The sequence below is a fragment of the Mytilus californianus genome, unplaced genomic scaffold, assembly GCF_021869535.1.
Source record: "Mytilus californianus isolate M0D057914Y unplaced genomic scaffold, xbMytCali1.0.p SCAF_45, whole genome shotgun sequence".
Lineage (NCBI taxonomy): Eukaryota > Metazoa > Mollusca > Bivalvia > Mytilida > Mytilidae > Mytilus > Mytilus californianus.
Genome location: NW_026262696.1, coordinates 1,684,884 through 1,756,972, shown reverse-complemented (window position 1 = coordinate 1,756,972; position 72,089 = coordinate 1,684,884).

The window sequence follows — 72,089 nt, the reverse complement described above, 5'->3', positions numbered from 1 at the left end:
TTTATTCCAGAAAACACATTTGAAGCAAGTGCGTGTCTGCGTTTCTATAGAATTCTGTCTTTCTTCACTCAGAAATATACAAAAAAGCAAATGTTTAAGTAGACTAGACTTGAATTTCTGACACAATGGCCTTAATATGCACGGAATATTTGCCACTGGACATTAAGCAGAAAATAATCAGATTAATCCACTATACTTGATACAGTGCTTAGCCTATCAAATTCATATGATAATTTTTGTCAGCCATCAGTGCACAATTAAGTGCTGCATGAATAAAAGGAGATGTGAGGTAAACGTCAATGAGACAGCAACCCAACTACAGAAATAACCAAAAGTCACCTAGAGGTTCAACAATAAACAGGTGTCTTAACAAGTGCTATCAGATTTTCATTTTTTTTTTTCAGCCAGCAGTATACACGTAAAATTAAGTGTGAAATAGAAGGAGAATCAGATATGGGTTATACGTCAATGGAACAGCAGCCCAAAGACAGAAATAAAAAAAAAACAACATCTTGATGCAGACATTAAGTCTACGATAAATAGACAGGTGTTTACGCATTGGCAATATGTCTCGCTCTTAACTATCTCGATTCCATGAAAGATATATATAAATTCAACAGAAACAATTTTCTAAATAAAGGGGGTGGGGTAACATTACGATATGAAATACGACCGTTAACGACAACGTTCCTGACGTGGGACACACGCACGTTTAAGAAAATATAAATGGGCTATTATACTGAAGATTCTTGTTATATATCTAACATCCCCCTTTCATCGTACAGCATTACTAGGAAAGAAATAGGACAAGTTACAGCTAGGATTCAAATCTATCGCCTCAATGTACGTACGGGTTTCACTCCGTGCCGTCGAGGGCTAAGTTCCCAACAGATCTATATAGTAGTTACTAGACTGCGGGTTAATAACAAATCATGCAGTGCAAACTTATATGTACAAATTATTCAATGAAAAAGGTGTACTATATCAAAGTTTTGCAAAATTTGTGTTTGTTATCACGAAAAAGCCATGATAAAGACTCATTTTATGATTGAGTCGTTGTTTAAAATTTTTAGGGAATATTAAATTTTAATCCGTGCAGATCACAACTTCAAAAAAGACGAAAAATGGCAAAAACCTACAAACGTATATAATACGTATATAACTATCCATATTTTTGCCAATACCTTCTCTGAGGAAATTTTGCAAATTGTGTACTATATAAAGGTTTCAAACCCAATACATCGTATGCTTACCTCTGAAAGATGAAGCTTGTTTTGTTACGTATTATGTCTGGAAACGATTTTTTTGTGTTTTTGTTTTACTTTTGCTTTTTGCATTGTTTTGGTATTATTATTTTTTTAAGAAAAGGGGGGTGCCTTGAAACAGATTTTTCAAATGATAAACATCAGCTATAAAATGCGAAATACTTTCAATGCTTAGTAAATAGGCAATAACTTTTTGACACATAAAACATTCATATGAATAAAAGGAGATGCAAGGTATACATCAATACAACAGCTAGCCAACAACACAAAACTGAACGGTATGAAATTCGCTGTTTTTTTTTATTTAATAAGATTCTCAGTTAAAATATACACCACTTTTCACGTGAAAGGGGTGGAGTTTCAAAAAGAGTCTGACTATTGTTGGTATGAAAAAAGAAATAATCAAGAAAGAAGGAGATTTTTTTTTCTGTTTGGTCATTTTCCTCATCGTTTAGTTTTTGCTTATTTGTATTTGTCTTCAGAAAATTAGTAAGACTTACGTAGAGCTGCGCTAATTTTCCAGAATTGTGTGTGCGTTAATTTCTTTTGTTTTTCGCTTGACACCAAGAAGGTATATTATTCGGACCCGGTCACATAGAACATACAAGAAAGTAGTACATATGTTAAACAAAATAGTTCCTACTCGTAGCTGTAGTTTTGTCCAGAAGTAAAAGAAAATGGTTAATTGATTGATATCAAATGAAAGGCTCATCGTCTTGGGATCACTGTAGAATCTTTGATGGAGGTTTCTCGTGAATAAAATAAACATATGAAATTATGAGGGGGGACATGTTTGCCCTGTTGCTCAGATCGGAAGTACCTGTTTTCATACTATCAAACTTTCGGAAACCAGTGCGCTCTATTGTGCAATATGTTGAATTTTTCAGCACAGTCAAGTCGGGATAAGATAAATTTGCTATGAAATAACTGTCGCTTTATTCCAACTTAAGACGAAATAGCTATAAATGCTTAAAATTGCATAGTGGTTTTATTCCAGAAAACACATTTGAAGCAAGTGCGTGTCTGCGTTTCTATAGAATTCTGTCTTTCTTCACTCAGAAATATACAAAAAAGCAAATGTTTAAGTAGACTAGACTTGAATTTCTGACACAATGGCCTTAATATGCACGGAATATTTGCCACTGGACATTAAGCAGAAAATAATCAGATTAATCCACTATACTTGATACAGTGCTTAGCCTATCAAATTCATATGATAATTTTTGTCAGCCATCAGTGCACAATTAAGTGCTGCATGAATAAAAGGAGATGTGAGGTAAACGTCAATGAGACAGCAACCCAACTACAGAAATAACCAAAAGTCACCTAGAGGTTCAACAATAAACAGGTGTCTTAACAAGTGCTATCAGATTTTCATTTTTTTTTTTCAGCCAGCAGTATACACGTAAAATTAAGTGTGAAATAGAAGGAGAATCAGATATGGGTTATACGTCAATGGAACAGCAGCCCAAAGACAGAAATAAAAAAAAAACAACATCTTGATGCAGACATTAAGTCTACGATAAATAGACAGGTGTTTACGCATTGGCAATATGTCTCGCTCTTAACTATCTCGATTCCATGAAAGATATATATAAATTCAACAGAAACAATTTTCTAAATAAAGGGGGTGGGGTAACATTACGATATGAAATACGACCGTTAACGACAACGTTCCTGACGTGGGACACACGCACGTTTAAGAAAATATAAATGGGCTATTATACTGAAGATTCTTGTTATATATCTAACATCCCCCTTTCATCGTACAGCATTACTAGGAAAGAAATAGGACAAGTTACAGCTAGGATTCAAATCTATCGCCTCAATGTACGTACGGGTTTCACTCCGTGCCGTCGAGGGCTAAGTTCCCAACAGATCTATATAGTAGTTACTAGACTGCGGGTTAATAACAAATCATGCAGTGCAAACTTATATGTACAAATTATTCAATGAAAAAGGTGTACTATATCAAAGTTTTGCAAAATTTGTGTTTGTTATCACGAAAAAGCCATGATAAAGACTCATTTTATGATTGAGTCGTTGTTTAAAATTTTTAGGGAATATTAAATTTTAATCCGTGCAGATCACAACTTCAAAAAAGACGAAAAATGGCAAAAACCTACAAACGTATATAATACGTATATAACTATCCATATTTTTGCCAATACCTTCTCTGAGGAAATTTTGCAAATTGTGTACTATATAAAGGTTTCAAACCCAATACATCGTATGCTTACCTCTGAAAGATGAAGCTTGTTTTGTTACGTATTATGTCTGGAAACGATTTTTTTGTGTTTTTGTTTTACTTTTGCTTTTTGCATTGTTTTGGTATTATTATTTTTTTAAGAAAAGGGGGGTGCCTTGAAACAGATTTTTCAAATGATAAACATCAGCTATAAAATGCGAAATACTTTCAATGCTTAGTAAATAGGCAATAACTTTTTGACACATAAAACATTCATATGAATAAAAGGAGATGCAAGGTATACATCAATACAACAGCTAGCCAACAACACAAAACTGAACGGTATGAAATTCGCTGTTTTTTTTTATTTAATAAGATTCTCAGTTAAAATATACACCACTTTTCACGTGAAAGGGGTGGAGTTTCAAAAAGAGTCTGACTATTGTTGGTATGAAAAAAGAAATAATCAAGAAAGAAGGAGATTTTTTTTTCTGTTTGGTCATTTTCCTCATCGTTTAGTTTTTGCTTATTTGTATTTGTCTTCAGAAAATTAGTAAGACTTACGTAGAGCTGCGCTAATTTTCCAGAATTGTGTGTGCGTTAATTTCTTTTGTTTTTCGCTTGACACCAAGAAGGTATATTATTCGGACCCGGTCACATAGAACATACAAGAAAGTAGTACATATGTTAAACAAAATAGTTCCTACTCGTAGCTGTAGTTTTGTCCAGAAGTAAAAGAAAATGGTTAATTGATTGATATCAAATGAAAGGCTCATCGTCTTGGGATCACTGTAGAATCTTTGATGGAGGTTTCTCGTGAATAAAATAAACATATGAAATTATGAGGGGGGACATGTTTGCCCTGTTGCTCAGATCGGAAGTACCTGTTTTCATACTATCAAACTTTCGGAAACCAGTGCGCTCTATTGTGCAATATGTTGAATTTTTCAGCACAGTCAAGTCGGGATAAGATAAATTTGCTATGAAATAACTGTCGCTTTATTCCAACTTAAGACGAAATAGCTATAAATGCTTAAAATTGCATAGTGGTTTTATTCCAGAAAACACATTTGAAGCAAGTGCGTGTCTGCGTTTCTATAGAATTCTGTCTTTCTTCACTCAGAAATATACAAAAAAGCAAATGTTTAAGTAGACTAGACTTGAATTTCTGACACAATGGCCTTAATATGCACGGAATATTTGCCACTGGACATTAAGCAGAAAATAATCAGATTAATCCACTATACTTGATACAGTGCTTAGCCTATCAAATTCATATGATAATTTTTGTCAGCCATCAGTGCACAATTAAGTGCTGCATGAATAAAAGGAGATGTGAGGTAAACGTCAATGAGACAGCAACCCAACTACAGAAATAACCAAAAGTCACCTAGAGGTTCAACAATAAACAGGTGTCTTAACAAGTGCTATCAGATTTTCATTTTTTTTTTTCAGCCAGCAGTATACACGTAAAATTAAGTGTGAAATAGAAGGAGAATCAGATATGGGTTATACGTCAATGGAACAGCAGCCCAAAGACAGAAATAAAAAAAAAACAACATCTTGATGCAGACATTAAGTCTACGATAAATAGACAGGTGTTTACGCATTGGCAATATGTCTCGCTCTTAACTATCTCGATTCCATGAAAGATATATATAAATTCAACAGAAACAATTTTCTAAATAAAGGGGGTGGGGTAACATTACGATATGAAATACGACCGTTAACGACAACGTTCCTGACGTGGGACACACGCACGTTTAAGAAAATATAAATGGGCTATTATACTGAAGATTCTTGTTATATATCTAACATCCCCCTTTCATCGTACAGCATTACTAGGAAAGAAATAGGACAAGTTACAGCTAGGATTCAAATCTATCGCCTCAATGTACGTACGGGTTTCACTCCGTGCCGTCGAGGGCTAAGTTCCCAACAGATCTATATAGTAGTTACTAGACTGCGGGTTAATAACAAATCATGCAGTGCAAACTTATATGTACAAATTATTCAATGAAAAAGGTGTACTATATCAAAGTTTTGCAAAATTTGTGTTTGTTATCACGAAAAAGCCATGATAAAGACTCATTTTATGATTGAGTCGTTGTTTAAAATTTTTAGGGAATATTAAATTTTAATCCGTGCAGATCACAACTTCAAAAAAGACGAAAAATGGCAAAAACCTACAAACGTATATAATACGTATATAACTATCCATATTTTTGCCAATACCTTCTCTGAGGAAATTTTGCAAATTGTGTACTATATAAAGGTTTCAAACCCAATACATCGTATGCTTACCTCTGAAAGATGAAGCTTGTTTTGTTACGTATTATGTCTGGAAACGATTTTTTTGTGTTTTTGTTTTACTTTTGCTTTTTGCATTGTTTTGGTATTATTATTTTTTTAAGAAAAGGGGGGTGCCTTGAAACAGATTTTTCAAATGATAAACATCAGCTATAAAATGCGAAATACTTTCAATGCTTAGTAAATAGGCAATAACTTTTTGACACATAAAACATTCATATGAATAAAAGGAGATGCAAGGTATACATCAATACAACAGCTAGCCAACAACACAAAACTGAACGGTATGAAATTCGCTGTTTTTTTTTATTTAATAAGATTCTCAGTTAAAATATACACCACTTTTCACGTGAAAGGGGTGGAGTTTCAAAAAGAGTCTGACTATTGTTGGTATGAAAAAAGAAATAATCAAGAAAGAAGGAGATTTTTTTTTCTGTTTGGTCATTTTCCTCATCGTTTAGTTTTTGCTTATTTGTATTTGTCTTCAGAAAATTAGTAAGACTTACGTAGAGCTGCGCTAATTTTCCAGAATTGTGTGTGCGTTAATTTCTTTTGTTTTTCGCTTGACACCAAGAAGGTATATTATTCGGACCCGGTCACATAGAACATACAAGAAAGTAGTACATATGTTAAACAAAATAGTTCCTACTCGTAGCTGTAGTTTTGTCCAGAAGTAAAAGAAAATGGTTAATTGATTGATATCAAATGAAAGGCTCATCGTCTTGGGATCACTGTAGAATCTTTGATGGAGGTTTCTCGTGAATAAAATAAACATATGAAATTATGAGGGGGGACATGTTTGCCCTGTTGCTCAGATCGGAAGTACCTGTTTTCATACTATCAAACTTTCGGAAACCAGTGCGCTCTATTGTGCAATATGTTGAATTTTTCAGCACAGTCAAGTCGGGATAAGATAAATTTGCTATGAAATAACTGTCGCTTTATTCCAACTTAAGACGAAATAGCTATAAATGCTTAAAATTGCATAGTGGTTTTATTCCAGAAAACACATTTGAAGCAAGTGCGTGTCTGCGTTTCTATAGAATTCTGTCTTTCTTCACTCAGAAATATACAAAAAAGCAAATGTTTAAGTAGACTAGACTTGAATTTCTGACACAATGGCCTTAATATGCACGGAATATTTGCCACTGGACATTAAGCAGAAAATAATCAGATTAATCCACTATACTTGATACAGTGCTTAGCCTATCAAATTCATATGATAATTTTTGTCAGCCATCAGTGCACAATTAAGTGCTGCATGAATAAAAGGAGATGTGAGGTAAACGTCAATGAGACAGCAACCCAACTACAGAAATAACCAAAAGTCACCTAGAGGTTCAACAATAAACAGGTGTCTTAACAAGTGCTATCAGATTTTCATTTTTTTTTTTCAGCCAGCAGTATACACGTAAAATTAAGTGTGAAATAGAAGGAGAATCAGATATGGGTTATACGTCAATGGAACAGCAGCCCAAAGACAGAAATAAAAAAAAAACAACATCTTGATGCAGACATTAAGTCTACGATAAATAGACAGGTGTTTACGCATTGGCAATATGTCTCGCTCTTAACTATCTCGATTCCATGAAAGATATATATAAATTCAACAGAAACAATTTTCTAAATAAAGGGGGTGGGGTAACATTACGATATGAAATACGACCGTTAACGACAACGTTCCTGACGTGGGACACACGCACGTTTAAGAAAATATAAATGGGCTATTATACTGAAGATTCTTGTTATATATCTAACATCCCCCTTTCATCGTACAGCATTACTAGGAAAGAAATAGGACAAGTTACAGCTAGGATTCAAATCTATCGCCTCAATGTACGTACGGGTTTCACTCCGTGCCGTCGAGGGCTAAGTTCCCAACAGATCTATATAGTAGTTACTAGACTGCGGGTTAATAACAAATCATGCAGTGCAAACTTATATGTACAAATTATTCAATGAAAAAGGTGTACTATATCAAAGTTTTGCAAAATTTGTGTTTGTTATCACGAAAAAGCCATGATAAAGACTCATTTTATGATTGAGTCGTTGTTTAAAATTTTTAGGGAATATTAAATTTTAATCCGTGCAGATCACAACTTCAAAAAAGACGAAAAATGGCAAAAACCTACAAACGTATATAATACGTATATAACTATCCATATTTTTGCCAATACCTTCTCTGAGGAAATTTTGCAAATTGTGTACTATATAAAGGTTTCAAACCCAATACATCGTATGCTTACCTCTGAAAGATGAAGCTTGTTTTGTTACGTATTATGTCTGGAAACGATTTTTTTGTGTTTTTGTTTTACTTTTGCTTTTTGCATTGTTTTGGTATTATTATTTTTTTAAGAAAAGGGGGGTGCCTTGAAACAGATTTTTCAAATGATAAACATCAGCTATAAAATGCGAAATACTTTCAATGCTTAGTAAATAGGCAATAACTTTTTGACACATAAAACATTCATATGAATAAAAGGAGATGCAAGGTATACATCAATACAACAGCTAGCCAACAACACAAAACTGAACGGTATGAAATTCGCTGTTTTTTTTTATTTAATAAGATTCTCAGTTAAAATATACACCACTTTTCACGTGAAAGGGGTGGAGTTTCAAAAAGAGTCTGACTATTGTTGGTATGAAAAAAGAAATAATCAAGAAAGAAGGAGATTTTTTTTTCTGTTTGGTCATTTTCCTCATCGTTTAGTTTTTGCTTATTTGTATTTGTCTTCAGAAAATTAGTAAGACTTACGTAGAGCTGCGCTAATTTTCCAGAATTGTGTGTGCGTTAATTTCTTTTGTTTTTCGCTTGACACCAAGAAGGTATATTATTCGGACCCGGTCACATAGAACATACAAGAAAGTAGTACATATGTTAAACAAAATAGTTCCTACTTGTAGCTGTAGTTTTGTCCAGAAGTAAAAGAAAATGGTTAATTGATTGATATCAAATGAAAGGCTCATCGTCTTGGGATCACTGTAGAATCTTTGATGGAGGTTTCTCGTGAATAAAATAAACATATGAAATTATGAGGGGGGACATGTTTGCCCTGTTGCTCAGATCGGAAGTACCTGTTTTCATACTATCAAACTTTCGGAAACCAGTGCGCTCTATTGTGCAATATGTTGAATTTTTCAGCACAGTCAAGTCGGGATAAGATAACTTTGCTATGAAATAACTGTCGCTTTATTCCAACTTAAGACGAAATAGCTATAAATGCTTAAAATTGCATAGTGGTTTTATTCCAGAAAACACATTTGAAGCAAGTGCGTGTCTGCGTTTCTATAGAATTCTGTCTTTCTTCACTCAGAAATATACAAAAAAGCAAATGTCTAAGTAGACTAGACTTGAATTTCTGACACAATGGCCTTAATATGCACGGAATATTTGCCACTGGACATTAAGCAGAAAATAATCAGATTAATCCACTATACTTGATACAGTGCTTAGCCTATCAAATTCATATGATAATTTTTGTCAGCCATCAGTGCACAATTAAGTGCTGCATGAATAAAAGGAGATGTGAGGTAAACGTCAATGAGACAGCAACCCAACTACAGAAATAACCAAAAGTCACCTAGAGGTTCAACAATAAACAGGTGTCTTAACAAGTGCTATCAGATTTTCATTTTTTTTTTTCAGCCAGCAGTATACACGTAAAATTAAGTGTGAAATAGAAGGAGAATCAGATATGGGTTATACGTCAATGGAACAGCAGCCCAAAGACAGAAATAAAAAAAAAACAACATCTTGATGCAGACATTAAGTCTACGATAAATAGACAGGTGTTTACGCATTGGCAATATGTCTCGCTCTTAACTATCTCGATTCCATGAAAGATATATATAAATTCAACAGAAACAATTTTCTAAATAAAGGGGGTGGGGTAACATTACGATATGAAATACGACCGTTAACGACAACGTTCCTGACGTGGGACACACGCACGTTTAAGAAAATATAAATGGGCTATTATACTGAAGATTCTTGTTATATATCTAACATCCCCCTTTCATCGTACAGCATTACTAGGAAAGAAATAGGACAAGTTACAGCTAGGATTCAAATCTATCGCCTCAATGTACGTACGGGTTTCACTCCGTGCCGTCGAGGGCTAAGTTCCCAACAGATCTATATAGTAGTTACTAGACTGCGGGTTAATAACAAATCATGCAGTGCAAACTTATATGTACAAATTATTCAATGAAAAAGGTGTACTATATCAAAGTTTTGCAAAATTTGTGTTTGTTATCACGAAAAAGCCATGATAAAGACTCATTTTATGATTGAGTCGTTGTTTAAAATTTTTAGGGAATATTAAATTTTAATCCGTGCAGATCACAACTTCAAAAAAGACGAAAAATGGCAAAAACCTACAAACGTATATAATACGTATATAACTATCCATATTTTTGCCAATACCTTCTCTGAGGAAATTTTGCAAATTGTGTACTATATAAAGGTTTCAAACCCAATACATCGTATGCTTACCTCTGAAAGATGAAGCTTGTTTTGTTACGTATTATGTCTGGAAACGATTTTTTTGTGTTTTTGTTTTACTTTTGCTTTTTGCATTGTTTTGGTATTATTATTTTTTTAAGAAAAGGGGGTTGCCTTGAAACAGATTTTTCAAATGATAAACATCAGCTATAAAATGCGAAATACTTTCAATGCTTAGTAAATAGGCAATAACTTTTTGACACATAAAACATTCATATGAATAAAAGGAGATGCAAGGTATACATCAATACAACAGCTAGCCAACAACACAAAACTGAACGGTATGAAATTCGCTGTTTTTTTTTATTTAATAAGATTCTCAGTTAAAATATACACCACTTTTCACGTGAAAGGGGTGGAGTTTCAAAAAGAGTCTGACTATTGTTGGTATGAAAAAAGAAATAATCAAGAAAGAAGGAGATTTTTTTTTCTGTTTGGTCATTTTCCTCATCGTTTAGTTTTTGCTTATTTGTATTTGTCTTCAGAAAATTAGTAAGACTTACGTAGAGCTGCGCTAATTTTCCAGAATTGTGTGTGCGTTAATTTCTTTTGTTTTTCGCTTGACACCAAGAAGGTATATTATTCGGACCCGGTCACATAGAACATACAAGAAAGTAGTACATATGTTAAACAAAATAGTTCCTACTCGTAGCTGTAGTTTTGTCCAGAAGTAAAAGAAAATGGTTAATTGATTGATATCAAATGAAAGGCTCATCGTCTTGGGATCACTGTAGAATCTTTGATGGAGGTTTCTCGTGAATAAAATAAACATATGAAATTATGAGGGGGGACATGTTTGCCCTGTTGCTCAGATCGGAAGTACCTGTTTTCATACTATCAAACTTTCGGAAACCAGTGCGCTCTATTGTGCAATATGTTGAATTTTTCAGCACAGTCAAGTCGGGATAAGATAAATTTGCTATGAAATAACTGTCGCTTTATTCCAACTTAAGACGAAATAGCTATAAATGCTTAAAATTGCATAGTGGTTTTATTCCAGAAAACACATTTGAAGCAAGTGCGTGTCTGCGTTTCTATAGAATTCTGTCTTTCTTCACTCAGAAATATACAAAAAAGCAAATGTCTAAGTAGACTAGACTTGAATTTCTGACACAATGGCCTTAATATGCACGGAATATTTGCCACTGGACATTAAGCAGAAAATAATCAGATTAATCCACTATACTTGATACAGTGCTTAGCCTATCAAATTCATATGATAATTTTTGTCAGCCATCAGTGCACAATTAAGTGCTGCATGAATAAAAGGAGATGTGAGGTAAACGTCAATGAGACAGCAACCCAACTACAGAAATAACCAAAAGTCACCTAGAGGTTCAACAATAAACAGGTGTCTTAACAAGTGCTATCAGATTTTCATTTTTTTTTTCAGCCAGCAGTATACACGTAAAATTAAGTGTGAAATAGAAGGAGAATCAGATATGGGTTATACGTCAATGGAACAGCAGCCCAAAGACAGAAATAAAAAAAAAACAACATCTTGATGCAGACATTAAGTCTACGATAAATAGACAGGTGTTTACGCATTGGCAATATGTCTCGCTCTTAACTATCTCGATTCCATGAAAGATATATATAAATTCAACAGAAACAATTTTCTAAATAAAGGGGGTGGGGTAACATTACGATATGAAATACGACCGTTAACGACAACGTTCCTGACGTGGGACACACGCACGTTTAAGAAAATATAAATGGGCTATTATACTGAAGATTCTTGTTATATATCTAACATCCCCCTTTCATCGTACAGCATTACTAGGAAAGAAATAGGACAAGTTACAGCTAGGATTCAAATCTATCGCCTCAATGTACGTACGGGTTTCACTCCGTGCCGTCGAGGGCTAAGTTCCCAACAGATCTATATAGTAGTTACTAGACTGCGGGTTAATAACAAATCATGCAGTGCAAACTTATATGTACAAATTATTCAATGAAAAAGGTGTACTATATCAAAGTTTTGCAAAATTTGTGTTTGTTATCACGAAAAAGCCATGATAAAGACTCATTTTATGATTGAGTCGTTGTTTAAAATTTTTAGGGAATATTAAATTTTAATCCGTGCAGATCACAACTTCAAAAAAGACGAAAAATGGCAAAAACCTACAAACGTATATAATACGTATATAACTATCCATATTTTTGCCAATACCTTCTCTGAGGAAATTTTGCAAATTGTGTACTATATAAAGGTTTCAAACCCAATACATCGTATGCTTACCTCTGAAAGATGAAGCTTGTTTTGTTACGTATTATGTCTGGAAACGATTTTTTTGTGTTTTTGTTTTACTTTTGCTTTTTGCATTGTTTTGGTATTATTATTTTTTTAAGAAAAGGGGGGTGCCTTGAAACAGATTTTTCAAATGATAAACATCAGCTATAAAATGCGAAATACTTTCAATGCTTAGTAAATAGGCAATAACTTTTTGACACATAAAACATTCATATGAATAAAAGGAGATGCAAGGTATACATCAATACAACAGCTAGCCAACAACACAAAACTGAACGGTATGAAATTCGCTGTTTTTTTTTATTTAATAAGATTCTCAGTTAAAATACACACCACTTTTCACGTGAAAGGGGTGGAGTTTCAAAAAGAGTCTGACTATTGTTGGTATGAAAAAAGAAATAATCAAGAAAGAAGGAGATTTTTTTTTCTGTTTGGTCATTTTCCTCATCGTTTAGTTTTTGCTTATTTGTATTTGTCTTCAGAAAATTAGTAAGACTTACGTAGAGCTGCGCTAATTTTCCAGAATTGTGTGTGCGTTAATTTCTTTTGTTTTTCGCTTGACACCAAGAAGGTATATTATTCGGACCCGGTCACATAGAACATACAAGAAAGTAGTACATATGTTAAACAAAATAGTTCCTACTCGTAGCTGTAGTTTTGTCCAGAAGTAAAAGAAAATGGTTAATTGATTGATATCAAATGAAAGGCTCATCGTCTTGGGATCACTGTAGAATCTTTGATGGAGGTTTCTCGTGAATAAAATAAACATATGAAATTATGAGGGGGGACATGTTTGCCCTGTTGCTCAGATCGGAAGTACCTGTTTTCATACTATCAAACTTTCGGAAACCAGTGCGCTCTATTGTGCAATATGTTGAATTTTTCAGCACAGTCAAGTCGGGATAAGATAAATTTGCTATGAAATAACTGTCGCTTTATTCCAACTTAAGACGAAATAGCTATAAATGCTTAAAATTGCATAGTGGTTTTATTCCAGAAAACACATTTGAAGCAAGTGCGTGTCTGCGTTTCTATAGAATTCTGTCTTTCTTCACTCAGAAATATACAAAAAAGCAAATGTCTAAGTAGACTAGACTTGAATTTCTGACACAATGGCCTTAATATGCACGGAATATTTGCCACTGGACATTAAGCAGAAAATAATCAGATTAATCCACTATACTTGATACAGTGCTTAGCCTATCAAATTCATATGATAATTTTTGTCAGCCATCAGTGCACAATTAAGTGCTGCATGAATAAAAGGAGATGTGAGGTAAACGTCAATGAGACAGCAACCCAACTACAGAAATAACCAAAAGTCACCTAGAGGTTCAACAATAAACAGGTGTCTTAACAAGTGCTATCAGATTTTCATTTTTTTTTTCAGCCAGCAGTATACACGTAAAATTAAGTGTGAAATAGAAGGAGAATCAGATATGGGTTATACGTCAATGGAACAGCAGCCCAAAGACAGAAATAAAAAAAAAACAACATCTTGATGCAGACATTAAGTCTACGATAAATAGACAGGTGTTTACGCATTGGCAATATGTCTCGCTCTTAACTATCTCGATTCCATGAAAGATATATATAAATTCAACAGAAACAATTTTCTAAATAAAGGGGGTGGGGTAACATTACGATATGAAATACGACCGTTAACGACAACGTTCCTGACGTGGGACACACGCACGTTTAAGAAAATATAAATGGGCTATTATACTGAAGATTCTTGTTATATATCTAACATCCCCCTTTCATCGTACAGCATTACTAGGAAAGAAATAGGACAAGTTACAGCTAGGATTCAAATCTATCGCCTCAATGTACGTACGGGTTTCACTCCGTGCCGTCGAGGGCTAAGTTCCCAACAGATCTATATAGTAGTTACTAGACTGCGGGTTAATAACAAATCATGCAGTGCAAACTTATATGTACAAATTATTCAATGAAAAAGGTGTACTATATCAAAGTTTTGCAAAATTTGTGTTTGTTATCACGAAAAAGCCATGATAAAGACTCATTTTATGATTGAGTCGTTGTTTAAAATTTTTAGGGAATATTAAATTTTAATCCGTGCAGATCACAACTTCAAAAAAGACGAAAAATGGCAAAAACCTACAAACGTATATAATACGTATATAACTATCCATATTTTTGCCAATACCTTCTCTGAGGAAATTTTGCAAATTGTGTACTATATAAAGGTTTCAAACCCAATACATCGTATGCTTACCTCTGAAAGATGAAGCTTGTTTTGTTACGTATTATGTCTGGAAACGATTTTTTTGTGTTTTTGTTTTACTTTTGCTTTTTGCATTGTTTTGGTATTATTATTTTTTTAAGAAAAGGGGGGTGCCTTGAAACAGATTTTTCAAATGATAAACATCAGCTATAAAATGCGAAATACTTTCAATGCTTAGTAAATAGGCAATAACTTTTTGACACATAAAACATTCATATGAATAAAAGGAGATGCAAGGTATACATCAATACAACAGCTAGCCAACAACACAAAACTGAACGGTATGAAATTCGCTGTTTTTTTTTATTTAATAAGATTCTCAGTTAAAATACACACCACTTTTCACGTGAAAGGGGTGGAGTTTCAAAAAGAGTCTGACTATTGTTGGTATGAAAAAAGAAATAATCAAGAAAGAAGGAGATTTTTTTTTCTGTTTGGTCATTTTCCTCATCGTTTAGTTTTTGCTTATTTGTATTTGTCTTCAGAAAATTAGTAAGACTTACGTAGAGCTGCGCTAATTTTCCAGAATTGTGTGTGCGTTAATTTCTTTTGTTTTTCGCTTGACACCAAGAAGGTATATTATTCGGACCCGGTCACATAGAACATACAAGAAAGTAGTACATATGTTAAACAAAATAGTTCCTACTCGTAGCTGTAGTTTTGTCCAGAAGTAAAAGAAAATGGTTAATTGATTGATATCAAATGAAAGGCTCATCGTCTTGGGATCACTGTAGAATCTTTGATGGAGGTTTCTCGTGAATAAAATAAACATATGAAATTATGAGGGGGGACATGTTTGCCCTGTTGCTCAGATCGGAAGTACCTGTTTTCATACTATCAAACTTTCGGAAACCAGTGCGCTCTATTGTGCAATATGTTGAATTTTTCAGCACAGTCAAGTCGGGATAAGATAAATTTGCTATGAAATAACTGTCGCTTTATTCCAACTTAAGACGAAATAGCTATAAATGCTTAAAATTGCATAGTGGTTTTATTCCAGAAAACACATTTGAAGCAAGTGCGTGTCTGCGTTTCTATAGAATTCTGTCTTTCTTCACTCAGAAATATACAAAAAAGCAAATGTCTAAGTAGACTAGACTTGAATTTCTGACACAATGGCCTTAATATGCACGGAATATTTGCCACTGGACATTAAGCAGAAAATAATCAGATTAATCCACTATACTTGATACAGTGCTTAGCCTATCAAATTCATATGATAATTTTTGTCAGCCATCAGTGCACAATTAAGTGCTGCATGAATAAAAGGAGATGTGAGGTAAACGTCAATGAGACAGCAACCCAACTACAGAAATAACCAAAAGTCACCTAGAGGTTCAACAATAAACAGGTGTCTTAACAAGTGCTATCAGATTTTCATTTTTTTTTTTCAGCCAGCAGTATACACGTAAAATTAAGTGTGAAATAGAAGGAGAATCAGATATGGGTTATACGTCAATGGAACAGCAGCCCAAAGACAGAAATAAAAAAAAAACAACATCTTGATGCAGACATTAAGTCTACGATAAATAGACAGGTGTTTACGCATTGGCAATATGTCTCGCTCTTAACTATCTCGATTCCATGAAAGATATATATAAATTCAACAGAAACAATTTTCTAAATAAAGGGGGTGGGGTAACATTACGATATGAAATACGACCGTTAACGACAACGTTCCTGACGTGGGACACACGCACGTTTAAGAAAATATAAATGGGCTATTATACTGAAGATTCTTGTTATATATCTAACATCCCCCTTTCATCGTACAGCATTACTAGGAAAGAAATAGGACAAGTTACAGCTAGGATTCAAATCTATCGCCTCAATGTACGTACGGGTTTCACTCCGTGCCGTCGAGGGCTTAGTTCCCAACAGATCTATATAGTAGTTACTAGACTGCGGGTTAATAACAAATCATGCAGTGCAAACTTATATGTACAAATTATTCAATGAAAAAGGTGTACTATATCAAAGTTTTGCAAAATTTGTGTTTGTTATCACGAAAAAGCCATGATAAAGACTCATTTTATGATTGAGTCGTTGTTTAAAATTTTTAGGGAATATTAAATTTTAATCCGTGCAGATCACAACTTCAAAAAAGACGAAAAATGGCAAAAACCTACAAACGTATATAATACGTATATAACTATCCATATTTTTGCCAATACCTTCTCTGAGGAAATTTTGCAAATTGTGTACTATATAAAGGTTTCAAACCCAATACATCGTATGCTTACCTCTGAAAGATGAAGCTTGTTTTGTTACGTATTATGTCTGGAAACGATTTTTTTGTGTTTTTGTTTTACTTTTGCTTTTTGCATTGTTTTGGTATTATTATTTTTTTAAGAAAAGGGGGGTGCCTTGAAACAGATTTTTCAAATGATAAACATCAGCTATAAAATGCGAAATACTTTCAATGCTTAGTAAATAGGCAATAACTTTTTGACACATAAAACATTCATATGAATAAAAGGAGATGCAAGGTATACATCAATACAACAGCTAGCCAACAACACAAAACTGAACGGTATGAAATTCGCTGTTTTTTTTTATTTAATAAGATTCTCAGTTAAAATATACACCACTTTTCACGTGAAAGGGGTGGAGTTTCAAAAAGAGTCTGACTATTGTTGGTATGAAAAAAGAAATAATCAAGAAAGAAGGAGATTTTTTTTTCTGTTTGGTCATTTTCCTCATCGTTTAGTTTTTGCTTATTTGTATTTGTCTTCAGAAAATTAGTAAGACTTACGTAGAGCTGCGCTAATTTTCCAGAATTGTGTGTGCGTTAATTTCTTTTGTTTTTCGCTTGACACCAAGAAGGTATATTATTCGGACCCGGTCACATAGAACATACAAGAAAGTAGTACATATGTTAAACAAAATAGTTCCTACTCGTAGCTGTAGTTTTGTCCAGAAGTAAAAGAAAATGGTTAATTGATTGATATCAAATGAAAGGCTCATCGTCTTGGGATCACTGTAGAATCTTTGATGGAGGTTTCTCGTGAATAAAATAAACATATGAAATTATGAGGGGGGACATGTTTGCCCTGTTGCTCAGATCGGAAGTACCTGTTTTCATACTATCAAACTTTCGGAAACCAGTGCGCTCTATTGTGCAATATGTTGAATTTTTCAGCACAGTCAAGTCGGGATAAGATAAATTTGCTATGAAATAACTGTCGCTTTATTCCAACTTAAGACGAAATAGCTATAAATGCTTAAAATTGCATAGTGGTTTTATTCCAGAAAACACATTTGAAGCAAGTGCGTGTCTGCGTTTCTATAGAATTCTGTCTTTCTTCACTCAGAAATATACAAAAAAGCAAATGTCTAAGTAGACTAGACTTGAATTTCTGACACAATGGCCTTAATATGCACGGAATATTTGCCACTGGACATTAAGCAGAAAATAATCAGATTAATCCACTATACTTGATACAGTGCTTAGCCTATCAAATTCATATGATAATTTTTGTCAGCCATCAGTGCACAATTAAGTGCTGCATGAATAAAAGGAGATGTGAGGTAAACGTCAATGAGACAGCAACCCAACTACAGAAATAACCAAAAGTCACCTAGAGGTTCAACAATAAACAGGTGTCTTAACAAGTGCTATCAGATTTTCATTTTTTTTTTTCAGCCAGCAGTATACACGTAAAATTAAGTGTGAAATAGAAGGAGAATCAGATATGGGTTATACGTCAATGGAACAGCAGCCCAAAGACAGAAATAAAAAAAAAACAACATCTTGATGCAGACATTAAGTCTACGATAAATAGACAGGTGTTTACGCATTGGCAATATGTCTCGCTCTTAACTATCTCGATTCCATGAAAGATATATATAAATTCAACAGAAACAATTTTCTAAATAAAGGGGGTGGGGTAACATTACGATATGAAATACGACCGTTAACGACAACGTTCCTGACGTGGGACACACGCACGTTTAAGAAAATATAAATGGGCTATTATACTGAAGATTCTTGTTATATATCTAACATCCCCCTTTCATCGTACAGCATTACTAGGAAAGAAATAGGACAAGTTACAGCTAGGATTCAAATCTATCGCCTCAATGTACGTACGGGTTTCACTCCGTGCCGTCGAGGGCTAAGTTCCCAACAGATCTATATAGTAGTTACTAGACTGCGGGTTAATAACAAATCATGCAGTGCAAACTTATATGTACAAATTATTCAATGAAAAAGGTGTACTATATCAAAGTTTTGCAAAATTTGTGTTTGTTATCACGAAAAAGCCATGATAAAGACTCATTTTATGATTGAGTCGTTGTTTAAAATTTTTAGGGAATATTAAATTTTAATCCGTGCAGATCACAACTTCAAAAAAGACGAAAAATGGCAAAAACCTACAAACGTATATAATACGTATATAACTATCCATATTTTTGCCAATACCTTCTCTGAGGAAATTTTGCAAATTGTGTACTATATAAAGGTTTCAAACCCAAGACATCGTATGCTTACCTCTGAAAGATGAAGCTTGTTTTGTTACGTATTATGTCTGGAAACGATTTTTTTGTGTTTTTGTTTTACTTTTGCTTTTTGCATTGTTTTGGTATTATTATTTTTTTAAGAAAAGGGGGGTGCCTTGAAACAGATTTTTCAAATGATAAACATCAGCTATAAAATGCGAAATACTTTCAATGCTTAGTAAATAGGCAATAACTTTTTGACACATAAAACATTCATATGAATAAAAGGAGATGCAAGGTATACATCAATACAACAGCTAGCCAACAACACAAAACTGAACGGTATGAAATTCGCTGTTTTTTTTTATTTAATAAGATTCTCAGTTAAAATATACACCACTTTTCACGTGAAAGGGGTGGAGTTTCAAAAAGAGTCTGACTATTGTTGGTATGAAAAAAGAAATAATCAAGAAAGAAGGAGATTTTTTTTTCTGTTTGGTCATTTTCCTCATCGTTTAGTTTTTGCTTATTTGTATTTGTCTTCAGAAAATTAGTAAGACTTACGTAGAGCTGCGCTAATTTTCCAGAATTGTGTGTGCGTTAATTTCTTTTGTTTTTCGCTTGACACCAAGAAGGTATATTATTCGGACCCGGTCACATAGAACATACAAGAAAGTAGTACATATGTTAAACAAAATAGTTCCTACTCGTAGCTGTAGTTTTGTCCAGAAGTAAAAGAAAATGGTTAATTGATTGATATCAAATGAAAGGCTCATCGTCTTGGGATCACTGTAGAATCTTTGATGGAGGTTTCTCGTGAATAAAATAAACATATGAAATTATGAGGGGGGACATGTTTGCCCTGTTGCTCAGATCGGAAGTACCTGTTTTCATACTATCAAACTTTCGGAAACCAGTGCGCTCTATTGTGCAATATGTTGAATTTTTCAGCACAGTCAAGTCGGGATAAGATAAATTTGCTATGAAATAACTGTCGCTTTATTCCAACTTAAGACGAAATAGCTATAAATGCTTAAAATTGCATAGTGGTTTTATTCCAGAAAACACATTTGAAGCAAGTGCGTGTCTGCGTTTCTATAGAATTCTGTCTTTCTTCACTCAGAAATATACAAAAAAGCAAATGTCTAAGTAGACTAGACTTGAATTTCTGACACAATGGCCTTAATATGCACGGAATATTTGCCACTGGACATTAAGCAGAAAATAATCAGATTAATCCACTATACTTGATACAGTGCTTAGCCTATCAAATTCATATGATAATTTTTGTCAGCCATCAGTGCACAATTAAGTGCTGCATGAATAAAAGGAGATGTGAGGTAAACGTCAATGAGACAGCAACCCAACTACAGAAATAACCAAAAGTCACCTAGAGGTTCAACAATAAACAGGTGTCTTAACAAGTGCTATCAGATTTTCATTTTTTTTTTTCAGCCAGCAGTATACACGTAAAATTAAGTGTGAAATAGAAGGAGAATCAGATATGGGTTATACGTCAATGGAACAGCAGCCCAAAGACAGAAATAAAAAAAAAACAACATCTTGATGCAGACATTAAGTCTACGATAAATAGACAGGTGTTTACGCATTGGCAATATGTCTCGCTCTTAACTATCTCGATTCCATGAAAGATATATATAAATTCAACAGAAACAATTTTCTAAATAAAGGGGGTGGGGTAACATTACGATATGAAATACGACCGTTAACGACAACGTTCCTGACGTGGGACACACGCACGTTTAAGAAAATATAAATGGGCTATTATACTGAAGATTCTTGTTATATATCTAACATCCCCCTTTCATCGTACAGCATTACTAGGAAAGAAATAGGACAAGTTACAGCTAGGATTCAAATCTATCGCCTCAATGTACGTACGGGTTTCACTCCGTGCCGTCGAGGGCTAAGTTCCCAACAGATCTATATAGTAGTTACTAGACTGCGGGTTAATAACAAATCATGCAGTGCAAACTTATATGTACAAATTATTCAATGAAAAAGGTGTACTATATCAAAGTTTTGCAAAATTTGTGTTTGTTATCACGAAAAAGCCATGATAAAGACTCATTTTATGATTGAGTCGTTGTTTAAAATTTTTAGGGAATATTAAATTTTAATCCGTGCAGATCACAACTTCAAAAAAGACGAAAAATGGCAAAAACCTACAAACGTATATAATACGTATATAACTATCCATATTTTTGCCAATACCTTCTCTGAGGAAATTTTGCAAATTGTGTACTATATAAAGGTTTCAAACCCAAGACATCGTATGCTTACCTCTGAAAGATGAAGCTTGTTTTGTTACGTATTATGTCTGGAAACGATTTTTTTGTGTTTTTGTTTTACTTTTGCTTTTTGCATTGTTTTGGTATTATTATTTTTTTAAGAAAAGGGGGGTGCCTTGAAACAGATTTTTCAAATGATAAACATCAGCTATAAAATGCGAAATACTTTCAATGCTTAGTAAATAGGCAATAACTTTTTGACACATAAAACATTCATATGAATAAAAGGAGATGCAAGGTATACATCAATACAACAGCTAGCCAACAACACAAAACTGAACGGTATGAAATTCGCTGTTTTTTTTTATTTAATAAGATTCTCAGTTAAAATATACACCACTTTTCACGTGAAAGGGGTGGAGTTTCAAAAAGAGTCTGACTATTGTTGGTATGAAAAAAGAAATAATCAAGAAAGAAGGAGATTTTTTTTTCTGTTTGGTCATTTTCCTCATCGTTTAGTTTTTGCTTATTTGTATTTGTCTTCAGAAAATTAGTAAGACTTACGTAGAGCTGCGCTAATTTTCCAGAATTGTGTGTGCGTTAATTTCTTTTGTTTTTCGCTTGACACCAAGAAGGTATATTATTCGGACCCGGTCACATAGAACATACAAGAAAGTAGTACATATGTTAAACAAAATAGTTCCTACTCGTAGCTGTAGTTTTGTCCAGAAGTAAAAGAAAATGGTTAATTGATTGATATCAAATGAAAGGCTCATCGTCTTGGGATCACTGTAGAATCTTTGATGGAGGTTTCTCGTGAATAAAATAAACATATGAAATTATGAGGGGGGACATGTTTGCCCTGTTGCTCAGATCGGAAGTACCTGTTTTCATACTATCAAACTTTCGGAAACCAGTGCGCTCTATTGTGCAATATGTTGAATTTTTCAGCACAGTCAAGTCGGGATAAGATAAATTTGCTATGAAATAACTGTCGCTTTATTCCAACTTAAGACGAAATAGCTATAAATGCTTAAAATTGCATAGTGGTTTTATTCCAGAAAACACATTTGAAGCAAGTGCGTGTCTGCGTTTCTATAGAATTCTGTCTTTCTTCACTCAGAAATATACAAAAAAGCAAATGTCTAAGTAGACTAGACTTGAATTTCTGACACAATGGCCTTAATATGCACGGAATATTTGCCACTGGACATTAAGCAGAAAATAATCAGATTAATCCACTATACTTGATACAGTGCTTAGCCTATCAAATTCATATGATAATTTTTGTCAGCCATCAGTGCACAATTAAGTGCTGCATGAATAAAAGGAGATGTGAGGTAAACGTCAATGAGACAGCAACCCAACTACAGAAATAACCAAAAGTCACCTAGAGGTTCAACAATAAACAGGTGTCTTAACAAGTGCTATCAGATTTTCATTTTTTTTTTTCAGCCAGCAGTATACACGTAAAATTAAGTGTGAAATAGAAGGAGAATCAGATATGGGTTATACGTCAATGGAACAGCAGCCCAAAGACAGAAATAAAAAAAAAACAACATCTTGATGCAGACATTAAGTCTACGATAAATAGACAGGTGTTTACGCATTGGCAATATGTCTCGCTCTTAACTATCTCGATTCCATGAAAGATATATATAAATTCAACAGAAACAATTTTCTAAATAAAGGGGGTGGGGTAACATTACGATATGAAATACGACCGTTAACGACAACGTTCCTGACGTGGGACACACGCACGTTTAAGAAAATATAAATGGGCTATTATACTGAAGATTCTTGTTATATATCTAACATCCCCCTTTCATCGTACAGCATTACTAGGAAAGAAATAGGACAAGTTACAGCTAGGATTCAAATCTATCGCCTCAATGTACGTACGGGTTTCACTCCGTGCCGTCGAGGGCTAAGTTCCCAACAGATCTATATAGTAGTTACTAGACTGCGGGTTAATAACAAATCATGCAGTGCAAACTTATATGTACAAATTATTCAATGAAAAAGGTGTACTATATCAAAGTTTTGCAAAATTTGTGTTTGTTATCACGAAAAAGCCATGATAAAGACTCATTTTATGATTGAGTCGTTGTTTAAAATTTTTAGGGAATATTAAATTTTAATCCGTGCAGATCACAACTTCAAAAAAGACGAAAAATGGCAAAAACCTACAAACGTATATAATACGTATATAACTATCCATATTTTTGCCAATACCTTCTCTGAGGAAATTTTGCAAATTGTGTACTATATAAAGGTTTCAAACCCAAGACATCGTATGCTTACCTCTGAAAGATGAAGCTTGTTTTGTTACGTATTATGTCTGGAAACGATTTTTTTGTGTTTTTGTTTTACTTTTGCTTTTTGCATTGTTTTGGTATTATTATTTTTTTAAGAAAAGGGGGGTGCCTTGAAACAGATTTTTCAAATGATAAACATCAGCTATAAAATGCGAAATACTTTCAATGCTTAGTAAATAGGCAATAACTTTTTGACACATAAAACATTCATATGAATAAAAGGAGATGCAAGGTATACATCAATACAACAGCTAGCCAACAACACAAAACTGAACGGTATGAAATTCGCTGTTTTTTTTTATTTAATAAGATTCTCAGTTAAAATATACACCACTTTTCACGTGAAAGGGGTGGAGTTTCAAAAAGAGTCTGACTATTGTTGGTATGAAAAAAGAAATAATCAAGAAAGAAGGAGATTTTTTTTTCTGTTTGGTCATTTTCCTCATCGTTTAGTTTTTGCTTATTTGTATTTGTCTTCAGAAAATTAGTAAGACTTACGTAGAGCTGCGCTAATTTTCCAGAATTGTGTGTGCGTTAATTTCTTTTGTTTTTCGCTTGACACCAAGAAGGTATATTATTCGGACCCGGTCACATAGAACATACAAGAAAGTAGTACATATGTTAAACAAAATAGTTCCTACTCGTAGCTGTAGTTTTGTCCAGAAGTAAAAGAAAATGGTTAATTGATTGATATCAAATGAAAGGCTCATCGTCTTGGGATCACTGTAGAATCTTTGATGGAGGTTTCTCGTGAATAAAATAAACATATGAAATTATGAGGGGGGACATGTTTGCCCTGTTGCTCAGATCGGAAGTACCTGTTTTCATACTATCAAACTTTCGGAAACCAGTGCGCTCTATTGTGCAATATGTTGAATTTTTCAGCACAGTCAAGTCGGGATAAGATAAATTTGCTATGAAATAACTGTCGCTTTATTCCAACTTAAGACGAAATAGCTATAAATGCTTAAAATTGCATAGTGGTTTTATTCCAGAAAACACATTTGAAGCAAGTGCGTGTCTGCGTTTCTATAGAATTCTGTCTTTCTTCACTCAGAAATATACAAAAAAGCAAATGTCTAAGTAGACTAGACTTGAATTTCTGACACAATGGCCTTAATATGCACGGAATATTTGCCACTGGACATTAAGCAGAAAATAATCAGATTAATCCACTATACTTGATACAGTGCTTAGCCTATCAAATTCATATGATAATTTTTGTCAGCCATCAGTGCACAATTAAGTGCTGCATGAATAAAAGGAGATGTGAGGTAAACGTCAATGAGACAGCAACCCAACTACAGAAATAACCAAAAGTCACCTAGAGGTTCAACAATAAACAGGTGTCTTAACAAGTGCTATCAGATTTTCATTTTTTTTTTTCAGCCAGCAGTATACACGTAAAATTAAGTGTGAAATAGAAGGAGAATCAGATATGGGTTATACGTCAATGGAACAGCAGCCCAAAGACAGAAATAAAAAAAAAACAACATCTTGATGCAGACATTAAGTCTACGATAAATAGACAGGTGTTTACGCATTGGCAATATGTCTCGCTCTTAACTATCTCGATTCCATGAAAGATATATATAAATTCAACAGAAACAATTTTCTAAATAAAGGGGGTGGGGTAACATTACGATATGAAATACGACCGTTAACGACAACGTTCCTGACGTGGGACACACGCACGTTTAAGAAAATATAAATGGGCTATTATACTGAAGATTCTTGTTATATATCTAACATCCCCCTTTCATCGTACAGCATTACTAGGAAAGAAATAGGACAAGTTACAGCTAGGATTCAAATCTATCGCCTCAATGTACGTACGGGTTTCACTCCGTGCCGTCGAGGGCTAAGTTCCCAACAGATCTATATAGTAGTTACTAGACTGCGGGTTAATAACAAATCATGCAGTGCAAACTTATATGTACAAATTATTCAATGAAAAAGGTGTACTATATCAAAGTTTTGCAAAATTTGTGTTTGTTATCACGAAAAAGCCATGATAAAGACTCATTTTATGATTGAGTCGTTGTTTAAAATTTTTAGGGAATATTAAATTTTAATCCGTGCAGATCACAACTTCAAAAAAGACGAAAAATGGCAAAAACCTACAAACGTATATAATACGTATATAACTATCCATATTTTTGCCAATACCTTCTCTGAGGAAATTTTGCAAATTGTGTACTATATAAAGGTTTCAAACCCAATACATCGTATGCTTACCTCTGAAAGATGAAGCTTGTTTTGTTACGTATTATGTCTGGAAACGATTTTTTTGTGTTTTTGTTTTACTTTTGCTTTTTGCATTGTTTTGGTATTATTATTTTTTTAAGAAAAGGGGGGTGCCTTGAAACAGATTTTTCAAATGATAAACATCAGCTATAAAATGCGAAATACTTTCAATGCTTAGTAAATAGGCAATAACTTTTTGACACATAAAACATTCATATGAATAAAAGGAGATGCAAGGTATACATCAATACAACAGCTAGCCAACAACACAAAACTGAACGGTATGAAATTCGCTGTTTTTTTTTATTTAATAAGATTCTCAGTTAAAATATACACCACTTTTCACGTGAAAGGGGTGGAGTTTCAAAAAGAGTCTGACTATTGTTGGTATGAAAAAAGAAATAATCAAGAAAGAAGGAGATTTTTTTTTCTGTTTGGTCATTTTCCTCATCGTTTAGTTTTTGCTTATTTGTATTTGTCTTCAGAAAATTAGTAAGACTTACGTAGAGCTGCGCTAATTTTCCAGAATTGTGTGTGCGTTAATTTCTTTTGTTTTTCGCTTGACACCAAGAAGGTATATTATTCGGACCCGGTCACATAGAACATACAAGAAAGTAGTACATATGTTAAACAAAATAGTTCCTACTCGTAGCTGTAGTTTTGTCCAGAAGTAAAAGAAAATGGTTAATTGATTGATATCAAATGAAAGGCTCATCGTCTTGGGATCACTGTAGAATCTTTGATGGAGGTTTCTCGTGAATAAAATAAACATATGAAATTATGAGGGGGGACATGTTTGCCCTGTTGCTCAGATCGGAAGTACCTGTTTTCATACTATCAAACTTTCGGAAACCAGTGCGCTCTATTGTGCAATATGTTGAATTTTTCAGCACAGTCAAGTCGGGATAAGATAAATTTGCTATGAAATAACTGTCGCTTTATTCCAACTTAAGACGAAATAGCTATAAATGCTTAAAATTGCATAGTGGTTTTATTCCAGAAAACACATTTGAAGCAAGTGCGTGTCTGCGTTTCTATAGAATTCTGTCTTTCTTCACTCAGAAATATACAAAAAAGCAAATGTCTAAGTAGACTAGACTTGAATTTCTGACACAATGGCCTTAATATGCACGGAATATTTGCCACTGGACATTAAGCAGAAAATAATCAGATTAATCCACTATACTTGATACAGTGCTTAGCCTATCAAATTCATATGATAATTTTTGTCAGCCATCAGTGCACAATTAAGTGCTGCATGAATAAAAGGAGATGTGAGGTAAACGTCAATGAGACAGCAACCCAACTACAGAAATAACCAAAAGTCACCTAGAGGTTCAACAATAAACAGGTGTCTTAACAAGTGCTATCAGATTTTCATTTTTTTTTTTCAGCCAGCAGTATACACGTAAAATTAAGTGTGAAATAGAAGGAGAATCAGATATGGGTTATACGTCAATGGAACAGCAGCCCAAAGACAGAAATAAAAAAAAAACAACATCTTGATGCAGACATTAAGTCTACGATAAATAGACAGGTGTTTACGCATTGGCAATATGTCTCGCTCTTAACTATCTCGATTCCATGAAAGATATATATAAATTCAACAGAAACAATTTTCTAAATAAAGGGGGTGGGGTAACATTACGATATGAAATACGACCGTTAACGACAACGTTCCTGACGTGGGACACACGCACGTTTAAGAAAATATAAATGGGCTATTATACTGAAGATTCTTGTTATATATCTAACATCCCCCTTTCATCGTACAGCATTACTAGGAAAGAAATAGGACAAGTTACAGCTAGGATTCAAATCTATCGCCTCAATGTACGTACGGGTTTCACTCCGTGCCGTCGAGGGCTAAGTTCCCAACAGATCTATATAGTAGTTACTAGACTGCGGGTTAATAACAAATCATGCAGTGCAAACTTATATGTACAAATTATTCAATGAAAAAGGTGTACTATATCAAAGTTTTGCAAAATTTGTGTTTGTTATCACGAAAAAGCCATGATAAAGACTCATTTTATGATTGAGTCGTTGTTTAAAATTTTTAGGGAATATTAAATTTTAATCCGTGCAGATCACAACTTCAAAAAAGACGAAAAATGGCAAAAACCTACAAACGTATATAATACGTATATAACTATCCATATTTTTGCCAATACCTTCTCTGAGGAAATTTTGCAAATTGTGTACTATATAAAGGTTTCAAACCCAAGACATCGTATGCTTACCTCTGAAAGATGAAGCTTGTTTTGTTACGTATTATGTCTGGAAACGATTTTTTTGTGTTTTTGTTTTACTTTTGCTTTTTGCATTGTTTTGGTATTATTATTTTTTTAAGAAAAGGGGGGTGCCTTGAAACAGATTTTTCAAATGATAAACATCAGCTATAAAATGCGAAATACTTTCAATGCTTAGTAAATAGGCAATAACTTTTTGACACATAAAACATTCATATGAATAAAAGGAGATGCAAGGTATACATCAATACAACAGCTAGCCAACAACACAAAACTGAACGGTATGAAATTCGCTGTTTTTTTTTATTTAATAAGATTCTCAGTTAAAATATACACCACTTTTCACGTGAAAGGGGTGGAGTTTCAAAAAGAGTCTGACTATTGTTGGTATGAAAAAAGAAATAATCAAGAAAGAAGGAGATTTTTTTTTCTGTTTGGTCATTTTCCTCATCGTTTAGTTTTTGCTTATTTGTATTTGTCTTCAGAAAATTAGTAAGACTTACGTAGAGCTGCGCTAATTTTCCAGAATTGTGTGTGCGTTAATTTCTTTTGTTTTTCGCTTGACACCAAGAAGGTATATTATTCGGACCCGGTCACATAGAACATACAAGAAAGTAGTACATATGTTAAACAAAATAGTTCCTACTCGTAGCTGTAGTTTTGTCCAGAAGTAAAAGAAAATGGTTAATTGATTGATATCAAATGAAAGGCTCATCGTCTTGGGATCACTGTAGAATCTTTGATGGAGGTTTCTCGTGAATAAAATAAACATATGAAATTATGAGGGGGGACATGTTTGCCCTGTTGCTCAGATCGGAAGTACCTGTTTTCATACTATCAAACTTTCGGAAACCAGTGCGCTCTATTGTGCAATATGTTGAATTTTTCAGCACAGTCAAGTCGGGATAAGATAAATTTGCTATGAAATAACTGTCGCTTTATTCCAACTTAAGACGAAATAGCTATAAATGCTTAAAATTGCATAGTGGTTTTATTCCAGAAAACACATTTGAAGCAAGTGCGTGTCTGCGTTTCTATAGAATTCTGTCTTTCTTCACTCAGAAATATACAAAAAAGCAAATGTCTAAGTAGACTAGACTTGAATTTCTGACACAATGGCCTTAATATGCACGGAATATTTGCCACTGGACATTAAGCAGAAAATAATCAGATTAATCCACTATACTTGATACAGTGCTTAGCCTATCAAATTCATATGATAATTTTTGTCAGCCATCAGTGCACAATTAAGTGCTGCATGAATAAAAGGAGATGTGAGGTAAACGTCAATGAGACAGCAACCCAACTACAGAAATAACCAAAAGTCACCTAGAGGTTCAACAATAAACAGGTGTCTTAACAAGTGCTATCAGATTTTCATTTTTTTTTTTCAACCAGCAGTATACACGTAAAATTAAGTGTGAAATAGAAGGAGAATCAGATATGGGTTATACGTCAATGGAACAGCAGCCCAAAGACAGAAATAAAAAAAAAACAACATCTTGATGCAGACATTAAGTCTACGATAAATAGACAGGTGTTTACGCATTGGCAATATGTCTCGCTCTTAACTATCTCGATTCCATGAAAGATATATATAAATTCAACAGAAACAATTTTCTAAATAAAGGGGGTGGGGTAACATTACGATATGAAATACGACCGTTAACGACAACGTTCCTGACGTGGGACACACGCACGTTTAAGAAAATATAAATGGGCTATTATACTGAAGATTCTTGTTATATATCTAACATCCCCCTTTCATCGTACAGCATTACTAGGAAAGAAATAGGACAAGTTACAGCTAGGATTCAAATCTATCGCCTCAATGTACGTACGGGTTTCACTCCGTGCCGTCGAGGGCTAAGTTCCCAACAGATCTATATAGTAGTTACTAGACTGCGGGTTAATAACAAATCATGCAGTGCAAACTTATATGTACAAATTATTCAATGAAAAAGGTGTACTATATCAAAGTTTTGCAAAATTTGTGTTTGTTATCACGAAAAAGCCATGATAAAGACTCATTTTATGATTGAGTCGTTGTTTAAAATTTTTAGGGAATATTAAATTTTAATCCGTGCAGATCACAACTTCAAAAAAGACGAAAAATGGCAAAAACCTACAAACGTATATAATACGTATATAACTATCCATATTTTTGCCAATACCTTCTCTGAGGAAATTTTGCAAATTGTGTACTATATAAAGGTTTCAAACCCAAGACATCGTATGCTTACCTCTGAAAGATGAAGCTTGTTTTGTTACGTATTATGTCTGGAAACGATTTTTTTGTGTTTTTGTTTTACTTTTGCTTTTTGCATTGTTTTGGTATTATTATTTTTTTAAGAAAAGGGGGGTGCCTTGAAACAGATTTTTCAAATGATAAACATCAGCTATAAAATGCGAAATACTTTCAATGCTTAGTAAATAGGCAATAACTTTTTGACACATAAAACATTCATATGAATAAAAGGAGATGCAAGGTATACATCAATACAACAGCTAGCCAACAACACAAAACTGAACGGTATGAAATTCGCTGTTTTTTTTTATTTAATAAGATTCTCAGTTAAAATATACACCACTTTTCACGTGAAAGGGGTGGAGTTTCAAAAAGAGTCTGACTATTGTTGGTATGAAAAAAGAAATAATCAAGAAAGAAGGAGATTTTTTTTTCTGTTTGGTCATTTTCCTCATCGTTTAGTTTTTGCTTATTTGTATTTGTCTTCAGAAAATTAGTAAGACTTACGTAGAGCTGCGCTAATTTTCCAGAATTGTGTGTGCGTTAATTTCTTTTGTTTTTCGCTTGACACCAAGAAGGTATATTATTCGGACCCGGTCACATAGAACATACAAGAAAGTAGTACATATGTTAAACAAAATAGTTCCTACTCGTAGCTGTAGTTTTGTCCAGAAGTAAAAGAAAATGGTTAATTGATTGATATCAAATGAAAGGCTCATCGTCTTGGGATCACTGTAGAATCTTTGATGGAGGTTTCTCGTGAATAAAATAAACATATGAAATTATGAGGGGGGACATGTTTGCCCTGTTGCTCAGATCGGAAGTACCTGTTTTCATACTATCAAACTTTCGGAAACCAGTGCGCTCTATTGTGCAATATGTTGAATTTTTCAGCACAGTCAAGTCGGGATAAGATAAATTTGCTATGAAATAACTGTCGCTTTATTCCAACTTAAGACGAAATAGCTATAAATGCTTAAAATTGCATAGTGGTTTTATTCCAGAAAACACATTTGAAGCAAGTGCGTGTCTGCGTTTCTATAGAATTCTGTCTTTCTTCACTCAGAAATATACAAAAAAGCAAATGTCTAAGTAGACTAGACTTGAATTTCTGACACAATGGCCTTAATATGCACGGAATATTTGCCACTGGACATTAAGCAGAAAATAATCAGATTAATCCACTATACTTGATACAGTGCTTAGCCTATCAAATTCATATGATAATTTTTGTCAGCCATCAGTGCACAATTAAGTGCTGCATGAATAAAAGGAGATGTGAGGTAAACGTCAATGAGACAGCAACCCAACTACAGAAATAACCAAAAGTCACCTAGAGGTTCAACAATAAACAGGTGTCTTAACAAGTGCTATCAGATTTTCATTTTTTTTTTTCAGCCAGCAGTATACACGTAAAATTAAGTGTGAAATAGAAGGAGAATCAGATATGGGTTATACGTCAATGGAACAGCAGCCCAAAGACAGAAATAAAAAAAAAACAACATCTTGATGCAGACATTAAGTCTACGATAAATAGACAGGTGTTTACGCATTGGCAATATGTCTCGCTCTTAACTATCTCGATTCCATGAAAGATATATATAAATTCAACAGAAACAATTTTCTAAATAAAGGGGGTGGGGTAACATTACGATATGAAATACGACCGTTAACGACAACGTTCCTGACGTGGGACACACGCACGTTTAAGAAAATATAAATGGGCTATCATACTGAAGATTCTTGTTATATATCTAACATCCCCCTTTCATCGTACAGCATTACTAGGAAAGAAATAGGACAAGTTACAGCTAGGATTCAAATCTATCGCCTCAATGTACGTACGGGTTTCACTCCGTGCCGTCGAGGGCTAAGTTCCCAACAGATCTATATAGTAGTTACTAGACTGCGGGTTAATAACAAATCATGCAGTGCAAACTTATATGTACAAATTATTCAATGAAAAAGGTGTACTATATCAAAGTTTTGCAAAATTTGTGTTTGTTATCACGAAAAAGCCATGATAAAGACTCATTTTATGATTGAGTCGTTGTTTAAAATTTTTAGGGAATATTAAATTTTAATCCGTGCAGATCACAACTTCAAAAAAGACGAAAAATGGCAAAAACCTACAAACGTATATAATACGTATATAACTATCCATATTTTTGCCAATACCTTCTCTGAGGAAATTTTGCAAATTGTGTACTATATAAAGGTTTCAAACCCAAGACATCGTATGCTTACCTCTGAAAGATGAAGCTTGTTTTGTTACGTATTATGTCTGGAAACGATTTTTTTGTGTTTTTGTTTTACTTTTGCTTTTTGCATTGTTTTGGTATTATTATTTTTTTAAGAAAAGGGGGGTGCCTTGAAACAGATTTTTCAAATGATAAACATCAGCTATAAAATGCGAAATACTTTCAATGCTTAGTAAATAGGCAATAACTTTTTGACACATAAAACATTCATATGAATAAAAGGAGATGCAAGGTATACATCAATACAACAGCTAGCCAACAACACAAAACTGAACGGTATGAAATTCGCTGTTTTTTTTTATTTAATAAGATTCTCAGTTAAAATATACACCACTTTTCACGTGAAAGGGGTGGAGTTTCAAAAAGAGTCTGACTATTGTTGGTATGAAAAAAGAAATAATCAAGAAAGAAGGAGATTTTTTTTTCTGTTTGGTCATTTTCCTCATCGTTTAGTTTTTGCTTATTTGTATTTGTCTTCAGAAAATTAGTAAGACTTACGTAGAGCTGCGCTAATTTTCCAGAATTGTGTGTGCGTTAATTTCTTTTGTTTTTCGCTTGACACCAAGAAGGTATATTATTCGGACCCGGTCACATAGAACATACAAGAAAGTAGTACATATGTTAAACAAAATAGTTCCTACTCGTAGCTGTAGTTTTGTCCAGAAGTAAAAGAAAATGGTTAATTGATTGATATCAAATGAAAGGCTCATCGTCTTGGGATCACTGTAGAATCTTTGATGGAGGTTTCTCGTGAATAAAATAAACATATGAAATTATGAGGGGGGACATGTTTGCCCTGTTGCTCAGATCGGAAGTACCTGTTTTCATACTATCAAACTTTCGGAAACCAGTGCGCTCTATTGTGCAATATGTTGAATTTTTCAGCACAGTCAAGTCGGGATAAGATAAATTTGCTATGAAATAACTGTCGCTTTATTCCAACTTAAGACGAAATAGCTATAAATGCTTAAAATTGCATAGTGGTTTTATTCCAGAAAACACATTTGAAGCAAGTGCGTGTCTGCGTTTCTATAGAATTCTGTCTTTCTTCACTCAGAAATATACAAAAAAGCAAATGTCTAAGTAGACTAGACTTGAATTTCTGACACAATGGCCTTAATATGCACGGAATATTTGCCACTGGACATTAAGCAGAAAATAATCAGATTAATCCACTATACTTGATACAGTGCTTAGCCTATCAAATTCATATGATAATTTTTGTCAGCCATCAGTGCACAATTAAGTGCTGCATGAATAAAAGGAGATGTGAGGTAAACGTCAATGAGACAGCAACCCAACTACAGAAATAACCAAAAGTCACCTAGAGGTTCAACAATAAACAGGTGTCTTAACAAGTGCTATCAGATTTTCATTTTTTTTTTTCAGCCAGCAGTATACACGTAAAATTAAGTGTGAAATAGAAGGAGAATCAGATATGGGTTATACGTCAATGGAACAGCAGCCCAAAGACAGAAATAAAAAAAAAACAACATCTTGATGCAGACATTAAGTCTACGATAAATAGACAGGTGTTTACGCATTGGCAATATGTCTCGCTCTTAACTATCTCGATTCCATGAAAGATATATATAAATTCAACAGAAACAATTTTCTAAATAAAGGGGGTGGGGTAACATTACGATATGAAATACGACCGTTAACGACAACGTTCCTGACGTGGGACACACGCACGTTTAAGAAAATATAAATGGGCTATTATACTGAAGATTCTTGTTATATATCTAACATCCCCCTTTCATCGTACAGCATTACTAGGAAAGAAATAGGACAAGTTACAGCTAGGATTCAAATCTATCGCCTCAATGTACGTACGGGTTTCACTCCGTGCCGTCGAGGGCTAAGTTCCCAACAGATCTATATAGTAGTTACTAGACTGCGGGTTAATAACAAATCATGCAGTGCAAACTTATATGTACAAATTATTCAATGAAAAAGGTGTACTATATCAAAGTTTTGCAAAATTTGTGTTTGTTATCACGAAAAAGCCATGATAAAGACTCATTTTATGATTGAGTCGTTGTTTAAAATTTTTAGGGAATATTAAATTTTAATCCGTGCAGATCACAACTTCAAAAAAGACGAAAAATGGCAAAAACCTACAAACGTATATAATACGTATATAACTATCCATATTTTTGCCAATACCTTCTCTGAGGAAATTTTGCAAATTGTGTACTATATAAAGGTTTCAAACCCAAGACATCGTATGCTTACCTCTGAAAGATGAAGCTTGTTTTGTTACGTATTATGTCTGGAAACGATTTTTTTGTGTTTTTGTTTTACTTTTGCTTTTTGCATTGTTTTGGTATTATTATTTTTTTAAGAAAAGGGGGGTGCCTTGAAACAGATTTTTCAAATGATAAACATCAGCTATAAAATGCGAAATACTTTCAATGCTTAGTAAATAGGCAATAACTTTTTGACACATAAAACATTCATATGAATAAAAGGAGATGCAAGGTATACATCAATACAACAGCTAGCCAACAACACAAAACTGAACGGTATGAAATTCGCTGTTTTTTTTTATTTAATAAGATTCTCAGTTAAAATATACACCACTTTTCACGTGAAAGGGGTGGAGTTTCAAAAAGAGTCTGACTATTGTTGGTATGAAAAAAGAAATAATCAAGAAAGAAGGAGATTTTTTTTTCTGTTTGGTCATTTTCCTCATCGTTTAGTTTTTGCTTATTTGTATTTGTCTTCAGAAAATTAGTAAGACTTACGTAGAGCTGCGCTAATTTTCCAGAATTGTGTGTGCGTTAATTTCTTTTGTTTTTCGCTTGACACCAAGAAGGTATATTATTCGGACCCGGTCACATAGAACATACAAGAAAGTAGTACATATGTTAAACAAAATAGTTCCTACTCGTAGCTGTAGTTTTGTCCAGAAGTAAAAGAAAATGGTTAATTGATTGATATCAAATGAAAGGCTCATCGTCTTGGGATCACTGTAGAATCTTTGATGGAGGTTTCTCGTGAATAAAATAAACATATGAAATTATGAGGGGGGACATGTTTGCCCTGTTGCTCAGATCGGAAGTACCTGTTTTCATACTATCAAACTTTCGGAAACCAGTGCGCTCTATTGTGCAATATGTTGAATTTTTCAGCACAGTCAAGTCGGGATAAGATAAATTTGCTATGAAATAACTGTCGCTTTATTCCAACTTAAGACGAAATAGCTATAAATGCTTAAAATTGCATAGTGGTTTTATTCCAGAAAACACATTTGAAGCAAGTGCGTGTCTGCGTTTCTATAGAATTCTGTCTTTCTTCACTCAGAAATATACAAAAAAGCAAATGTCTAAGTAGACTAGACTTGAATTTCTGACACAATGGCCTTAATATGCACGGAATATTTGCCACTGGACATTAAGCAGAAAATAATCAGATTAATCCACTATACTTGATACAGTGCTTAGCCTATCAAATTCATATGATAATTTTTGTCAGCCATCAGTGCACAATTAAGTGCTGCATGAATAAAAGGAGATGTGAGGTAAACGTCAATGAGACAGCAACCCAACTACAGAAATAACCAAAAGTCACCTAGAGGTTCAACAATAAACAGGTGTCTTAACAAGTGCTATCAGATTTTCATTTTTTTTTTTCAGCCAGCAGTATACACGTAAAATTAAGTGTGAAATAGAAGGAGAATCAGATATGGGTTATACGTCAATGGAACAGCAGCCCAAAGACAGAAATAAAAAAAAAACAACATCTTGATGCAGACATTAAGTCTACGATAAATAGACAGGTGTTTACGCATTGGCAATATGTCTCGCTCTTAACTATCTCGATTCCATGAAAGATATATATAAATTCAACAGAAACAATTTTCTAAATAAAGGGGGTGGGGTAACATTACGATATGAAATACGACCGTTAACGACAACGTTCCTGACGTGGGACACACGCACGTTTAAGAAAATATAAATGGGCTATTATACTGAAGATTCTTGTTATATATCTAACATCCCCCTTTCATCGTACAGCATTACTAGGAAAGAAATAGGACAAGTTACAGCTAGGATTCAAATCTATCGCCTCAATGTACGTACGGGTTTCACTCCGTGCCGTCGAGGGCTAAGTTCCCAACAGATCTATATAGTAGTTACTAGACTGCGGGTTAATAACAAATCATGCAGTGCAAACTTATATGTACAAATTATTCAATGAAAAAGGTGTACTATATCAAAGTTTTGCAAAATTTGTGTTTGTTATCACGAAAAAGCCATGATAAAGACTCATTTTATGATTGAGTCGTTGTTTAAAATTTTTAGGGAATATTAAATTTTAATCCGTGCAGATCACAACTTCAAAAAAGACGAAAAATGGCAAAAACCTACAAACGTATATAATACGTATATAACTATCCATATTTTTGCCAATACCTTCTCTGAGGAAATTTTGCAAATTGTGTACTATATAAAGGTTTCAAACCCAAGACATCGTATGCTTACCTCTGAAAGATGAAGCTTGTTTTGTTACGTATTATGTCTGGAAACGATTTTTTTGTGTTTTTGTTTTACTTTTGCTTTTTGCATTGTTTTGGTATTATTATTTTTTTAAGAAAAGGGGGGTGCCTTGAAACAGATTTTTCAAATGATAAACATCAGCTATAAAATGCGAAATACTTTCAATGCTTAGTAAATAGGCAATAACTTTTTGACACATAAAACATTCATATGAATAAAAGGAGATGCAAGGTATACATCAATACAACAGCTAGCCAACAACACAAAACTGAACGGTATGAAATTCGCTGTTTTTTTTTATTTAATAAGATTCTCAGTTAAAATATACACCACTTTTCACGTGAAAGGGGTGGAGTTTCAAAAAGAGTCTGACTATTGTTGGTATGAAAAAAGAAATAATCAAGAAAGAAGGAGATTTTTTTTTCTGTTTGGTCATTTTCCTCATCGTTTAGTTTTTGCTTATTTGTATTTGTCTTCAGAAAATTAGTAAGACTTACGTAGAGCTGCGCTAATTTTCCAGAATTGTGTGTGCGTTAATTTCTTTTGTTTTTCGCTTGACACCAAGAAGGTATATTATTCGGACCCGGTCACATAGAACATACAAGAAAGTAGTACATATGTTAAACAAAATAGTTCCTACTCGTAGCTGTAGTTTTGTCCAGAAGTAAAAGAAAATGGTTAATTGATTGATATCAAATGAAAGGCTCATCGTCTTGGGATCACTGTAGAATCTTTGATGGAGGTTTCTCGTGAATAAAATAAACATATGAAATTATGAGGGGGGACATGTTTGCCCTGTTGCTCAGATCGGAAGTACCTGTTTTCATACTATCAAACTTTCGGAAACCAGTGCGCTCTATTGTGCAATATGTTGAATTTTTCAGCACAGTCAAGTCGGGATAAGATAAATTTGCTATGAAATAACTGTCGCTTTATTCCAACTTAAGACGAAATAGCTATAAATGCTTAAAATTGCATAGTGGTTTTATTCCAGAAAACACATTTGAAGCAAGTGCGTGTCTGCGTTTCTATAGAATTCTGTCTTTCTTCACTCAGAAATATACAAAAAAGCAAATGTCTAAGTAGACTAGACTTGAATTTCTGACACAATGGCCTTAATATGCACGGAATATTTGCCACTGGACATTAAGCAGAAAATAATCAGATTAATCCACTATACTTGATACAGTGCTTAGCCTATCAAATTCATATGATAATTTTTGTCAGCCATCAGTGCACAATTAAGTGCTGCATGAATAAAAGGAGATGTGAGGTAAACGTCAATGAGACAGCAACCCAACTACAGAAATAACCAAAAGTCACCTAGAGGTTCAACAATAAACAGGTGTCTTAACAAGTGCTATCAGATTTTCATTTTTTTTTTCAGCCAGCAGTATACACGTAAAATTAAGTGTGAAATAGAAGGAGAATCAGATATGGGTTATACGTCAATGGAACAGCAGCCCAAAGACAGAAATAAAAAAAAAACAACATCTTGATGCAGACATTAAGTCTACGATAAATAGACAGGTGTTTACGCATTGGCAATATGTCTCGCTCTTAACTATCTCGATTCCATGAAAGATATATATAAATTCAACAGAAACAATTTTCTAAATAAAGGGGGTGGGGTAACATTACGATATGAAATACGACCGTTAACGACAACGTTCCTGACGTGGGACACACGCACGTTTAAGAAAATATAAATGGGCTATTATACTGAAGATTCTTGTTATATATCTAACATCCCCCTTTCATCGTACAGCATTACTAGGAAAGAAATAGGACAAGTTACAGCTAGGATTCAAATCTATCGCCTCAATGTACGTACGGGTTTCACTCCGTGCCGTCGAGGGCTAAGTTCCCAACAGATCTATATAGTAGTTACTAGACTGCGGGTTAATAACAAATCATGCAGTGCAAACTTATATGTACAAATTATTCAATGAAAAAGGTGTACTATATCAAAGTTTTGCAAAATTTGTGTTTGTTATCACGAAAAAGCCATGATAAAGACTCATTTTATGATTGAGTCGTTGTTTAAAATTTTTAGGGAATATTAAATTTTAATCCGTGCAGATCACAACTTCAAAAAAGACGAAAAATGGCAAAAACCTACAAACGTATATAATACGTATATAACTATCCATATTTTTGCCAATACCTTCTCTGAGGAAATTTTGCAAATTGTGTACTATATAAAGGTTTCAAACCCAAGACATCGTATGCTTACCTCTGAAAGATGAAGCTTGTTTTGTTACGTATTATGTCTGGAAACGATTTTTTTGTGTTTTTGTTTTACTTTTGCTTTTTGCATTGTTTTGGTATTATTATTTTTTTAAGAAAAGGGGGGTGCCTTGAAACAGATTTTTCAAATGATAAACATCAGCTATAAAATGCGAAATACTTTCAATGCTTAGTAAATAGGCAATAACTTTTTGACACATAAAACATTCATATGAATAAAAGGAGATGCAAGGTATACATCAATACAACAGCTAGCCAACAACACAAAACTGAACGGTATGAAATTCGCTGTTTTTTTTTATTTAATAAGATTCTCAGTTAAAATATACACCACTTTTCACGTGAAAGGGGTGGAGTTTCAAAAAGAGTCTGACTATTGTTGGTATGAAAAAAGAAATAATCAAGAAAGAAGGAGATTTTTTTTTCTGTTTGGTCATTTTCCTCATCGTTTAGTTTTTGCTTATTTGTATTTGTCTTCAGAAAATTAGTAAGACTTACGTAGAGCTGCGCTAATTTTCCAGAATTGTGTGTGCGTTAATTTCTTTTGTTTTTCGCTTGACACCAAGAAGGTATATTATTCGGACCCGGTCACATAGAACATACAAGAAAGTAGTACATATGTTAAACAAAATAGTTCCTACTCGTAGCTGTAGTTTTGTCCAGAAGTAAAAGAAAATGGTTAATTGATTGATATCAAATGAAAGGCTCATCGTCTTGGGATCACTGTAGAATCTTTGATGGAGGTTTCTCGTGAATAAAATAAACATATGAAATTATGAGGGGGGACATGTTTGCCCTGTTGCTCAGATCGGAAGTACCTGTTTTCATACTATCAAACTTTCGGAAACCAGTGCGCTCTATTGTGCAATATGTTGAATTTTTCAGCACAGTCAAGTCGGGATAAGATAAATTTGCTATGAAATAACTGTCGCTTTATTCCAACTTAAGACGAAATAGCTATAAATGCTTAAAATTGCATAGTGGTTTTATTCCAGAAAACACATTTGAAGCAAGTGCGTGTCTGCGTTTCTATAGAATTCTGTCTTTCTTCACTCAGAAATATACAAAAAAGCAAATGTCTAAGTAGACTAGACTTGAATTTCTGACACAATGGCCTTAATATGCACGGAATATTTGCCACTGGACATTAAGCAGAAAATAATCAGATTAATCCACTATACTTGATACAGTGCTTAGCCTATCAAATTCATATGATAATTTTTGTCAGCCATCAGTGCACAATTAAGTGCTGCATGAATAAAAGGAGATGTGAGGTAAACGTCAATGAGACAGCAACCCAACTACAGAAATAACCAAAAGTCACCTAGAGGTTCAACAATAAACAGGTGTCTTAACAAGTGCTATCAGATTTTCATTTTTTTTTTTCAGCCAGCAGTATACACGTAAAATTAAGTGTGAAATAGAAGGAGAATCAGATATGGGTTATACGTCAATGGAACAGCAGCCCAAAGACAGAAATAAAAAAAAAACAACATCTTGATGCAGACATTAAGTCTACGATAAATAGACAGGTGTTTACGCATTGGCAATATGTCTCGCTCTTAACTATCTCGATTCCATGAAAGATATATATAAATTCAACAGAAACAATTTTCTAAATAAAGGGGGTGGGGTAACATTACGATATGAAATACGACCGTTAACGACAACGTTCCTGACGTGGGACACACGCACGTTTAAGAAAATATAAATGGGCTATTATACTGAAGATTCTTGTTATATATCTAACATCCCCCTTTCATCGTACAGCATTACTAGGAAAGAAATAGGACAAGTTACAGCTAGGATTCAAATCTATCGCCTCAATGTACGTACGGGTTTCACTCCGTGCCGTCGAGGGCTAAGTTCCCAACAGATCTATATAGTAGTTACTAGACTGCGGGTTAATAACAAATCATGCAGTGCAAACTTATATGTACAAATTATTCAATGAAAAAGGTGTACTATATCAAAGTTTTGCAAAATTTGTGTTTGTTATCACGAAAAAGCCATGATAAAGACTCATTTTATGATTGAGTCGTTGTTTAAAATTTTTAGGGAATATTAAATTTTAATCCGTGCAGATCACAACTTCAAAAAAGACGAAAAATGGCAAAAACCTACAAACGTATATAATACGTATATAACTATCCATATTTTTGCCAATACCTTCTCTGAGGAAATTTTGCAAATTGTGTACTATATAAAGGTTTCAAACCCAAGACATCGTATGCTTACCTCTGAAAGATGAAGCTTGTTTTGTTACGTATTATGTCTGGAAACGATTTTTTTGTGTTTTTGTTTTACTTTTGCTTTTTGCATTGTTTTGGTATTATTATTTTTTTAAGAAAAGGGGGGTGCCTTGAAACAGATTTTTCAAATGATAAACATCAGCTATAAAATGCGAAATACTTTCAATGCTTAGTAAATAGGCAATAACTTTTTGACACATAAAACATTCATATGAATAAAAGGAGATGCAAGGTATACATCAATACAACAGCTAGCCAACAACACAAAACTGAACGGTATGAAATTCGCTGTTTTTTTTTATTTAATAAGATTCTCAGTTAAAATATACACCACTTTTCACGTGAAAGGGGTGGAGTTTCAAAAAGAGTCTGACTATTGTTGGTATGAAAAAAGAAATAATCAAGAAAGAAGGAGATTTTTTTTTCTGTTTGGTCATTTTCCTCATCGTTTAGTTTTTGCTTATTTGTATTTGTCTTCAGAAAATTAGTAAGACTTACGTAGAGCTGCGCTAATTTTCCAGAATTGTGTGTGCGTTAATTTCTTTTGTTTTTCGCTTGACACCAAGAAGGTATATTATTCGGACCCGGTCACATAGAACATACAAGAAAGTAGTACATATGTTAAACAAAATAGTTCCTACTCGTAGCTGTAGTTTTGTCCAGAAGTAAAAGAAAATGGTTAATTGATTGATATCAAATGAAAGGCTCATCGTCTTGGGATCACTGTAGAATCTTTGATGGAGGTTTCTCGTGAATAAAATAAACATATGAAATTATGAGGGGGGACATGTTTGCCCTGTTGCTCAGATCGGAAGTACCTGTTTTCATACTATCAAACTTTCGGAAACCAGTGCGCTCTATTGTGCAATATGTTGAATTTTTCAGCACAGTCAAGTCGGGATAAGATAAATTTGCTATGAAATAACTGTCGCTTTATTCCAACTTAAGACGAAATAGCTATAAATGCTTAAAATTGCATAGTGGTTTTATTCCAGAAAACACATTTGAAGCAAGTGCGTGTCTGCGTTTCTATAGAATTCTGTCTTTCTTCACTCAGAAATATACAAAAAAGCAAATGTCTAAGTAGACTAGACTTGAATTTCTGACACAATGGCCTTAATATGCACGGAATATTTGCCACTGGACATTAAGCAGAAAATAATCAGATTAATCCACTATACTTGATACAGTGCTTAGCCTATCAAATTCATATGATAATTTTTGTCAGCCATCAGTGCACAATTAAGTGCTGCATGAATAAAAGGAGATGTGAGGTAAACGTCAATGAGACAGCAACCCAACTACAGAAATAACCAAAAGTCACCTAGAGGTTCAACAATAAACAGGTGTCTTAACAAGTGCTATCAGATTTTCATTTTTTTTTTTCAGCCAGCAGTATACACGTAAAATTAAGTGTGAAATAGAAGGAGAATCAGATATGGGTTATACGTCAATGGAACAGCAGCCCAAAGACAGAAATAAAAAAAAAACAACATCTTGATGCAGACATTAAGTCTACGATAAATAGACAGGTGTTTACGCATTGGCAATATGTCTCGCTCTTAACTATCTCGATTCCATGAAAGATATATATAAATTCAACAGAAACAATTTTCTAAATAAAGGGGGTGGGGTAACATTACGATATGAAATACGACCGTTAACGACAACGTTCCTGACGTGGGACACACGCACGTTTAAGAAAATATAAATGGGCTATTATACTGAAGATTCTTGTTATATATCTAACATCCCCCTTTCATCGTACAGCATTACTAGGAAAGAAATAGGACAAGTTACAGCTAGGATTCAAATCTATCGCCTCAATGTACGTACGGGTTTCACTCCGTGCCGTCGAGGGCTAAGTTCCCAACAGATCTATATAGTAGTTACTAGACTGCGGGTTAATAACAAATCATGCAGTGCAAACTTATATGTACAAATTATTCAATGAAAAAGGTGTACTATATCAAAGTTTTGCAAAATTTGTGTTTGTTATCACGAAAAAGCCATGATAAAGACTCATTTTATGATTGAGTCGTTGTTTAAAATTTTTAGGGAATATTAAATTTTAATCCGTGCAGATCACAACTTCAAAAAAGACGAAAAATGGCAAAAACCTACAAACGTATATAATACGTATATAACTATCCATATTTTTGCCAATACCTTCTCTGAGGAAATTTTGCAAATTGTGTACTATATAAAGGTTTCAAACCCAAGACATCGTATGCTTACCTCTGAAAGATGAAGCTTGTTTTGTTACGTATTATGTCTGGAAACGATTTTTTTGTGTTTTTGTTTTACTTTTGCTTTTTGCATTGTTTTGGTATTATTATTTTTTTAAGAAAAGGGGGGTGCCTTGAAACAGATTTTTCAAATGATAAACATCAGCTATAAAATGCGAAATACTTTCAATGCTTAGTAAATAGGCAATAACTTTTTGACACATAAAACATTCATATGAATAAAAGGAGATGCAAGGTATACATCAATACAACAGCTAGCCAACAACACAAAACTGAACGGTATGAAATTCGCTGTTTTTTTTTATTTAATAAGATTCTCAGTTAAAATATACACCACTTTTCACGTGAAAGGGGTGGAGTTTCAAAAAGAGTCTGACTATTGTTGGTATGAAAAAAGAAATAATCAAGAAAGAAGGAGATTTTTTTTTCTGTTTGGTCATTTTCCTCATCGTTTAGTTTTTGCTTATTTGTATTTGTCTTCAGAAAATTAGTAAGACTTACGTAGAGCTGCGCTAATTTTCCAGAATTGTGTGTGCGTTAATTTCTTTTGTTTTTCGCTTGACACCAAGAAGGTATATTATTCGGACCCGGTCACATAGAACATACAAGAAAGTAGTACATATGTTAAACAAAATAGTTCCTACTCGTAGCTGTAGTTTTGTCCAGAAGTAAAAGAAAATGGTTAATTGATTGATATCAAATGAAAGGCTCATCGTCTTGGGATCACTGTAGAATCTTTGATGGAGGTTTCTCGTGAATAAAATAAACATATGAAATTATGAGGGGGGACATGTTTGCCCTGTTGCTCAGATCGGAAGTACCTGTTTTCATACTATCAAACTTTCGGAAACCAGTGCGCTCTATTGTGCAATATGTTGAATTTTTCAGCACAGTCAAGTCGGGATAAGATAAATTTGCTATGAAATAACTGTCGCTTTATTCCAACTTAAGACGAAATAGCTATAAATGCTTAAAATTGCATAGTGGTTTTATTCCAGAAAACACATTTGAAGCAAGTGCGTGTCTGCGTTTCTATAGAATTCTGTCTTTCTTCACTCAGAAATATACAAAAAAGCAAATGTCTAAGTAGACTAGACTTGAATTTCTGACACAATGGCCTTAATATGCACGGAATATTTGCCACTGGACATTAAGCAGAAAATAATCAGATTAATCCACTATACTTGATACAGTGCTTAGCCTATCAAATTCATATGATAATTTTTGTCAGCCATCAGTGCACAATTAAGTGCTGCATGAATAAAAGGAGATGTGAGGTAAACGTCAATGAGACAGCAACCCAACTACAGAAATAACCAAAAGTCACCTAGAGGTTCAACAATAAACAGGTGTCTTAACAAGTGCTATCAGATTTTCATTTTTTTTTTTCAGCCAGCAGTATACACGTAAAATTAAGTGTGAAATAGAAGGAGAATCAGATATGGGTTATACGTCAATGGAACAGCAGCCCAAAGACAGAAATAAAAAAAAAACAACATCTTGATGCAGACATTAAGTCTACGATAAATAGACAGGTGTTTACGCATTGGCAATATGTCTCGCTCTTAACTATCTCGATTCCATGAAAGATATATATAAATTCAACAGAAACAATTTTCTAAATAAAGGGGGTGGGGTAACATTACGATATGAAATACGACCGTTAACGACAACGTTCCTGACGTGGGACACACGCACGTTTAAGAAAATATAAATGGGCTATTATACTGAAGATTCTTGTTATATATCTAACATCCCCCTTTCATCGTACAGCATTACTAGGAAAGAAATAGGACAAGTTACAGCTAGGATTCAAATCTATCGCCTCAATGTACGTACGGGTTTCACTCCGTGCCGTCGAGGGCTAAGTTCCCAACAGATCTATATAGTAGTTACTAGACTGCGGGTTAATAACAAATCATGCAGTGCAAACTTATATGTACAAATTATTCAATGAAAAAGGTGTACTATATCAAAGTTTTGCAAAATTTGTGTTTGTTATCACGAAAAAGCCATGATAAAGACTCATTTTATGATTGAGTCGTTGTTTAAAATTTTTAGGGAATATTAAATTTTAATCCGTGCAGATCACAACTTCAAAAAAGACGAAAAATGGCAAAAACCTACAAACGTATATAATACGTATATAACTATCCATATTTTTGCCAATACCTTCTCTGAGGAAATTTTGCAAATTGTGTACTATATAAAGGTTTCAAACCCAAGACATCGTATGCTTACCTCTGAAAGATGAAGCTTGTTTTGTTACGTATTATGTCTGGAAACGATTTTTTTGTGTTTTTGTTTTACTTTTGCTTTTTGCATTGTTTTGGTATTATTATTTTTTTAAGAAAAGGGGGGTGCCTTGAAACAGATTTTTCAAATGATAAACATCAGCTATAAAATGCGAAATACTTTCAATGCTTAGTAAATAGGCAATAACTTTTTGACACATAAAACATTCATATGAATAAAAGGAGATGCAAGGTATACATCAATACAACAGCTAGCCAACAACACAAAACTGAACGGTATGAAATTCGCTGTTTTTTTTTATTTAATAAGATTCTCAGTTAAAATATACACCACTTTTCACGTGAAAGGGGTGGAGTTTCAAAAAGAGTCTGACTATTGTTGGTATGAAAAAAGAAATAATCAAGAAAGAAGGAGATTTTTTTTTCTGTTTGGTCATTTTCCTCATCGTTTAGTTTTTGCTTATTTGTATTTGTCTTCAGAAAATTAGTAAGACTTACGTAGAGCTGCGCTAATTTTCCAGAATTGTGTGTGCGTTAATTTCTTTTGTTTTTCGCTTGACACCAAGAAGGTATATTATTCGGACCCGGTCACATAGAACATACAAGAAAGTAGTACATATGTTAAACAAAATAGTTCCTACTCGTAGCTGTAGTTTTGTCCAGAAGTAAAAGAAAATGGTTAATTGATTGATATCAAATGAAAGGCTCATCGTCTTGGGATCACTGTAGAATCTTTGATGGAGGTTTCTCGTGAATAAAATAAACATATGAAATTATGAGGGGGGACATGTTTGCCCTGTTGCTCAGATCGGAAGTACCTGTTTTCATACTATCAAACTTTCGGAAACCAGTGCGCTCTATTGTGCAATATGTTGAATTTTTCAGCACAGTCAAGTCGGGATAAGATAAATTTGCTATGAAATAACTGTCGCTTTATTCCAACTTAAGACGAAATAGCTATAAATGCTTAAAATTGCATAGTGGTTTTATTCCAGAAAACACATTTGAAGCAAGTGCGTGTCTGCGTTTCTATAGAATTCTGTCTTTCTTCACTCAGAAATATACAAAAAAGCAAATGTCTAAGTAGACTAGACTTGAATTTCTGACACAATGGCCTTAATATGCACGGAATATTTGCCACTGGACATTAAGCAGAAAATAATCAGATTAATCCACTATACTTGATACAGTGCTTAGCCTATCAAATTCATATGATAATTTTTGTCAGCCATCAGTGCACAATTAAGTGCTGCATGAATAAAAGGAGATGTGAGGTAAACGTCAATGAGACAGCAACCCAACTACAGAAATAACCAAAAGTCACCTAGAGGTTCAACAATAAACAGGTGTCTTAACAAGTGCTATCAGATTTTCATTTTTTTTTTTCAGCCAGCAGTATACACGTAAAATTAAGTGTGAAATAGAAGGAGAATCAGATATGGGTTATACGTCAATGGAACAGCAGCCCAAAGACAGAAATAAAAAAAAAACAACATCTTGATGCAGACATTAAGTCTACGATAAATAGACAGGTGTTTACGCATTGGCAATATGTCTCGCTCTTAACTATCTCGATTCCATGAAAGATATATATAAATTCAACAGAAACAATTTTCTAAATAAAGGGGGTGGGGTAACATTACGATATGAAATACGACCGTTAACGACAACGTTCCTGACGTGGGACACACGCACGTTTAAGAAAATATAAATGGGCTATTATACTGAAGATTCTTGTTATATATCTAACATCCCCCTTTCATCGTACAGCATTACTAGGAAAGAAATAGGACAAGTTACAGCTAGGATTCAAATCTATCGCCTCAATGTACGTACGGGTTTCACTCCGTGCCGTCGAGGGCTAAGTTCCCAACAGATCTATATAGTAGTTACTAGACTGCGGGTTAATAACAAATCATGCAGTGCAAACTTATATGTACAAATTATTCAATGAAAAAGGTGTACTATATCAAAGTTTTGCAAAATTTGTGTTTGTTATCACGAAAAAGCCATGATAAAGACTCATTTTATGCTTGAGTCGTTGTTTAAAATTTTTAGGGAATATTAAATTTTAATCCGTGCAGATCACAACTTCAAAAAAGACGAAAAATGGCAAAAACCTACAAACGTATATAATACGTATATAACTATCCATATTTTTGCCAATACCTTCTCTGAGGAAATTTTGCAAATTGTGTACTATATAAAGGTTTCAAACCCAAGACATCGTATGCTTACCTCTGAAAGATGAAGCTTGTTTTGTTACGTATTATGTCTGGAAACGATTTTTTTGTGTTTTTGTTTTACTTTTGCTTTTTGCATTGTTTTGGTATTATTATTTTTTTAAGAAAAGGGGGGTGCCTTGAAACAGATTTTTCAAATGATAAACATCAGCTATAAAATGCGAAATACTTTCAATGCTTAGTAAATAGGCAATAACTTTTTGACACATAAAACATTCATATGAATAAAAGGAGATGCAAGGTATACATCAATACAACAGCTAGCCAACAACACAAAACTGAACGGTATGAAATTCGCTGTTTTTTTTTATTTAATAAGATTCTCAGTTAAAATATACACCACTTTTCACGTGAAAGGGGTGGAGTTTCAAAAAGAGTCTGACTATTGTTGGTATGAAAAAAGAAATAATCAAGAAAGAAGGAGATTTTTTTTTCTGTTTGGTCATTTTCCTCATCGTTTAGTTTTTGCTTATTTGTATTTGTCTTCAGAAAATTAGTAAGACTTACGTAGAGCTGCGCTAATTTTCCAGAATTGTGTGTGCGTTAATTTCTTTTGTTTTTCGCTTGACACCAAGAAGGTATATTATTCGGACCCGGTCACATAGAACATACAAGAAAGTAGTACATATGTTAAACAAAATAGTTCCTACTCGTAGCTGTAGTTTTGTCCAGAAGTAAAAGAAAATGGTTAATTGATTGATATCAAATGAAAGGCTCATCGTCTTGGGATCACTGTAGAATCTTTGATGGAGGTTTCTCGTGAATAAAATAAACATATGCAATTATGAGGGGGGACATGTTTGCCCTGTTGCTCAGATCGGAAGTACCTGTTTTCATACTATCAAACTTTCGGAAACCAGTGCGCTCTATTGTGCAATATGTTGAATTTTTCAGCACAGTCAAGTCGGGATAAGATAAATTTGCTATGAAATAACTGTCGCTTTATTCCAACTTAAGACGAAATAGCTATAAATGCTTAAAATTGCATAGTGGTTTTATTCCAGAAAACACATTTGAAGCAAGTGCGTGTCTGCGTTTCTATAGAATTCTGTCTTTCTTCACTCAGAAATATACAAAAAAGCAAATGTCTAAGTAGACTAGACTTGAATTTCTGACACAATGGCCTTAATATGCACGGAATATTTGCCACTGGACATTAAGCAGAAAATAATCAGATTAATCCACTATACTTGATACAGTGCTTAGCCTATCAAATTCATATGATAATTTTTGTCAGCCATCAGTGCACAATTAAGTGCTGCATGAATAAAAGGAGATGTGAGGTAAACGTCAATGAGACAGCAACCCAACTACAGAAATAACCAAAAGTCACCTAGAGGTTCAACAATAAACAGGTGTCTTAACAAGTGCTATCAGATTTTCATTTTTTTTTTTCAGCCAGCAGTATACACGTAAAATTAAGTGTGAAATAGAAGGAGAATCAGATATGGGTTATACGTCAATGGAACAGCAGCCCAAAGACAGAAATAAAAAAAAAACAACATCTTGATGCAGACATTAAGTCTACGATAAATAGACAGGTGTTTACGCATTGGCAATATGTCTCGCTCTTAACTATCTCGATTCCATGAAAGATATATATAAATTCAACAGAAACAATTTTCTAAATAAAGGGGGTGGGGTAACATTACGATATGAAATACGACCGTTAACGACAACGTTCCTGACGTGGGACACACGCACGTTTAAGAAAATATAAATGGGCTATTATACTGAAGATTCTTGTTATATATCTAACATCCCCCTTTCATCGTACAGCATTACTAGGAAAGAAATAGGACAAGTTACAGCTAGGATTCAAATCTATCGCCTCAATGTACGTACGGGTTTCACTCCGTGCCGTCGAGGGCTAAGTTCCCAACAGATCTATATAGTAGTTACTAGACTGCGGGTTAATAACAAATCATGCAGTGCAAACTTATATGTACAAATTATTCAATGAAAAAGGTGTACTATATCAAAGTTTTGCAAAATTTGTGTTTGTTATCACGAAAAAGCCATGATAAAGACTCATTTTATGATTGAGTCGTTGTTTAAAATTTTTAGGGAATATTAAATTTTAATCCGTGCAGATCACAACTTCAAAAAAGACGAAAAATGGCAAAAACCTACAAACGTATATAATACGTATATAACTATCCATATTTTTGCCAATACCTTCTCTGAGGAAATTTTGCAAATTGTGTACTATATAAAGGTTTCAAACCCAAGACATCGTATGCTTACCTCTGAAAGATGAAGCTTGTTTTGTTACGTATTATGTCTGGAAACGATTTTTTTGTGTTTTTGTTTTACTTTTGCTTTTTGCATTGTTTTGGTATTATTATTTTTTTAAGAAAAGGGGGGTGCCTTGAAACAGATTTTTCAAATGATAAACATCAGCTATAAAATGCGAAATACTTTCAATGCTTAGTAAATAGGCAATAACTTTTTGACACATAAAACATTCATATGAATAAAAGGAGATGCAAGGTATACATCAATACAACAGCTAGCCAACAACACAAAACTGAACGGTATGAAATTCGCTGTTTTTTTTTATTTAATAAGATTCTCAGTTAAAATATACACCACTTTTCACGTGAAAGGGGTGGAGTTTCAAAAAGAGTCTGACTATTGTTGGTATGAAAAAAGAAATAATCAAGAAAGAAGGAGATTTTTTTTTCTGTTTGGTCATTTTCCTCATCGTTTAGTTTTTGCTTATTTGTATTTGTCTTCAGAAAATTAGTAAGACTTACGTAGAGCTGCGCTAATTTTCCAGAATTGTGTGTGCGTTAATTTCTTTTGTTTTTCGCTTGACACCAAGAAGGTATATTATTCGGACCCGGTCACATAGAACATACAAGAAAGTAGTACATATGTTAAACAAAATAGTTCCTACTCGTAGCTGTAGTTTTGTCCAGAAGTAAAAGAAAATGGTTAATTGATTGATATCAAATGAAAGGCTCATCGTCTTGGGATCACTGTAGAATCTTTGATGGAGGTTTCTCGTGAATAAAATAAACATATGAAATTATGAGGGGGGACATGTTTGCCCTGTTGCTCAGATCGGAAGTACCTGTTTTCATACTATCAAACTTTCGGAAACCAGTGCGCTCTATTGTGCAATATGTTGAATTTTTCAGCACAGTCAAGTCGGGATAAGATAAATTTGCTATGAAATAACTGTCGCTTTATTCCAACTTAAGACGAAATAGCTATAAATGCTTAAAATTGCATAGTGGTTTTATTCCAGAAAACACATTTGAAGCAAGTGCGTGTCTGCGTTTCTATAGAATTCTGTCTTTCTTCACTCAGAAATATACAAAAAAGCAAATGTCTAAGTAGACTAGACTTGAATTTCTGACACAATGGCCTTAATATGCACGGAATATTTGCCACTGGACATTAAGCAGAAAATAATCAGATTAATCCACTATACTTGATACAGTGCTTAGCCTATCAAATTCATATGATAATTTTTGTCAGCCATCAGTGCACAATTAAGTGCTGCATGAATAAAAGGAGATGTGAGGTAAACGTCAATGAGACAGCAACCCAACTACAGAAATAACCAAAAGTCACCTAGAGGTTCAACAATAAACAGGTGTCTTAACAAGTGCTATCAGATTTTCATTTTTTTTTTTCAGCCAGCAGTATACACGTAAAATTAAGTGTGAAATAGAAGGAGAATCAGATATGGGTTATACGTCAATGGAACAGCAGCCCAAAGACAGAAATAAAAAAAAAACAACATCTTGATGCAGACATTAAGTCTACGATAAATAGACAGGTGTTTACGCATTGGCAATATGTCTCGCTCTTAACTATCTCGATTCCATGAAAGATATATATAAATTCAACAGAAACAATTTTCTAAATAAAGGGGGTGGGGTAACATTACGATATGAAATACGACCGTTAACGACAACGTTCCTGACGTGGGACACACGCACGTTTAAGAAAATATAAATGGGCTATTATACTGAAGATTCTTGTTATATATCTAACATCCCCCTTTCATCGTACAGCATTACTAGGAAAGAAATAGGACAAGTTACAGCTAGGATTCAAATCTATCGCCTCAATGTACGTACGGGTTTCACTCCGTGCCGTCGAGGGCTAAGTTCCCAACAGATCTATATAGTAGTTACTAGACTGCGGGTTAATAACAAATCATGCAGTGCAAACTTATATGTACAAATTATTCAATGAAAAAGGTGTACTATATCAAAGTTTTGCAAAATTTGTGTTTGTTATCACGAAAAAGCCATGATAAAGACTCATTTTATGATTGAGTCGTTGTTTAAAATTTTTAGGGAATATTAAATTTTAATCCGTGCAGATCACAACTTCAAAAAAGACGAAAAATGGCAAAAACCTACAAACGTATATAATACGTATATAACTATCCATATTTTTGCCAATACCTTCTCTGAGGAAATTTTGCAAATTGTGTACTATATAAAGGTTTCAAACCCAAGACATCGTATGCTTACCTCTGAAAGATGAAGCTTGTTTTGTTACGTATTATGTCTGGAAACGATTTTTTTGTGTTTTTGTTTTACTTTTGCTTTTTGCATTGTTTTGGTATTATTATTTTTTTAAGAAAAGGGGGGTGCCTTGAAACAGATTTTTCAAATGATAAACATCAGCTATAAAATGCGAAATACTTTCAATGCTTAGTAAATAGGCAATAACTTTTTGACACATAAAACATTCATATGAATAAAAGGAGATGCAAGGTATACATCAATACAACAGCTAGCCAACAACACAAAACTGAACGGTATGAAATTCGCTGTTTTTTTTTATTTAATAAGATTCTCAGTTAAAATATACACCACTTTTCACGTGAAAGGGGTGGAGTTTCAAAAAGAGTCTGACTATTGTTGGTATGAAAAAAGAAATAATCAAGAAAGAAGGAGATTTTTTTTTCTGTTTGGTCATTTTCCTCATCGTTTAGTTTTTGCTTATTTGTATTTGTCTTCAGAAAATTAGTAAGACTTACGTAGAGCTGCGCTAATTTTCCAGAATTGTGTGTGCGTTAATTTCTTTTGTTTTTCGCTTGACACCAAGAAGGTATATTATTCGGACCCGGTCACATAGAACATACAAGAAAGTAGTACATATGTTAAACAAAATAGTTCCTACTCGTAGCTGTAGTTTTGTCCAGAAGTAAAAGAAAATGGTTAATTGATTGATATCAAATGAAAGGCTCATCGTCTTGGGATCACTGTAGAATCTTTGATGGAGGTTTCTCGTGAATAAAATAAACATATGAAATTATGAGGGGGGACATGTTTGCCCTGTTGCTCAGATCGGAAGTACCTGTTTTCATACTATCAAACTTTCGGAAACCAGTGCGCTCTATTGTGCAATATGTTGAATTTTTCAGCACAGTCAAGTCGGGATAAGATAAATTTGCTATGAAATAACTGTCGCTTTATTCCAACTTAAGACGAAATAGCTATAAATGCTTAAAATTGCATAGTGGTTTTATTCCAGAAAACACATTTGAAGCAAGTGCGTGTCTGCGTTTCTATAGAATTCTGTCTTTCTTCACTCAGAAATATACAAAAAAGCAAATGTCTAAGTAGACTAGACTTGAATTTCTGACACAATGGCCTTAATATGCACGGAATATTTGCCACTGGACATTAAGCAGAAAATAATCAGATTAATCCACTATACTTGATACAGTGCTTAGCCTATCAAATTCATATGATAATTTTTGTCAGCCATCAGTGCACAATTAAGTGCTGCATGAATAAAAGGAGATGTGAGGTAAACGTCAATGAGACAGCAACCCAACTACAGAAATAACCAAAAGTCACCTAGAGGTTCAACAATAAACAGGTGTCTTAACAAGTGCTATCAGATTTTCATTTTTTTTTTTCAGCCAGCAGTATACACGTAAAATTAAGTGTGAAATAGAAGGAGAATCAGATATGGGTTATACGTCAATGGAACAGCAGCCCAAAGACAGAAATAAAAAAAAAACAACATCTTGATGCAGACATTAAGTCTACGATAAATAGACAGGTGTTTACGCATTGGCAATATGTCTCGCTCTTAACTATCTCGATTCCATGAAAGATATATATAAATTCAACAGAAACAATTTTCTAAATAAAGGGGGTGGGGTAACATTACGATATGAAATACGACCGTTAACGACAACGTTCCTGACGTGGGACACACGCACGTTTAAGAAAATATAAATGGGCTATTATACTGAAGATTCTTGTTATATATCTAACATCCCCCTTTCATCGTACAGCATTACTAGGAAAGAAATAGGACAAGTTACAGCTAGGATTCAAATCTATCGCCTCAATGTACGTACGGGTTTCACTCCGTGCCGTCGAGGGCTAAGTTCCCAACAGATCTATATAGTAGTTACTAGACTGCGGGTTAATAACAAATCATGCAGTGCAAACTTATATGTACAAATTATTCAATGAAAAAGGTGTACTATATCAAAGTTTTGCAAAATTTGTGTTTGTTATCACGAAAAAGCCATGATAAAGACTCATTTTATGATTGAGTCGTTGTTTAAAATTTTTAGGGAATATTAAATTTTAATCCGTGCAGATCACAACTTCAAAAAAGACGAAAAATGGCAAAAACCTACAAACGTATATAATACGTATATAACTATCCATATTTTTGCCAATACCTTCTCTGAGGAAATTTTGCAAATTGTGTACTATATAAAGGTTTCAAACCCAAGACATCGTATGCTTACCTCTGAAAGATGAAGCTTGTTTTGTTACGTATTATGTCTGGAAACGATTTTTTTGTGTTTTTGTTTTACTTTTGCTTTTTGCATTGTTTTGGTATTATTATTTTTTTAAGAAAAGGGGGGTGCCTTGAAACAGATTTTTCAAATGATAAACATCAGCTATAAAATGCGAAATACTTTCAATGCTTAGTAAATAGGCAATAACTTTTTGACACATAAAACATTCATATGAATAAAAGGAGATGCAAGGTATACATCAATACAACAGCTAGCCAACAACACAAAACTGAACGGTATGAAATTCGCTGTTTTTTTTTATTTAATAAGATTCTCAGTTAAAATATACACCACTTTTCACGTGAAAGGGGTGGAGTTTCAAAAAGAGTCTGACTATTGTTGGTATGAAAAAAGAAATAATCAAGAAAGAAGGAGATTTTTTTTTCTGTTTGGTCATTTTCCTCATCGTTTAGTTTTTGCTTATTTGTATTTGTCTTCAGAAAATTAGTAAGACTTACGTAGAGCTGCGCTAATTTTCCAGAATTGTGTGTGCGTTAATTTCTTTTGTTTTTCGCTTGACACCAAGAAGGTATATTATTCGGACCCGGTCACATAGAACATACAAGAAAGTAGTACATATGTTAAACAAAATAGTTCCTACTCGTAGCTGTAGTTTTGTCCAGAAGTAAAAGAAAATGGTTAATTGATTGATATCAAATGAAAGGCTCATCGTCTTGGGATCACTGTAGAATCTTTGATGGAGGTTTCTCGTGAATAAAATAAACATATGAAATTATGAGGGGGGACATGTTTGCCCTGTTGCTCAGATCGGAAGTACCTGTTTTCATACTATCAAACTTTCGGAAACCAGTGCGCTCTATTGTGCAATATGTTGAATTTTTCAGCACAGTCAAGTCGGGATAAGATAAATTTGCTATGAAATAACTGTCGCTTTATTCCAACTTAAGACGAAATAGCTATAAATGCTTAAAATTGCATAGTGGTTTTATTCCAGAAAACACATTTGAAGCAAGTGCGTGTCTGCGTTTCTATAGAATTCTGTCTTTCTTCACTCAGAAATATACAAAAAAGCAAATGTCTAAGTAGACTAGACTTGAATTTCTGACACAATGGCCTTAATATGCACGGAATATTTGCCACTGGACATTAAGCAGAAAATAATCAGATTAATCCACTATACTTGATACAGTGCTTAGCCTATCAAATTCATATGATAATTTTTGTCAGCCATCAGTGCACAATTAAGTGCTGCATGAATAAAAGGAGATGTGAGGTAAACGTCAATGAGACAGCAACCCAACTACAGAAATAACCAAAAGTCACCTAGAGGTTCAACAATAAACAGGTGTCTTAACAAGTGCTATCAGATTTTCATTTTTTTTTTTCAGCCAGCAGTATACACGTAAAATTAAGTGTGAAATAGAAGGAGAATCAGATATGGGTTATACGTCAATGGAACAGCAGCCCAAAGACAGAAATAAAAAAAAAACAACATCTTGATGCAGACATTAAGTCTACGATAAATAGACAGGTGTTTACGCATTGGCAATATGTCTCGCTCTTAACTATCTCGATTCCATGAAAGATATATATAAATTCAACAGAAACAATTTTCTAAATAAAGGGGGTGGGGTAACATTACGATATGAAATACGACCGTTAACGACAACGTTCCTGACGTGGGACACACGCACGTTTAAGAAAATATAAATGGGCTATTATACTGAAGATTCTTGTTATATATCTAACATCCCCCTTTCATCGTACAGCATTACTAGGAAAGAAATAGGACAAGTTACAGCTAGGATTCAAATCTATCGCCTCAATGTACGTACGGGTTTCACTCCGTGCCGTCGAGGGCTAAGTTCCCAACAGATCTATATAGTAGTTACTAGACTGCGGGTTAATAACAAATCATGCAGTGCAAACTTATATGTACAAATTATTCAATGAAAAAGGTGTACTATATCAAAGTTTTGCAAAATTTGTGTTTGTTATCACGAAAAAGCCATGATAAAGACTCATTTTATGATTGAGTCGTTGTTTAAAATTTTTAGGGAATATTAAATTTTAATCCGTGCAGATCACAACTTCAAAAAAGACGAAAAATGGCAAAAACCTACAAACGTATATAATACGTATATAACTATCCATATTTTTGCCAATACCTTCTCTGAGGAAATTTTGCAAATTGTGTACTATATAAAGGTTTCAAACCCAAGACATCGTATGCTTACCTCTGAAAGATGAAGCTTGTTTTGTTACGTATTATGTCTGGAAACGATTTTTTTGTGTTTTTGTTTTACTTTTGCTTTTTGCATTGTTTTGGTATTATTATTTTTTTAAGAAAAGGGGGGTGCCTTGAAACAGATTTTTCAAATGATAAACATCAGCTATAAAATGCGAAATACTTTCAATGCTTAGTAAATAGGCAATAACTTTTTGACACATAAAACATTCATATGAATAAAAGGAGATGCAAGGTATACATCAATACAACAGCTAGCCAACAACACAAAACTGAACGGTATGAAATTCGCTGTTTTTTTTTATTTAATAAGATTCTCAGTTAAAATATACACCACTTTTCACGTGAAAGGGGTGGAGTTTCAAAAAGAGTCTGACTATTGTTGGTATGAAAAAAGAAATAATCAAGAAAGAAGGAGATTTTTTTTTCTGTTTGGTCATTTTCCTCATCGTTTAGTTTTTGCTTATTTGTATTTGTCTTCAGAAAATTAGTAAGACTTACGTAGAGCTGCGCTAATTTTCCAGAATTGTGTGTGCGTTAATTTCTTTTGTTTTTCGCTTGACACCAAGAAGGTATATTATTCGGACCCGGTCACATAGAACATACAAGAAAGTAGTACATATGTTAAACAAAATAGTTCCTACTCGTAGCTGTAGTTTTGTCCAGAAGTAAAAGAAAATGGTTAATTGATTGATATCAAATGAAAGGCTCATCGTCTTGGGATCACTGTAGAATCTTTGATGGAGGTTTCTCGTGAATAAAATAAACATATGAAATTATGAGGGGGGACATGTTTGCCCTGTTGCTCAGATCGGAAGTACCTGTTTTCATACTATCAAACTTTCGGAAACCAGTGCGCTCTATTGTGCAATATGTTGAATTTTTCAGCACAGTCAAGTCGGGATAAGATAAATTTGCTATGAAATAACTGTCGCTTTATTCCAACTTAAGACGAAATAGCTATAAATGCTTAAAATTGCATAGTGGTTTTATTCCAGAAAACACATTTGAAGCAAGTGCGTGTCTGCGTTTCTATAGAATTCTGTCTTTCTTCACTCAGAAATATACAAAAAAGCAAATGTCTAAGTAGACTAGACTTGAATTTCTGACACAATGGCCTTAATATGCACGGAATATTTGCCACTGGACATTAAGCAGAAAATAATCAGATTAATCCACTATACTTGATACAGTGCTTAGCCTATCAAATTCATATGATAATTTTTGTCAGCCATCAGTGCACAATTAAGTGCTGCATGAATAAAAGGAGATGTGAGGTAAACGTCAATGAGACAGCAACCCAACTACAGAAATAACCAAAAGTCACCTAGAGGTTCAACAATAAACAGGTGTCTTAACAAGTGCTATCAGATTTTCATTTTTTTTTTTCAGCCAGCAGTATACACGTAAAATTAAGTGTGAAATAGAAGGAGAATCAGATATGGGTTATACGTCAATGGAACAGCAGCCCAAAGACAGAAATAAAAAAAAAACAACATCTTGATGCAGACATTAAGTCTACGATAAATAGACAGGTGTTTACGCATTGGCAATATGTCTCGCTCTTAACTATCTCGATTCCATGAAAGATATATATAAATTCAACAGAAACAATTTTCTAAATAAAGGGGGTGGGGTAACATTACGATATGAAATACGACCGTTAACGACAACGTTCCTGACGTGGGACACACGCACGTTTAAGAAAATATAAATGGGCTATTATACTGAAGATTCTTGTTATATATCTAACATCCCCCTTTCATCGTACAGCATTACTAGGAAAGAAATAGGACAAGTTACAGCTAGGATTCAAATCTATCGCCTCAATGTACGTACGGGTTTCACTCCGTGCCGTCGAGGGCTAAGTTCCCAACAGATCTATATAGTAGTTACTAGACTGCGGGTTAATAACAAATCATGCAGTGCAAACTTATATGTACAAATTATTCAATGAAAAAGGTGTACTATATCAAAGTTTTGCAAAATTTGTGTTTGTTATCACGAAAAAGCCATGATAAAGACTCATTTTATGATTGAGTCGTTGTTTAAAATTTTTAGGGAATATTAAATTTTAATCCGTGCAGATCACAACTTCAAAAAAGACGAAAAATGGCAAAAACCTACAAACGTATATAATACGTATATAACTATCCATATTTTTGCCAATACCTTCTCTGAGGAAATTTTGCAAATTGTGTACTATATAAAGGTTTCAAACCCAAGACATCGTATGCTTACCTCTGAAAGATGAAGCTTGTTTTGTTACGTATTATGTCTGGAAACGATTTTTTTGTGTTTTTGTTTTACTTTTGCTTTTTGCATTGTTTTGGTATTATTATTTTTTTAAGAAAAGGGGGGTGCCTTGAAACAGATTTTTCAAATGATAAACATCAGCTATAAAATGCGAAATACTTTCAATGCTTAGTAAATAGGCAATAACTTTTTGACACATAAAACATTCATATGAATAAAAGGAGATGCAAGGTATACATCAATACAACAGCTAGCCAACAACACAAAACTGAACGGTATGAAATTCGCTGTTTTTTTTTATTTAATAAGATTCTCAGTTAAAATATACACCACTTTTCACGTGAAAGGGGTGGAGTTTCAAAAAGAGTCTGACTATTGTTGGTATGAAAAAAGAAATAATCAAGAAAGAAGGAGATTTTTTTTTCTGTTTGGTCATTTTCCTCATCGTTTAGTTTTTGCTTATTTGTATTTGTCTTCAGAAAATTAGTAAGACTTACGTAGAGCTGCGCTAATTTTCCAGAATTGTGTGTGCGTTAATTTCTTTTGTTTTTCGCTTGACACCAAGAAGGTATATTATTCGGACCCGGTCACATAGAACATACAAGAAAGTAGTACATATGTTAAACAAAATAGTTCCTACTCGTAGCTGTAGTTTTGTCCAGAAGTAAAAGAAAATGGTTAATTGATTGATATCAAATGAAAGGCTCATCGTCTTGGGATCACTGTAGAATCTTTGATGGAGGTTTCTCGTGAATAAAATAAACATATGAAATTATGAGGGGGGACATGTTTGCCCTGTTGCTCAGATCGGAAGTACCTGTTTTCATACTATCAAACTTTCGGAAACCAGTGCGCTCTATTGTGCAATATGTTGAATTTTTCAGCACAGTCAAGTCGGGATAAGATAAATTTGCTATGAAATAACTGTCGCTTTATTCCAACTTAAGACGAAATAGCTATAAATGCTTAAAATTGCATAGTGGTTTTATTCCAGAAAACACATTTGAAGCAAGTGCGTGTCTGCGTTTCTATAGAATTCTGTCTTTCTTCACTCAGAAATATACAAAAAAGCAAATGTCTAAGTAGACTAGACTTGAATTTCTGACACAATGGCCTTAATATGCACGGAATATTTGCCACTGGACATTAAGCAGAAAATAATCAGATTAATCCACTATACTTGATACAGTGCTTAGCCTATCAAATTCATATGATAATTTTTGTCAGCCATCAGTGCACAATTAAGTGCTGCATGAATAAAAGGAGATGTGAGGTAAACGTCAATGAGACAGCAACCCAACTACAGAAATAACCAAAAGTCACCTAGAGGTTCAACAATAAACAGGTGTCTTAACAAGTGCTATCAGATTTTCATTTTTTTTTTTCAGCCAGCAGTATACACGTAAAATTAAGTGTGAAATAGAAGGAGAATCAGATATGGGTTATACGTCAATGGAACAGCAGCCCAAAGACAGAAATAAAAAAAAAACAACATCTTGATGCAGACATTAAGTCTACGATAAATAGACAGGTGTTTACGCATTGGCAATATGTCTCGCTCTTAACTATCTCGATTCCATGAAAGATATATATAAATTCAACAGAAACAATTTTCTAAATAAAGGGGGTGGGGTAACATTACGATATGAAATACGACCGTTAACGACAACGTTCCTGACGTGGGACACACGCACGTTTAAGAAAATATAAATGGGCTATTATACTGAAGATTCTTGTTATATATCTAACATCCCCCTTTCATCGTACAGCATTACTAGGAAAGAAATAGGACAAGTTACAGCTAGGATTCAAATCTATCGCCTCAATGTACGTACGGGTTTCACTCCGTGCCGTCGAGGGCTAAGTTCCCAACAGATCTATATAGTAGTTACTAGACTGCGGGTTAATAACAAATCATGCAGTGCAAACTTATATGTACAAATTATTCAATGAAAAAGGTGTACTATATCAAAGTTTTGCAAAATTTGTGTTTGTTATCACGAAAAAGCCATGATAAAGACTCATTTTATGATTGAGTCGTTGTTTAAAATTTTTAGGGAATATTAAATTTTAATCCGTGCAGATCACAACTTCAAAAAAGACGAAAAATGGCAAAAACCTACAAACGTATATAATACGTATATAACTATCCATATTTTTGCCAATAACTTCTCTGAGGAAATTTTGCAAATTGTGTACTATATAAAGGTTTCAAACCCAAGACATCGTATGCTTACCTCTGAAAGATGAAGCTTGTTTTGTTACGTATTATGTCTGGAAACGATTTTTTTGTGTTTTTGTTTTACTTTTGCTTTTTGCATTGTTTTGGTATTATTATTTTTTAAGAAAAGGGGGGGTGCCTTGAAACAGATTTTTCAAATGATAAACATCAGCTATAAAATGCGAAATACTTTCAATGCTTAGTAAATAGGCAATAACTTTTTGACACATAAAACATTCATATGAATAAAAGGAGATGCAAGGTATACATCAATACAACAGCTAGCCAACAACACAAAACTGAACGGTATGAAATTCGCTGTTTTTTTTTATTTAATAAGATTCTCAGTTAAAATATACACCACTTTTCACGTGAAAGGGGTGGAGTTTCAAAAAGAGTCTGACTATTGTTGGTATGAAAAAAGAAATAATCAAGAAAGAAGGAGATTTTTTTTTCTGTTTGGTCATTTTCCTCATCGTTTAGTTTTTGCTTATTTGTATTTGTCTTCAGAAAATTAGTAAGACTTACGTAGAGCTGCGCTAATTTTCCAGAATTGTGTGTGCGTTAATTTCTTTTGTTTTTCGCTTGACACCAAGAAGGTATATTATTCGGACCCGGTCACATAGAACATACAAGAAAGTAGTACATATGTTAAACAAAATAGTTCCTACTCGTAGCTGTAGTTTTGTCCAGAAGTAAAAGAAAATGGTTAATTGATTGATATCAAATGAAAGGCTCATCGTCTTGGGATCACTGTAGAATCTTTGATGGAGGTTTCTCGTGAATAAAATAAACATATGAAATTATGAGGGGGGACATGTTTGCCCTGTTGCTCAGATCGGAAGTACCTGTTTTCATACTATCAAACTTTCGGAAACCAGTGCGCTCTATTGTGCAATATGTTGAATTTTTCAGCACAGTCAAGTCGGGATAAGATAAATTTGCTATGAAATAACTGTCGCTTTATTCCAACTTAAGACGAAATAGCTATAAATGCTTAAAATTGCATAGTGGTTTTATTCCAGAAAACACATTTGAAGCAAGTGCGTGTCTGCGTTTCTATAGAATTCTGTCTTTCTTCACTCAGAAATATACAAAAAAGCAAATGTCTAAGTAGACTAGACTTGAATTTCTGACACAATGGCCTTAATATGCACGGAATATTTGCCACTGGACATTAAGCAGAAAATAATCAGATTAATCCACTATACTTGATTCAGTGCTTAGCCTATCAAATTCATATGATAATTTTTGTCAGCCATCAGTGCACAATTAAGTGCTGCATGAATAAAAGGAGATGTGAGGTAAACGTCAATGAGACAGCAACCCAACTACAGAAATAACCAAAAGTCACCTAGAGGTTCAACAATAAACAGGTGTCTTAACAAGTGCTATCAGATTTTCATTTTTTTTTTTCAGCCAGCAGTATACACGTAAAATTAAGTGTGAAATAGAAGGAGAATCAGATATGGGTTATACGTCAATGGAACAGCAGCCCAAAGACAGAAATAAAAAAAAAACAACATCTTGATGCAGACATTAAGTCTACGATAAATAGACAGGTGTTTACGCATTGGCAATATGTCTCGCTCTTAACTATCTCGATTCCATGAAAGATATATATAAATTCAACAGAAACAATTTTCTAAATAAAGGGGGTGGGGTAACATTACGATATGAAATACGACCGTTAACGACAACGTTCCTGACGTGGGACACACGCACGTTTAAGAAAATATAAATGGGCTATTATACTGAAGATTCTTGTTATATATCTAACATCCCCCTTTCATCGTACAGCATTACTAGGAAAGAAATAGGACAAGTTACAGCTAGGATTCAAATCTATCGCCTCAATGTACGTACGGGTTTCACTCCGTGCCGTCGAGGGCTAAGTTCCCAACAGATCTATATAGTAGTTACTAGACTGCGGGTTAATAACAAATCATGCAGTGCAAACTTATATGTACAAATTATTCAATGAAAAAGGTGTACTATATCAAAGTTTTGCAAAATTTGTGTTTGTTATCACGAAAAAGCCATGATAAAGACTCATTTTATGATTGAGTCGTTGTTTAAAATTTTTAGGGAATATTAAATTTTAATCCGTGCAGATCACAACTTCAAAAAAGACGAAAAATGGCAAAAACCTACAAACGTATATAATACGTATATAACTATCCATATTTTTGCCAATACCTTCTCTGAGGAAATTTTGCAAATTGTGTACTATATAAAGGTTTCAAACCCAAGACATCGTATGCTTACCTCTGAAAGATGAAGCTTGTTTTGTTACGTATTATGTCTGGAAACGATTTTTTTGTGTTTTTGTTTTACTTTTGCTTTTTGCATTGTTTTGGTATTATTATTTTTTTAAGAAAAGGGGGGTGCCTTGAAACAGATTTTTCAAATGATAAACATCAGCTATAAAATGCGAAATACTTTCAATGCTTAGTAAATAGGCAATAACTTTTTGACACATAAAACATTCATATGAATAAAAGGAGATGCAAGGTATACATCAATACAACAGCTAGCCAACAACACAAAACTGAACGGTATGAAATTCGCTGTTTTTTTTTATTTAATAAGATTCTCAGTTAAAATATACACCACTTTTCACGTGAAAGGGGTGGAGTTTCAAAAAGAGTCTGACTATTGTTGGTATGAAAAAAGAAATAATCAAGAAAGAAGGAGATTTTTTTTTCTGTTTGGTCATTTTCCTCATCGTTTAGTTTTTGCTTATTTGTATTTGTCTTCAGAAAATTAGTAAGACTTACGTAGAGCTGCGCTAATTTTCCAGAATTGTGTGTGCGTTAATTTCTTTTGTTTTTCGCTTGACACCAAGAAGGTATATTATTCGGACCCGGTCACATAGAACATACAAGAAAGTAGTACATATGTTAAACAAAATAGTTCCTACTCGTAGCTGTAGTTTTGTCCAGAAGTAAAAGAAAATGGTTAATTGATTGATATCAAATGAAAGGCTCATCGTCTTGGGATCACTGTAGAATCTTTGATGGAGGTTTCTCGTGAATAAAATAAACATATGAAATTATGAGGGGGGACATGTTTGCCCTGTTGCTCAGATCGGAAGTACCTGTTTTCATACTATCAAACTTTCGGAAACCAGTGCGCTCTATTGTGCAATATGTTGAATTTTTCAGCACAGTCAAGTCGGGATAAGATAAATTTGCTATGAAATAACTGTCGCTTTATTCCAACTTAAGACGAAATAGCTATAAATGCTTAAAATTGCATAGTGGTTTTATTCCAGAAAACACATTTGAAGCAAGTGCGTGTCTGCGTTTCTATAGAATTCTGTCTTTCTTCACTCAGAAATATACAAAAAAGCAAATGTCTAAGTAGACTAGACTTGAATTTCTGACACAATGGCCTTAATATGCACGGAATATTTGCCACTGGACATTAAGCAGAAAATAATCAGATTAATCCACTATACTTGATACAGTGCTTAGCCTATCAAATTCATATGATAATTTTTGTCAGCCATCAGTGCACAATTAAGTGCTGCATGAATAAAAGGAGATGTGAGGTAAACGTCAATGAGACAGCAACCCAACTACAGAAATAACCAAAAGTCACCTAGAGGTTCAACAATAAACAGGTGTCTTAACAAGTGCTATCAGATTTTCATTTTTTTTTTTCAGCCAGCAGTATACACGTAAAATTAAGTGTGAAATAGAAGGAGAATCAGATATGGGTTATACGTCAATGGAACAGCAGCCCAAAGACAGAAATAAAAAAAAAACAACATCTTGATGCAGACATTAAGTCTACGATAAATAGACAGGTGTTTACGCATTGGCAATATGTCTCGCTCTTAACTATCTCGATTCCATGAAAGATATATATAAATTCAACAGAAACAATTTTCTAAATAAAGGGGGTGGGGTAACATTACGATATGAAATACGACCGTTAACGACAACGTTCCTGACGTGGGACACACGCACGTTTAAGAAAATATAAATGGGCTATTATACTGAAGATTCTTGTTATATATCTAACATCCCCCTTTCATCGTACAGCATTACTAGGAAAGAAATAGGACAAGTTACAGCTAGGATTCAAATCTATCGCCTCAATGTACGTACGGGTTTCACTCCGTGCCGTCGAGGGCTAAGTTCCCAACAGATCTATATAGTAGTTACTAGACTGCGGGTTAATAACAAATCATGCAGTGCAAACTTATATGTACAAATTATTCAATGAAAAAGGTGTACTATATCAAAGTTTTGCAAAATTTGTGTTTGTTATCACGAAAAAGCCATGATAAAGACTCATTTTATGATTGAGTCGTTGTTTAAAATTTTTAGGGAATATTAAATTTTAATCCGTGCAGATCACAACTTCAAAAAAGACGAAAAATGGCAAAAACCTACAAACGTATATAATACGTATATAACTATCCATATTTTTGCCAATACCTTCTCTGAGGAAATTTTGCAAATTGTGTACTATATAAAGGTTTCAAACCCAAGACATCGTATGCTTACCTCTGAAAGATGAAGCTTGTTTTGTTACGTATTATGTCTGGAAACGATTTTTTTGTGTTTTTGTTTTACTTTTGCTTTTTGCATTGTTTTGGTATTATTATTTTTTTAAGAAAAGGGGGGTGCCTTGAAACAGATTTTTCAAATGATAAACATCAGCTATAAAATGCGAAATACTTTCAATGCTTAGTAAATAGGCAATAACTTTTTGACACATAAAACATTCATATGAATAAAAGGAGATGCAAGGTATACATCAATACAACAGCTAGCCAACAACACAAAACTGAACGGTATGAAATTCGCTGTTTTTTTTTATTTAATAAGATTCTCAGTTAAAATATACACCACTTTTCACGTGAAAGGGGTGGAGTTTCAAAAAGAGTCTGACTATTGTTGGTATGAAAAAAGAAATAATCAAGAAAGAAGGAGATTTTTTTTTCTGTTTGGTCATTTTCCTCATCGTTTAGTTTTTGCTTATTTGTATTTGTCTTCAGAAAATTAGTAAGACTTACGTAGAGCTGCGCTAATTTTCCAGAATTGTGTGTGCGTTAATTTCTTTTGTTTTTCGCTTGACACCAAGAAGGTATATTATTCGGACCCGGTCACATAGAACATACAAGAAAGTAGTACATATGTTAAACAAAATAGTTCCTACTCGTAGCTGTAGTTTTGTCCAGAAGTAAAAGAAAATGGTTAATTGATTGATATCAAATGAAAGGCTCATCGTCTTGGGATCACTGTAGAATCTTTGATGGAGGTTTCTCGTGAATAAAATAAACATATGAAATTATGAGGGGGGACATGTTTGCCCTGTTGCTCAGATCGGAAGTACCTGTTTTCATACTATCAAACTTTCGGAAACCAGTGCGCTCTATTGTGCAATATGTTGAATTTTTCAGCACAGTCAAGTCGGGATAAGATAAATTTGCTATGAAATAACTGTCGCTTTATTCCAACTTAAGACGAAATAGCTATAAATGCTTAAAATTGCATAGTGGTTTTATTCCAGAAAACACATTTGAAGCAAGTGCGTGTCTGCGTTTCTATAGAATTCTGTCTTTCTTCACTCAGAAATATACAAAAAAGCAAATGTCTAAGTAGACTAGACTTGAATTTCTGACACAATGGCCTTAATATGCACGGAATATTTGCCACTGGACATTAAGCAGAAAATAATCAGATTAATCCACTATACTTGATACAGTGCTTAGCCTATCAAATTCATATGATAATTTTTGTCAGCCATCAGTGCACAATTAAGTGCTGCATGAATAAAAGGAGATGTGAGGTAAACGTCAATGAGACAGCAACCCAACTACAGAAATAACCAAAAGTCACCTAGAGGTTCAACAATAAACAGGTGTCTTAACAAGTGCTATCAGATTTTCATTTTTTTTTTTCAGCCAGCAGTATACACGTAAAATTAAGTGTGAAATAGAAGGAGAATCAGATATGGGTTATACGTCAATGGAACAGCAGCCCAAAGACAGAAATAAAAAAAAAACAACATCTTGATGCAGACATTAAGTCTACGATAAATAGACAGGTGTTTACGCATTGGCAATATGTCTCGCTCTTAACTATCTCGATTCCATGAAAGATATATATAAATTCAACAGAAACAATTTTCTAAATAAAGGGGGTGGGGTAACATTACGATATGAAATACGACCGTTAACGACAACGTTCCTGACGTGGGACACACGCACGTTTAAGAAAATATAAATGGGCTATTATACTGAAGATTCTTGTTATATATCTAACATCCCCCTTTCATCGTACAGCATTACTAGGAAAGAAATAGGACAAGTTACAGCTAGGATTCAAATCTATCGCCTCAATGTACGTACGGGTTTCACTCCGTGCCGTCGAGGGCTAAGTTCCCAACAGATCTATATAGTAGTTACTAGACTGCGGGTTAATAACAAATCATGCAGTGCAAACTTATATGTACAAATTATTCAATGAAAAAGGTGTACTATATCAAAGTTTTGCAAAATTTGTGTTTGTTATCACGAAAAAGCCATGATAAAGACTCATTTTATGATTGAGTCGTTGTTTAAAATTTTTAGGGAATATTAAATTTTAATCCGTGCAGATCACAACTTCAAAAAAGACGAAAAATGGCAAAAACCTACAAACGTATATAATACGTATATAACTATCCATATTTTTGCCAATACCTTCTCTGAGGAAATTTTGCAAATTGTGTACTATATAAAGGTTTCAAACCCAAGACATCGTATGCTTACCTCTGAAAGATGAAGCTTGTTTTGTTACGTATTATGTCTGGAAACGATTTTTTTGTGTTTTTGTTTTACTTTTGCTTTTTGCATTGTTTTGGTATTATTATTTTTTTAAGAAAAGGGGGGTGCCTTGAAACAGATTTTTCAAATGATAAACATCAGCTATAAAATGCGAAATACTTTCAATGCTTAGTAAATAGGCAATAACTTTTTGACACATAAAACATTCATATGAATAAAAGGAGATGCAAGGTATACATCAATACAACAGCTAGCCAACAACACAAAACTGAACGGTATGAAATTCGCTGTTTTTTTTTATTTAATAAGATTCTCAGTTAAAATATACACCACTTTTCACGTGAAAGGGGTGGAGTTTCAAAAAGAGTCTGACTATTGTTGGTATGAAAAAAGAAATAATCAAGAAAGAAGGAGATTTTTTTTTCTGTTTGGTCATTTTCCTCATCGTTTAGTTTTTGCTTATTTGTATTTGTCTTCAGAAAATTAGTAAGACTTACGTAGAGCTGCGCTAATTTTCCAGAATTGTGTGTGCGTTAATTTCTTTTGTTTTTCGCTTGACACCAAGAAGGTATATTATTCGGACCCGGTCACATAGAACATACAAGAAAGTAGTACATATGTTAAACAAAATAGTTCCTACTCGTAGCTGTAGTTTTGTCCAGAAGTAAAAGAAAATGGTTAATTGATTGATATCAAATGAAAGGCTCATCGTCTTGGGATCACTGTAGAATCTTTGATGGAGGTTTCTCGTGAATAAAATAAACATATGAAATTATGAGGGGGGACATGTTTGCCCTGTTGCTCAGATCGGAAGTACCTGTTTTCATACTATCAAACTTTCGGAAACCAGTGCGCTCTATTGTGCAATATGTTGAATTTTTCAGCACAGTCAAGTCGGGATAAGATAAATTTGCTATGAAATAACTGTCGCTTTATTCCAACTTAAGACGAAATAGCTATAAATGCTTAAAATTGCATAGTGGTTTTATTCCAGAAAACACATTTGAAGCAAGTGCGTGTCTGCGTTTCTATAGAATTCTGTCTTTCTTCACTCAGAAATATACAAAAAAGCAAATGTCTAAGTAGACTAGACTTGAATTTCTGACACAATGGCCTTAATATGCACGGAATATTTGCCACTGGACATTAAGCAGAAAATAATCAGATTAATCCACTATACTTGATACAGTGCTTAGCCTATCAAATTCATATGATAATTTTTGTCAGCCATCAGTGCACAATTAAGTGCTGCATGAATAAAAGGAGATGTGAGGTAAACGTCAATGAGACAGCAACCCAACTACAGAAATAACCAAAAGTCACCTAGAGGTTCAACAATAAACAGGTGTCTTAACAAGTGCTATCAGATTTTCATTTTTTTTTTTCAGCCAGCAGTATACACGTAAAATTAAGTGTGAAATAGAAGGAGAATCAGATATGGGTTATACGTCAATGGAACAGCAGCCCAAAGACAGAAATAAAAAAAAAACAACATCTTGATGCAGACATTAAGTCTACGATAAATAGACAGGTGTTTACGCATTGGCAATATGTCTCGCTCTTAACTATCTCGATTCCATGAAAGATATATATAAATTCAACAGAAACAATTTTCTAAATAAAGGGGGTGGGGTAACATTACGATATGAAATACGACCGTTAACGACAACGTTCCTGACGTGGGACACACGCACGTTTAAGAAAATATAAATGGGCTATTATACTGAAGATTCTTGTTATATATCTAACATCCCCCTTTCATCGTACAGCATTACTAGGAAAGAAATAGGACAAGTTACAGCTAGGATTCAAATCTATCGCCTCAATGTACGTACGGGTTTCACTCCGTGCCGTCGAGGGCTAAGTTCCCAACAGATCTATATAGTAGTTACTAGACTGCGGGTTAATAACAAATCATGCAGTGCAAACTTATATGTACAAATTATTCAATGAAAAAGGTGTACTATATCAAAGTTTTGCAAAATTTGTGTTTGTTATCACGAAAAAGCCATGATAAAGACTCATTTTATGATTGAGTCGTTGTTTAAAATTTTTAGGGAATATTAAATTTTAATCCGTGCAGATCACAACTTCAAAAAAGACGAAAAATGGCAAAAACCTACAAACGTATATAATACGTATATAACTATCCATATTTTTGCCAATACCTTCTCTGAGGAAATTTTGCAAATTGTGTACTATATAAAGGTTTCAAACCCAAGACATCGTATGCTTACCTCTGAAAGATGAAGCTTGTTTTGTTACGTATTATGTCTGGAAACGATTTTTTTGTGTTTTTGTTTTACTTTTGCTTTTTGCATTGTTTTGGTATTATTATTTTTTTAAGAAAAGGGGGGTGCCTTGAAACAGATTTTTCAAATGATAAACATCAGCTATAAAATGCGAAATACTTTCAATGCTTAGTAAATAGGCAATAACTTTTTGACACATAAAACATTCATATGAATAAAAGGAGATGCAAGGTATACATCAATACAACAGCTAGCCAACAACACAAAACTGAACGGTATGAAATTCGCTGTTTTTTTTTATTTAATAAGATTCTCAGTTAAAATATACACCACTTTTCACGTGAAAGGGGTGGAGTTTCAAAAAGAGTCTGACTATTGTTGGTATGAAAAAAGAAATAATCAAGAAAGAAGGAGATTTTTTTTTCTGTTTGGTCATTTTCCTCATCGTTTAGTTTTTGCTTATTTGTATTTGTCTTCAGAAAATTAGTAAGACTTACGTAGAGCTGCGCTAATTTTCCAGAATTGTGTGTGCGTTAATTTCTTTTGTTTTTCGCTTGACACCAAGAAGGTATATTATTCGGACCCGGTCACATAGAACATACAAGAAAGTAGTACATATGTTAAACAAAATAGTTCCTACTCGTAGCTGTAGTTTTGTCCAGAAGTAAAAGAAAATGGTTAATTGATTGATATCAAATGAAAGGCTCATCGTCTTGGGATCACTGTAGAATCTTTGATGGAGGTTTCTCGTGAATAAAATAAACATATGAAATTATGAGGGGGGACATGTTTGCCCTGTTGCTCAGATCGGAAGTACCTGTTTTCATACTATCAAACTTTCGGAAACCAGTGCGCTCTATTGTGCAATATGTTGAATTTTTCAGCACAGTCAAGTCGGGATAAGATAAATTTGCTATGAAATAACTGTCGCTTTATTCCAACTTAAGACGAAATAGCTATAAATGCTTAAAATTGCATAGTGGTTTTATTCCAGAAAACACATTTGAAGCAA